We start from the raw sequence: 72089 nt of genomic DNA, 5'->3' as shown, positions 1-72089 counted from the left end.
CTGGACTAGGGTGGGGGCAGGCTTGTGGGGCTGAGTCCTTCACCTGTGAAATCTAACTTACCTCTCAATGGTGTCAGAATTGAGCTGAATGGCAGGTCACCCAGCAGATGTCCATTGGAGAAATGTGTGGTGCAAGAAAGCCACCCAAACACCTGGCCACAGAAGTCCTCTGTGCTGGCCGTTGAGAGTGCAGGAAGGAAAAAAACAGTTTGCTTGTTCTGTTATATAAGCACTAAGTTACTCTCACTTGCTGTCAGCTCCTACGGACTCCCACGAGCCCTCCTTCTCCAAGGGCTTTGATCATCTCTGTTTTCTGAGCATCCATGGCAAGGCTGACATTGGGCCAGCATGCCCACATTCCCAGCAACTTCTGCAGCTGGGGCCTGGATCTGTTGGGCTCAGTTGGTGGAGAAAACCTATCTCTTGTGTGTACCCCAGGACTTCAAAGAACCAGGAAATTATTTGTTCAGCCTAGACAGGTCTGAGCTTCAAGGTCTCCCACCGTCAAGCCATGCTCGCTACTTGGGAATATTTTACCCAGAATTTGGGACTGAGCCTATGGCAGGAAATAGGGGTGTGACCACTCTGCCCAGAGACCCACACCCTCTGATAGGCTCAGTTTCCCCCAACTCTCCCTGGACACCACAGGAGCCCCTAGCTCTCGTCCAAGGGCTCATACTTTCTAGAACAAATGGTCAAAGTCATTGCGTTAGTTTACTGTTGCTGCTGTAACAAATTTGCACAAATGAGGGATTTAAAGCAACACAAACTTATCTTACAGTCCTGAAGGCCAGAAGTCAGAAGTGGGCCCCAAGCTCCTCCCCTGCCCTCCAGTATTGGCAGGGCTCCATTCTTTCTGGAGCATTCCTGGCCATTTCCAAGTCCTAAAGACCTCTTGCATTCCTTGCCTTGTGGCCCCTTCCTCTATTTTCAAAGACCGCATCTGCAGATCTCTTCCCTCCTCTCGTCTTCTGCCTGCTTCTGCTACTTCAAAGGACCCTTGTGATTACCCTGCCCTGGCCCCCAGTGTAAGAAACCAAGGGCATCTTTTTGTCTTGAGGCCATCTTAGAGCATCCTTGATTTTATCTGCAAACTTAATTCCCCCTTGCCACCTTATATAACATATTTACAGACTCCAGGATTTAGGACATAGATGTCTCTGGGGGGTCATTATTCTGTCTACCACAGCAAAAGGCACCATGCCTCCCAGCACTGGAAAAAAAAGATAGAGAGTGAAAAAAAAGTCACCATGCCCCAGTTAGAAGGCACAGGTGGCAGTTAAGTTAGTTGGCTCTGGAGGCACTCACCTGGGTTCAAGTTCACCAGCAAAATTACCTTGGGCAATTTGCTTCACTTCTCCAAACCTCAGTCTCCTCATTTTTAAAATGGAGGATAATGTGATACATCTATACAATGGAATAATACTACTCAACAGTAAAAAGGAATAGATTATGACTATATCACAGCAGGGTGGACACATTTTTATGAGTGAATGAAGCCAGATTTTTGTTAAAAGCACATATCACAGGATTTTGTTTATATATAATTCTAGAAAATGTAAACTATTTTATAATGTCAGCAGATTGGTGGTTACTTGTGCTCAGAGGGTGCAATTACAGGTAGCATAAATAAACTTTTGGGCAGAGTACAGTGGTGCATGCATGTTATCCCAGACACTTAGGAGGCTGAGGCAAGAGGATCACAAGTTTGAGGCCAGCCTGGACAATTTAGTGAGACCCTCAGCAAAGACCCTATCTCAAAACAAAACAAAAAAAGTAAAAAATAAATAAATAAATAAATAAAGGGGTTGGGTATGTAATGCAATGGTAAAGTACCCCTGAGTTCAATCCCCGGTATCAAAAAAGAAAAAGAAAGAAAGAAAATTTGAGGATGATGAGGTGATGGAGAAGTTCACTATCTTGATTGTGTAGATGGTTTTGTGGATGTATATAATAAATTGTTCACTTTAAAATATGTAGTTGACTATCTGTCAAAAATATGTATTGTTGGGGCTGAGGTTGAGGCTCAGCAGTGGAGCACTCACCTAGCACATGTGAGGCACTGGGCTGGATCCTCAGCACCACATAAAAATAAGAAAACAAATAAAAGTTAAGGTATTATGTCCAACTACAACTAAAAATAACATTTTAAAATATGTATTGTTGATTGCACATTGTTTAACCCTCAGTAAAGCTGTTTAAAAGTGAATTCCACTATACCAACATCCATCAAGTCCCACAATGTAATTGTGTGAATATCTTCCCGATACTTCAGTCAGGTAGGCCAGCACTGGCCACAGTCGTTCATTCATTCATTCATCAAATTAAGCAGCCGCAGTGCTAGGACATGAAGATGGACCTGCTGAGTGCCTGGTCTGAGGAGAGAAATGGATGAGGAAACAGGTCCACATGGTGAGGAATGGGCCCCTGAAGACTCACACACAGGAAGCCACCAAGGCCAGGAGGAATCAGGGAAGGCTTCAGAGAGGAGGACGCAACATTTTTATGGGTCTTGAAGAATGTGTAGGAGTTTGCCATGAGAAAAAGAGTTATATATTGTTGTATAACGAATTACCCACCACTTACAACTTCAAGGAACCATCTTATTATGCTCTTAAGAGTCTACAGGTCAGGGGCTGGGGCTGGGGCTCAGTGGTAGAGTGCTTGCCTTGCACATGTGAGGCCCTGGGTTCCATCCTCAGCACCAAATAAAAATAAATACATGAAATAAAGGCATTGTGTCCATCTACAACTAAAACAAAAGAAAACAAAACAACAGTCAGTAGGTCAGGAATGTAGGCAGGGCAGAGTGGAGGGAGCTTGTCTCTGCTCCTTAGAGTCTGAGGTCTCAGTAGGAAAACTAGAGACTGGAGCAACTTAAAAACTGGAGGCTGAAATGATCTGATATCTCCTGTGTCTGGCCAGGGTGACCCAGAGACTGGGACTGCCAGCCCCTCTCCCACAGGTGTGGCATGGGCTCTTTCCCATCAGGGTGCCTTGGAGAGGAAGCATTGCACTAGAGAAGAGGCTCTGCACTGCGTTGTGTGACAGCCTTGGAAGTCACAGGCAGAACTCCCCCTGCATTCTATTGGATGAAGCATCCTAAGCCCACCCAGATTCCAGGGGCTCTGATTGGGGAACTGCTCCACTGTGTTCAGGGAGGGTTGCTGATGATGAAAACATCTGATGTATCCTAGGAGCACTTATGTCACATGCCAACACCATTCTGAGTGCTCTTTATGCAGAAACTCATGGAGTCCCCCAATCATCCTGAGGCATGGGGAACATCTACAAAGTCAGAAAGTGGGCAAGAAGGAGAGCTGAGATTTGTACCCAATGTCCAGGCACCAGCCATTATACCACACTGCCTCCTATCAGGAGAGACCAGCGTGGCTGAACCATGTGGTGCCAGTGGGGAGGGCTGGAGCTGCATCTGTAGGGGGGCAGGGGGCAAGGGCCTGAAGACCCCTGCCAGATACATGGAAGAGCCTGGAGTTCAGGCCAAGAACAGTAGGGAGCCATGGAGGGGACTTCTGCCAGAAAATAGCGTGACCAGATCTGTGTCTCAGGATGAGCCCTGCAGGGATGGGCAGAGCAGGAACTGAAGGAGCCAGAGCCAGAGATGGGTGGGAAAACCAGCAGTTGTTGCAAGGGCTCAGGGAGGACCTTGATGTGGGGAAGACAGGACAGGCTCGATGAGGGGGTCAATAAGCGCTGTCCTTCAAATGGTCTGCAGTCCTTAAATATCTTGCGTTTGAATGACATTCTTTCTTACTTTCTTTTGATGCTGGAGATTGAACTCAGGGGTGCTCAACCACTGAGCTACATCCCCAGCAACCCCCTTAAAGATGTTTCTTTAAGACAGACTGTCTCTAGGTTGCTGAGGATCTCACCAAGATGCGGAGGCCGGCCTTGAACTTGTGATCCTCTTGCACCAACCTCCTGAGTTGCTGGTGTTATAAGCATGTGCCACTGTGCCTGGCTGGAAGAACATTCTTATAATATATATACAATTAAAAAAATCTAAATACTACAATACATTTAACATTTTAAAACCTATGTGAAGTATAATAAATAAAATGTTTATATATTATGTAATAATACAGAAATACGTAATGTAAATATACAAATAACATAAATATAGAACATAATATCAATGCATAAATAATGTATAGATACATAATATAAATGATATATATATATATATATATATATATATATATATATATATATATATATATATATATATATATTTGTGTGTATTTGTATTATAAAAGTTATATATATATATATATATATATATATATATATATATATATATATATATATATATATATATATATAATTTTTTGGTGCTGGGGATGGAACCCAGGGCCTTGCTCATGCTAAACGTGTGCTCCTCCACTGAGCCACACGCTCAGCCCCTAATTTATATTAATTATAAATTATAACAAGTTAAATTATAATATATATTATTATGCATTTATAATAATATGTATTGTAGTATATAAAATATGGTATATAAAAATTCTTACAATGTATTTTAAGCCCAGCTTAAAATAGAAAGCTCAAACTGTACTCCAATTTATTTCCTTATTATCTATTTCTTTACTTTGGTGGTCTCAGGAAGAGCCTTAAGTGTGCTGAGCGAGTGCTCTACCACTCACTGATTGACATCCCTCTCGTAATCCCAATTTATTTTATTTTATTTATTTATTTTGGTCCTGGGAATTGAACCCAGGGGTGATTTACCACCAAGCTACACTCCCAGCCTTTTTTTTTTTTACTTTTTTTTTTTTTACAGGTACATCAATATTTATTTAAAATTTAGCAGATTCAAATATGTTCTAATATCTGAGCAGGACCCAAAGAGGAATTGAACAACAATCTTTTATTCTATTTTGATTGTATCAGAGTGACGTAGGCTGAAGGTATTTTAGAAGTAGCATAAGTCTGATTTATTATCTATGTTCCGAGCAGCAAAGATTGCCTCTTCTACGAAAATGATTGAATCCAAACAATTACCAAACCCGAGCTCAGGCAGCTTTCTGGGCCATTATCCTATAGAAAAAGATGACACTTTAAAGGTTATCTCTCCATAAACATGATTCCATAGACATTGTAGACAGACAAACAGATAGATAACAGTACAAGTAAAATTCATTTTTCTCAAATGTAGATGGTGCAGATAAAAATAAAGATGTGTGTATATTTTCAATTAAGAAGACTGCAAAAAAACTTTAAGACTTTATGAAGAGGAATATCTGTGTACATTTGTGGGCACATCAAGTTTTTGATAGTTTTACAGAATTAAATCACAAATATGTATGGTAGAGATTATGCAAATTTCTATATACTCAATAACTGATTTTTTTTTAAATTTTTTATTGTTGGTTGTTCAAAACATTACAAATTTCTTGATATATCATATTCCACACTTTGATTCAAGTGGGTTATGAACTCCCACCTTCACCCCATACACAGATTGCAGAATCACATCAGTTACACATCCATTGATTTACATATTGCCATACTGTTGTGCTCCGCTGCCTTTCCCATCCACCACCATACCCCCTTCCCCCTCTCCCCTCCCCTCCCCTCCTCTCTCTCTAGCCCCTCCACTGTATAACCCTGAGGGTCTCCTTCCATTTCCATGCAATTTCCCTTTTCTCTCCCTTTCCCTCCCACCTCGCATCCCTGTTTAATGTTAATCTTCTTCTCATGCTCTTGCTCCCTACTCCGATCTTAGTTACTCTCCTTATATCAAAGAAGATATTTGGCATTTGTTTTTTAGGGATTGGCTAACTTCACTTAGCATAATCTGCTATAATGCCATCCATTTCCCTGCAAATTCCATGATTTTGTCATTTTTTAATGCAGAGTAATACTCCATTGTGTATAAATGCCACATTTTTTTTTTATCCATTCATCTATTGAAGGGCATCTAGGTTGGTTCCACAGTCTTGCTATTGTGAATTGTGCTGCTATGAACATCGATGTAGCAGTGTCCCTGTAGTATGCTCTTTTTAGGTCTTTAGGGAATAGACCAAGAAGGGGAATAGCTGGGTCAAATGGTGGCTCCATTCCCAGCTTTCCAAGAAATCTCCATACTGCTTTCCAAATTGGCCGCACCAATTTGCAGTCCCACCAGCAATGTACAAGTGTACCCTTTTCCCCACATCCTCGCCAGCACTTGTTGTTGTTTGACTTCATAATGGCTGCCAATCTTACTGGAGTGAGATGGCAGGGTGGTTTTGATTTGCATTTCTCTGACTGCTAGAGATGGTGAGCATTTTTTCATGTACTTGTTGATTGATTGTATGTCCTCCTCTGAGAAGTGTCTGTTCAGGTCCTTGGCCCATTTGTTGATTGGGTTGTTTGTTATTTTATTGTTGTTTACTTGGAGCCAGGATGTCCCTGAGGGGAGAGGGAAATTAAGGGGAAGAGGAGCCATCAGTAAAAGATGTATTATGGATCCTGCTGCCCATCCTGCTGGGAACTGTGGGACCCAGTGCAAGACATGTCCCACTTCAAAATTATCAACAGAGAGGGGAGGGTCTGTCAATCATTGGTTAAGAGCTATTTCCAGGGGCCATTAATTCCCTGGCAGTCCACTGCATGGTGGCAAACTTGGCCCCAGTTCCCAGATAAAGCCACAGACAAAGGAAGGCAGGTGCAGGCAGCAGAAGTTGGGCTGGAGCATGCTGAAGGGGTCAGAGTGGGGGAAAAGGTGTGGCCCAGAAATCCCCAGGATGATACAGCACAGACCCAAGTGCCCCTTGCACAACCTACAGCCCCAGCATAAGCTTGTTAATTCCTGGATTGTGCCAACATTCAATGCAGGTCTGAATTTTCCTGGGCCAGGAGAGATTCTGAATCTTCAGAGCTAAACCAGCCAGGAAATAATTTTGAGCATTTATAAGGCACTGGGTAGATACTTGGAAGGACTGGAGACTCAGTTATGAGTCTTGATTTTTGTCCTGTACATGCATACAGTGTGCAGACTGTCACATAGAGGTGCAATGTGAACCTCTAGTGGCAGACAGCGTCAATCTAGGGGGTTGCAAGAACACTTTTAATTTTTACTTTGTTAGTTATATATTTATTTCAGTGAGTATCCAAAACGTATTTTACCATTCAACTCTAGTTTGCTTTTCCTTTTCTGTAGCACTAAAGATTAAACCCAGAGCTGGGCATGGTGGCCTATGCTTATAATGCTAGTGACTCAGGAGGATGAGGCAAGAAGATTGCAAGTTCAAGGTCAGCCTCAACAATTTAGTGAGACCCCATATCAAGATAAAATATTAAAAAGGCTGGAGATGTAATTAAGTGGTAAAGCACCCTTAGGCTCAATTGCCAGTACAAAAAAAAAATGTTCCCACCCAGGGCCTCATACCTGCTAGGTAAGTAATCTGCCACTGACCTACATCCCCAGTCCTTGGTTTTCATGGATATTATTGCTTAGGATCTGACTGAGTTTAGAAGGTGAGCCCATCCAAAAGGTTACTTATGGGTGAATAGATTAAAAAAATGTGGTTAACACCAAACCGGGTATTAGCCATAAAAAATAAAATTCTGACACACGCTCTAACATAGAAGCACCTTGAAAACGTTATGCTAAGTGAAATAAGTCAGGCTCAGAAAACAAAATCATGGCAAGATTCCACTTGCCTTAGGTATCTCAAGTGGGAATATTCATGGAGACAAAGTAAAATAGATATTACTGGAGGCTGTGGGGAGAAGGGAATGGAGTTATTTAATGAGGACAGAGCTTCTGTTTGGGATGATGGAAAGTTCCAGAGATGTGTAGAGGGATGGTTGTGTAACTTATTGCCACTGGAACCTGGAGTGAATGATGGTTAGGGGCTGAGGAGGCTGCTCAGTGGTAGAATGCTTGTCTAACCTGGAAGTCGCCTGATGCCAGGAGATGGGCACGTCCACCATGGTGTGTGCGGGGGCTATGACAGGTGCCGACCGTGTCTGTGACAATACTGCAGCTCCAGGCCAGGAGTGGTGGTGCACACTTGAAACCCAGCAGTGCAGGAGGCTGAGGCAGGAGGATGGTGAGTTCAAAGCCAGCCTCAGCAACTTAGTGAGACCCTGTCTCAAAATGAAAATCTGAAAAGGGCTGAGGATGTGGCTTCGTGTTTAAGCACCCCTGGGCTGAAACCCAGGTACAAAAAATAAAAATAAAAAAGTGGGGTTCCATCCTGGTAATGTTTTATATTGCGACAAGTTCTTCCTGGTGTATGGTGGGGGGAGAGAGGAAAACATTGTTCCAACACAGGTGGCTCTGCCCACCATGCTCTCCAGGAGTAAGCCCTGCCCTCCTACCTTCTTTGGTTATGGGCCACCTGAGACTGCTTCCCTGCATTGAGGACACTTGTAGTGTTTCAAGATGTATATTATTGATTCCTCAATGCAAAACATAAACATCACCAAGTCCTAACTTAAAGACACTGGCCATGTTGGTTTGTTGGGAGAGACCCAGGGCAGGTAGGGAAGGGGTCTCCAACATAGCACCTACCTGAGACATAACAGATGCCTCCTTCAGGGTGTCCATGCCCCCATACTCTCTCTTGCTCTTCAGTGACCCTGTCTCATTTGTCATCGCTGACAGTAAGGTCCCCCGTGAGTCTCATCTCCACAGAAATAAGGCCAAGGCCATGTCAGTCACACTCACTGCTGTGTCACCACCACTAACCTGGGGCCTGGGGCTACCCATCAAATAAACTCACAGCACATGCTGGTGCCTGACCCCGAGCCACAGGCTTGATGACTGTTCTCTTAACAAATTACAATCAGCCTGTGACATAGAGCTTCTGAATAATTTTTTAAAATTTTATATTGTTTTGGGGATTACCAGGGATTGAACTCAGGGGCACTTGACCACTGAGCCACATCTGCAGCCCTATTTTGTATTTTATTTAAAGAGGTCCCACCGAGTTGCTTAGCAACTTGGTTTTTTTTTTTAATTTTTATTCTTTAGTTTTAGGTGGACATCTTTATTTATTTATGGTGATGAGGATGGAACCCTGTTCCTCACACATGCTAGGTGAGCGCTCTCTCAACTGAGCCACAACCCCAACCCTTAGTGCCTCGCTTTTGCAGAGGCTGGTTTTGAACTCACAATCCTCCTGCCTCAGCCTCCCAAGCCACTGGGATTTCATGTGGGCATCACTGTGCCTGGCTTTATCTTATGTTTGAGGCGAGGTCTTGCTTATGTCGACCAGGTTGGCTTCCAACTCCTAGGCTCCAGTGATTCTCATTGTCACAGCCTCCTGTACAGCAGGGACAGCGGGGACTACAAGGTCATGCCACCATGACTGACTTCTTATTTTTAAACAAGGCTGTTCTGGAGCTGAGGCTGGGGCTCTGTGGTAGAGCTGCTTGCCTAGCTTGCAAGAGGCACTGGGTTCGATCCTAAGCACCACATAAAAATAAATAAAATAAAGGTTAAAAAAATACAACAACATGATTTTAGAAACAGACAAACAAGCAAGATTGTTCTGATGTCCCAATTTTACAGATGAAGCTGTGGAGGCTGGGGCTGGGTAACTTGCTATAGCAGAAGCTGTGGGTGCTCCACCCACGACCCCCTCCCATCCCGCTCAAGGCCCTGACTGTGCGGGGGGACAGAGAGCCAAGCCATGTTATTGGTATAGCCTGGGACACATAGGCTGGCAGAAGCTCAGCCACTTTCCTCAGTATCCCCACTTGTCCTGGGGAGTCTGTGTCTTGCAGCATAACAGATGAGCCATGTCTTGCAGGCATGGTGGACTGTGTCTGGACAGTCAAGGGGGTGGGATTAGAATGAGGGTGAGCAAGAAGAAATAAGGTCCCTGTGGCCCCCAGAGGGAACCTCAGTTTTCCCACTGTCATTACTGGGTTTGGGCAGCCTAAGCCATCCTGTGTCACTGAATCAGAGCCCCAGGCCCAGCACCACACTTGCCATCCCAAGCAATCCTCCCTGGGAAATCTCCAGTGGGGTGTGCCGGCTGGGTTTTTTGGTGTTTTGGTTTGGGGTTTGGTTTGGTTTTTCAAACACAAATCAACTAAAACAAACACATAGCAATTAAAACCTCCAAGTGAGGGCAGCCGCTGTCCTCGGGCAGAGGGTGGAGCACAGTCGGCTCCTGGGAAGCTTGCCTTGTTGTTCCTCAGTGGAACATGCTGGTGGCCAGTGGACTTGTGTGTGTGTCACGTGTCAATGAAAACAAGTTGACTTACAAAGTACTAAAGTCCCAGATGCGGTGTCGCACGCCCGCAATCCCAGTGACTCGGAAGGCTGAAACTGGGGAATCGCGAGTTCCACGCTGGCCTGGACAACTCAGTGAGGCCCTGTCTCAAAAACAGAAGGGGCCACACACGTGTGGGAGGCTGAGATGGGAGGATTGCAAGTTCAAAACCAGCCTCAGCCTCGGGGAGGTGCTAAGCAAGTCAGTGAGTCCTTGTCTCTAAATAAAATACAAAATAGGGCTGGGGAGGTGGCTCAGTGGTGGAGTGCCCCTGAGTTCAATCCCCTCCCAAGAAACAGAAGGGGCTGGGTGTATGGCTATGTGGTCAAGTGCTTTTCTAGCAGGTGTGGCCCTGGCTCCACATCCAGTACCAAAAAAGAAAGAGGGAAGAGAGAGAGAGGAAGGAGGCAGAGAGTGATGGAGGGAAAGAGAAAGTCCTGAAGTGGTGCTGAATGAACGGGTTTGGAATTGTTTCCAACACAGCAGTGCTTGGGCAGGTGTCCCTGCCTCCAGGCAGCCTCTGCCCCGCCTCTGCTACCAGCACCCTGACTGTGCCCTAAGACCCAACTATTCCCTGTGCGGACCTTGAGGGACTCTCCCTTCTAACCCAGGACAGTGCATATGCTTCCCCAGGCCCTGGTTCCGCAGCCCAGGTACGCGGCGACACCAGGATGAGGGGCTGTCCCCATGGTGGGGTTCCCTGGAGGGTGGTCCATTCCTGGGTCCCCTAGGGTCTGGAGCCACCCAAGCCCTAGTCCTCCTCCCATCCATCCCAGCAGCTCTCCCCGGCCAGGAAATCCCTCTTGGGCCTATGTTGACACCTCTGTCATGTGCTAACCCTGAACCCTGATGGACAGGAGAGCGGCCTGTTACTAAGACAGCCGCTGAGACCAAGCACATCTCCACCCTCATCCCACCCAGGAGCGACCTGGGAAGGGTGATCTCAGCAGACCTGAGAGCCCACAGCCCTCCACTCAACCCTGGAGAGTCAGGCCCAGGCCCCACCTGGAGGAAGAAAGCAAGCTCTTCCTTCCTGGAGGGCGGCGGGCTCACTGAGCACCCACTTTTTTCCCTGGAGCCCAGAGCACTCAGGAAGCAGCCAGCGCAGGAAGGGCAGCCTGCACCCATGGACTGGCTAGAGGCTGCCAGGAGTCCCCAGCTGGGTCCAGGCTCCCCCAGCCATTGGGAACCCAGGCCTGGGATGGACGAGGCCTTGGAAACAGTCACAAGCCCAGCGCTCAGCAGCTGAGGACATTGGCCAGAGCCTATAACATTAACCTTTACAGACATCACCTGTAAATGGGGGGATTCAGCCCCTTTCCTGAGAGGAGCTGCAGAGGGGGTGAGCTGCAGGGGGAGCCTGGCAGAGGAGGTTACACTTGCCCTTTCCATCAAAGGGACACAGGCTGGGAGTGGGAATGGACAGGGGTTCTCCTTTCTCAGATGGGAGAACCAAGGCTCAGACAGGACACACTGGATCCTGAGAACTACAAGAACCCCCATTCTCCAGGTTCCTCCTAAACAACCACAGCAGTTGTCCGGGCTGCAAAATGTGGCTTGTGGAGCTCGGTGAGCAGTTATTACACCTGCAAAGAACCACAAGGGTCTTTTGGCTCGATGGGCCTCGCGTGCATCTCCCTATCCCATCCAAGGGCAGCGCACAGCACCACTGACCCTTGCTGTGCAAGAACTCAATCCAGGGCTGCCAGATCTCCTGATCACCTGGAGCCTGGGAGCCCAGCCCGGGTCAGCCCTGGGGGAGGGAAGCCTGGTCCTGAGCACACAGCCAGAGGGGGACTTCCCTGTGTGTGCCGATGGCCTGCAAGGAGGGCTAGTGCAAGAGGTGGCAGGGTCTCCCAGGGCACTGGCCTCCCCTTTGCTGCAGGGCACCTCTCTACACCCACCTCCTCCCAAGCCACCTAAGGGACAGAAACAGTAGTTAGGGCCTCACTGTCTGCAATGACACAAACATGGGCTCTTGGCCACTTGTAGCTGTGTGACCTCTGGAAAGTTACTCAGCCTCTCAAAACTTCACTTTCTTCATCTGTAAAACAGGTGAGGAGAGCCTCTCTTTGTAGGAGAATAATGCTGCTCATCAAATCCCATCATTCTTATCAATTAACACATTATGGTTCCAGAAGCCTTGGTGCATGCCTGTAATCCCAGCAGCTCAGGAAACTGAGGCAGGAAGATCACCAGTTTGAGGCGAGCCTCAGCAACTTAGAAGACCTTGTCTCAAAAATAAAGGAGGTGGAGGCTGTGGATAGAATTCAGCAGTAAAGCACCCTGGGTTCAATCCCCACTACCACAAAAGAAATAAAAATAAAAAAAGGTCTTGTCCCTTTCCTGTTCTAATACACCTCAAGCCCCTGGCTATGGGGTTAACACAAGTAGTTACCCGGGAGTTTTCCAACCCTGGATAAACAGCAAAATCTGATGCTCAGGCCTAATTCAGAAAGGAGAGAAGGGAGTCAAGACAGCCCACCTCTCAGCCTTGCCCTGGCTTAAAGTGGGAAACCACTGATCTAGTCTACTGGCCTCCAGACAGATAGGGAAACTGAAGCACAGAGAGGTCGTGTGACTGGAGCAAATTCACACAGCAAGCAGGAAGCAGGGCTGGACCAGAAGTTCCATGCTGACTCCTGCCTGCTGCCCCAGCTCATCTAACCCTTAGTGTGTTAGCAACACTCAAGGCCTCCAGGGCCAGACACAAAAGGGGCAAAGAGGACTCGGCTGCACTCTGGAGTCCTGGAAACTGGCAGGACAGTGCCAGCGATCCTTGCTGTGTGAGAACTCAGTCTGGGGCTGCCAGATCTCCTGGTGACTTTGAAGGACAGTTAGAAACCTGAATTTTTGTGCAAACTTTCCTGAATCTTAAGAATTACATTCTAGGGCTGGGGTTGTGGCTGAGTGGTAGAGGGCTCACCTAGTATGTGTGAGGCACTGGGTTCGATCCTCAGCACCACATAAATATAAAATAAAGATATTGTGTCCACCTAAAACTAAAAAATAAATATGAAAAAAGAATTACGTTCTAATTCCAAGCAAATTTTTTAAATATTTATTTTTAGTGGTAGTTGGACACAAGACCTTTATCTTATTTATTTATTTATTTATTTATTTATTTATTTTTATGTGTTGCTGAAGATCAATCCCAGGGCCTTGCACGTGCTAGGCGATCGCTCTACCGCGGAGCCACAGCCCCAGACCCGAAGCAAATTTTAAACCTGAACAACCAACCAACTAAAACCTGGAGCTAGGTGCACTTCTCTGGTTACCAGTTTGGGACCTCGGTTCAGGATTTCAGGGTAGGACCTGGGGATAATTTTTTGGCACCGAGTCAGGATAACATGAGAGTTTCTTGGAATGTATCTTTCTCTATAAATCAGTGTCTGGTCCTGGTGGCTCAAATTCTGCCTTTAGCTATTGCTCCTGTGAGCCAAACAGTGCTCTCCCCAGATATTCTTGCCAAAAGATTTTGAAGAGTTTATTACAAATATCTTTCTCTAGAGGACAGATCTAGGTAGTGTCCTGGATCTGGAAGAACAGAAAAAATTAATGGAAAGTGCACTTCATCCCATGAGAGGGAGGAACAAAAAAGGCTGTGCTGTGGCATCTTCAGCCTCCCTCCATTGCTTCAGTGTGTAAGAGGGTAAACTGAGGCCCCTTGTGGAGCAGACCCTGAGGTCACATTTCTATCTCAGAGCCCAAAGACCCTTCTTCCCCACTGGGTCAACAGTGACTTCTGACAGAATTACTGGATGCCTCTCCTGACTCCCTTTGCTTCCTGTGGATGCACCCACCATGCCCTCTGCTCCTGCATCACTGCACCTCCTGGTTCCTAGGCTGTGCTCACCTAAGGGGTCCAGGGTGGGATGCTGCTTCCAATGTGCTTCCCCTGTCTTCTCCCCACCCACTGTTCTTATGGGTTGGGCTCCACTCACTCAGCCTGACTCTGCCTCACCAGCTCTGCCAAACAACTAACCCCCACTATGTCCTCTCTACTTTTTTTCATAGGCTCCACCCAGCATCTGGCCTCTTACCTGCACTGTTCTGCAGAGCCATGCCCACTCCACACATTTGATCTTCTACATTCTGTCCATGTGGCTCATCTTCCACAGACATATTTAACACTCTGGGATTGCAGGATTTTCTCTCTAGCTCTGGAACCTTTGTAGTATGGCTTGTTTGATATAAGAATACCTCAATATTGTGATTAACAATGTTTCTCAAAATTTAAAAAATAACATTAAAAAAATCTGAGGATGAGGCTCAGTGGTTATTTTCCCTTAGTTTCAAACCCTTGTACAAAAAAAAGAAAGAAAGAAAGAAAAAGAAAAAAGAAAAGAAAGAATAAAGAAAGAAAAATAAGCAAGTAAGAAAAAATGTGGTTCCTTTTTCTTATGTTATGTGTTACAAATTTATCATTCATGTTTACCTGTTGTGGAGGCTGTGAAAAGTCAGTCTTTCATACATACTTCCATGCCCACACCTGACATTTTGCTGTCAGGTTATTGCTTTATGTCAAGGTCTATAATTTACCTGCCACCTCACTTAAATTGGAATTGTCTTTCAAATCCTAGGTTTCTCTGGAGGCAGGGTTCTTCTTCAGTCCTTGGAACCTGGCTTCTTCCTTCAGTGCTCATTTAGTTTCAAGTCTTTTCTTGGAGAAGACACACTTGAAAATTGGGGACAGTAAAGCTTGCTTAAACTCACTTTCCCAATGGCCCATCAGTGCAGGAATGGAGATTGGGACCAGTGTCAGCCTGTTGTGGAATAGTTCTCAGGAGAGCCATAGGAGCCCTGAGATTTTGGACTTGAGTGTTGGCATCAAGAGGAAAGATACTCACACTCTGTGAACATTCTGGGGCAGATGAGGGACCCTGGAGATGACTCAGGCCTAACTCTGTCCCAAAGGCTCAGATTAGGTACTATAGAGGTTTTGTGTTGTACTTTCCTTCCATCCCCAGAGACCTGAAAAACAATTGGTGACAAAGATGGCTGCTTTTCTTGACCTACATTGTTCCTGAACCTGAAGACAATGAACAGAAAGCAGAACAAGGAGGAAAATCAATGCATCTGTCTTTCCAATACTAGAAAAATAAACCCATCAAATACTGAAAAATATTTCCTTTTACTTGAAAATCAAAAAGCCCAGTGATTGGTAGTCTGGGCTGCTATGGCTATCCAGCTATTCCATCATGCCCCAGGGCCCTTCCTGTTTTTCATTGTGCCATCCATTTAATACAGCAATCAGGGGAAAAAGAAAAAGGAAAAAACAAAGAGCTAGAGGCCCAGTTGCTTCCAATGTTATCTCACTGGCCAGCACAAAATCACAGAGACCCCTACCTGCAAAGGATATTGGGGCATACAGTTGTTTTTCACTTTTACTTTGGGTTTGTTTTTGTATTTGGTTGTGGGGACTGAATCTATGATTGCTTAAGCACTGAAAAACCATCCCCAACCCTTTTTATATTTTAGAGACAGATTTTTAGGGCTTTACTACATTGCTGAAACTGTCCTTAGACTTGTGAGCCTCCTGCCTCAGCCTCTATAGTCACTGGGATTATAGGCATGTGCCATTAGGCCTGCCTGTGTTTTTTTAGGTGCTGGAGTTGGAACACAGAGCCGGGCACATGTGAAACTTGTTTATGACTGAGCTGTACTTTCAGCCATAAACTTGTCATTTTGAATTATTAGCAACCCATTTAAAAAAAATATAAGGTCCCAGTGGAATGAATGAGGGATACCTGCCACCTGGACCTTAGCAACCAGTTCTGCTGGGGTGGCTTAGTGCAGACCCAATGCATACTCACAGGGTGGCATGAAAAGATGGGCATCAAGTGAGGAATGGGTTCGGATGGGCTGTGAAAGGAGAACTGCTGGATAGGTGGCAGGCTGAGATATTGTTCTTTCATGTGTTGTGATGGGCATCTCAGGTGGAGAAGGGGTAGAGGGTGAGTGCATTTGGGTGGTTACCCATGAGATACATCCCCATTTTTTAAAATATTTTTTTTAAATATTTTTTTTCCACTGGGATGTCAGGCCTGCACCACTGAGCCAACTCTTATACAATTTTTAAAGTTATTTATTCCATGGTAATATGGATCTATTTAAACTTACAATGTAAAAACATACTTATAGTATATTCACTTATTATAAATAAAGTTATAAGAATTAGAATATGTCATTTTTATAAAAATAGATGTCACAACACTTGTTCCCAGTGACCAATATGACCCATAAAATGTTAAACACATATGGACATTTGATTTATATATTTTATTCTTTTTCCATATTTATTATTGTAGACAAGTTCAAAACACTGAATGAGTGAATGCAGAGAATTATGCCAATTTCCCTAATTATTAATTGAGAATAATATTTTATTTTTCCTAGTAGTGGCATTTATTTTCCCACAAATACTGCATGTGGCATTTATGTGTTGAAGCTGAAAAGTTAATCACACAGAAACTGAGAACAGAAACACTTCCCGGATTTATGATAAGAATGAGAAAGTGACTTATTGTGTGTAAGGAGTGCAAAAAAGAATTAAGACCAGAAAGTAACTCTTAGGTTTTAGAGCACAATAAGGTGATTACATTGTATAATAACTACTTAAATAAATCAAAATAGCCAGAACTTAGAAGGTTTCAAACACAGAATAATAATTTTAATGAGATGAAAATTACCCTGATCTGATAATTACACACTACTTACACATGCCGAGTTATAATAATGGGTCTCATATCCAAGTACAAAGAGTAGATTCCAGGTAAAAATTAAAATAAATAGAAATAAATTCTTTGATGTTTTAGCCAAATATCTACATTACCTCAGATTTTTAAATGGTATCCTATGTTCATGAATGTTTCACTGTTTTGGTTTCCCTTACTGTCATGTCTTTTAGATCTACAAGTTCTAAAGAGTCATGGAATGATTTAGACTTATTCACATGGATTTCTCATGACTGTTATTTATTTTCAAAACTTGTTTACACTTTATTTTATTATTTTATTTTTATGTGGTGTTGAGGATTGAACACAGTTCCTCACATGTGCTAGGCAAGCATTCTACCACTGAACCACAATCTTAGCCCTGATGACTGGTATTTTTTTAATATGTGGCTGGAAAAAAGCTAAAATACATACCTACTATTTCAGGCACTTGACTTAAAATCCAACATGCCTTGTATAAAAAAATATTCCATCAGATTAACATCAAATTTTTTGTATCAATTTTATGCATGGTTTCTTTACTGGAGAAATGCATTGCTTACTTCAAGCAGATGAATATTGGGACTCTTATGGAAGTTTATCTTTTAGGCTTGGGTCAAATTCTTGTCCTTTAATTTAAAAACCTTACAATGGAATGACTTTGAGTCTATCTGAACTGTGACTTTAATTACACCTTTATTCCAGATGACTAAGGAGAAAACAATAATAATATATTTCTAATGATATTCAATAGCTGGACTTTGGTCACTTAAGATAGTTTTTCTGGTCATGATAATAACATATATGCAAGGTGGATAGCTACATTGGGGATTCAAAGACAGGCCTTAAATACTGTCAAAGAGCTTTCTACACATATTGCTAGAAAATTTTAATATCATGAAAATAATTTGAATCAACAACATATGTAGCCATTATGAAAAGAAAAGTTTTAAATCTATTAAATCACATAGATGATGAAGTACATAATTAAAAGATAATGGCCAACATTTCTACTGAGTACTTTTTATTTCAGAAACACATCCATATTTGATCCTTGTTCTTCTTTCATACACAATAGCTCTAGAATATATGTAATAAGACTCCTTATATGTAATACAAGATGATCAGATTTAGCACCAACATGACATTTGAACTCGATAAAAGACTACAAATACAAATTAAAAAATCATCTTAGAGGATATGCTTCTCAGTGTCATCTTAGATGATATATTAAAGGCATTAAGTCTGATAAAAAATGGTCAAAAGATAGATCTAAAAAATACATCTATGTGCACACCTACTACATTGAAATTCATTTTTTGAGAAGGTTGCAATTCTTTACTTTTGTACAATCATTCCATTTCAATTCATTGAAAATTGTAGAGTTTTCAATATATTCCTACTGCTTAATCAAGAAGAGAAAGATGAAATCAACTTAACACACTACCTCAGAAAATCTCAAAAGAAGATAATATCAAGAAATATTTTGAGAATATATGGTAATTCTGAATCTATAAGAAAGGCTATGTACAGTGGGAGCACAGCTACTATTACACAATCCAGACATGATTTGGTAATAATATTCGAATGGCACCTGGAGAATATTAGAGGGAGTTGATAATTGAAGTGGGGAAAATGTGTGTTGGGTGAATCCACATATATCCCTATTAATAGGATAGGCTGAGATTGATAAAGATGACACTATTTGAAATAAAGGCTTCTGCTTCATTTTCTCCTAGATATATACTATTAATATGGAATATAAAAATAAAGATCAACAAAATATATTATTTTATTAGTATAAGAAACATTTCCTCTGAAGTTCATCTTGAGATCTCAGCTAACACCATAATTTTCTTCTGCAACTTCACATGCCTTTTCTAGCACAAGATCTAACCCAAGAACTTTACCATTGGTATCTTGGCCCTAATATATCTAGGGATGCTGATAATTATGGGGTTTATAGTTACAGATGTTTTTGTCTCAGAATTTTGGAGATGACATCAAATATAAATTAATAATCTACTTTCACAGGTTTGGAGAGGGGGCTTCTCCATTTTTACCATCTGCCTGCTGAGTGTTCTCTATGACATACACCTCAGCCCCAGAAGCTCTTGCTTGGCAAAGTTCAACCATATATTCTCACATCAGAGCCTGTGGTTCCTTGTTTCTTGTGGGTATTCTGCATGTATGTGACCTGATATGATCTTATATTTATTACTGTATGCTGAATAATTATACAGATGCATTACTTTCTAAGGCATTTATTTTAAATATTTGGGATGTTCCAGGAATTCTTTTTTATAGGGTTCATGTCCTCAGGTCTTTCTAAAATTCAATAAATAGATAAACCTCTAACTAAAAAATAAATGATGTTATCACTATTAAAACATGAACATTAATATAAACAAACAATATTTAAATCTCTTATCCCATAGGTATAAGGATTTAGATTACAAAGATCAATTTTTTTGGGAGACACAAACTACCAACATGCATTGTGTCCTTGGTGATCATTGTACTGGGAAGAAATTATTGGTTTCAGCATTGGACTCTCACCAAGCCATGGATTTATTAAGGGTAGGACACTGATGTTTTCTTCTGTAACCATGACATGGTATCAATTATATGTAAAAAGAAAAAAAATACAGAAAGAGAAAATGGTTCCCTCAGAAAAAGAAGGCATTACCAGCATTCTGTAATAGTGCAAAGAATATCCAAATTGTGGCCCCTGTCTTCTGGGGCATCTACAGAAAGCATGAACTTGTATACCTTCTGGGAGAAAGAAAAAATGTTCTAACCTTCCAAAGAATTGGGCTTTATTATTTGAAATTATAAAAAGTAGCCATTGATAAAGCAATATTTCTTGCAGGACTGAACATTCAATGTACATTTGCAAGAATATAAAATAGATTCCCAGAGCTATTCAATACAGAAATATTGTTAATACATAAAGTTCAGGAATAGCCCAAATGTCCATCATTTGTTTAGTTCCAACTTTGGTCTACCTACACCATGGAAAGGTAAGATTTTTGCATATGTGGGGTGTTTTCCAGGTTGTTTCATTGAGTAATAAATAAGTGGCAGACAGGATATACAGGAGCACTCCCTTTTGGGGAAGAAAGAAATTTACCTAATAACTTACTATTGTTATTGACTCCTACCAGAACAAGAAACAGTAAGAATATATACTAAAAACAATTAAAACAGATGTTCATGAAGGGCAATGGGAAAAGATTAGTGGGGATGGGATAGAGGTGAGTCTTTAGCATGGGTTTATATTTGAGCCACATAAACAACAACCATGTTCAAAACATAGAATTAAATCAAAGAACAAAAATCAAGCCCAACAGGTAAGAGTCTGACAACCCAAACATAAACCACACTATTCGGTGACTAATTTCTTTTTGTTTTTCTTTTTTTTTTTTAAGAGAGAGAGAGAGAGAGAAAGAGAGAGAGAACTTTGAAAAAAATATGTATATATAGTTTTCAGTGGACATGACATCTTTATTTTATTTTTATGTGGTGCTGAGGATAGAACCCATTGTCCCGCACTTGCCAGGTGAGCATGATACAACTTGAGCCAGATCCCCAGCCCCTAATTAGTTTATTAAGCTTGCATGATTTCCAGGATCTTTTTCTCCAATGTGAACAATATTTTACCTACATTTTTTACCACATGCTTGTCGCAATGTAATATTTACTTATCAGTAATTACCCATAAAGGATCCCAGGATTCATATGCAATGTTTAGTGTCAGTGCAGCAAGGGACAACATGGGTTTTATGCTTTCTCCATTAGACTGGAGTTTAAAATGGGAGGGGCCACTTCTTATCTTGAGTGAGCAGCCTGGTGAATACACAGATATGACTATTAATATGCACTGAAGAATTCTTTGAAAGTCTAATGCCAGGAACACATAGAGGACTTGACAGTTATTTCCAGGTCCAGATTTCAGAAGCTTGGCTATACACACTTGGGGCAAAATGACCAGTCCTAGACCCTGTGTGAATATGTATTGTAATATTGTGGTAGTTTATCATAAGCCTAGGCAGAAAAAAGTTGGGTCTTGAAGGTTATTCAGTCATGTGGGTAGAGCTATGGAATGGGATTATTGTCCTTTATTAAAAGAGAGCTGCAAAGATCTTTTTGATTCTTGATCTTGTATAAGATCAAGGCACAAGGCTATTCAATGCTCGGTGAGGACATTTATAATGGGTAGAAGCTTCTGGCTGTGTCATAATGTGGTGGAAGAAACCAGCTAGCCTGTAGCACCTGTTCATTAGAGCATTAATTCCACTGATGAAGTCTTCAGCCTCAGAAACTCAACACCTCTCCAAAGACTCACCTTCTAATACCATCACCTTATTGGAGAGGAGTTCAACCAAGATACTCAAAGGGACACAAACCTTCATATTACAGCTTTCTATGAAAAAGCAGGATCTCAATAGTCAATAAATCTGTTGGGAAGTTGATCTTAGAAATCTGAGCTTTCAGAAGTCCACAAATAAAATTTGTTTTTGCTTGTAAAGTATGTAGTTTCTAGAACTCCCTTAGAGCAGTCCAATCAGACTAAAGTATATTTCAAATGATAATACTGTCTTTTCAATTGTTCCTCCATTATGAACACTTCTCTGATTTTTACACAGGTTATCAACTCTCTGGGCATCTCTCTCTGTATGTGCCTATGTACATGCACATACAACAGAAAGGAGCTTGGGGCTTCTGCCAAGCCCAATCCTCATATTCTGCATTTCTACATGTCAAATTTGGGAACCACCCACTTGGCCCCATGCGTGCAAGGCAGGCCCAGGCCTCCTGTGGTGTTACTCTCTGAGCTACCTCTTTATGGTAGGAGTGAAGCCTGCTTCTCCCCTGTACTCTGGACTCTGCTCTCTCCTCCTCAGTCCTTGCCTATACCCTGGTTTGAGCCAGGCCTTCCATTGCACCTGTACCTCCTTTTACTGCTCTATAACCTGATCAGTATGTGCCAATGCTTTACCATGCTCATTTGTGCATTTCTTCCCCTCTGTTCCCACAGCTACAATGAAGCTGCCATTTGCTAGCTGTGTGACCTAAATCAAGTTAACTCGACACAGCTGAGCATCTTTGTCCTGCAACATGAGTGTAAACATGGCTTCTGCTCATGGAGTTCTTATTGCCAGTGAAGAGGGCAGGGATAAAAGTCTCAAAAACAATAGTCCAGTACATGGTCATCAATGGCTCCTGATGTCATTCAATGTTACCACTACTAGCTGTCAATCTCATTTCAAAACTTGGGAACATGAATCCCTGAAAAGTAAAAAAATAATAATAATAATTAAGTTCACCTGGCCAGTGGGACCAGGTCTGCTCTGACTCTAGATTCTCTGCCCCAACCAGAGCTCAGGGCCAGGATGAATACAAAGGTGCCACATGAATAGAGGACTAATGTAAAGCTGGTAAAGGCAGTTTCATGAATGGACAAAAGGGAAAGAATTGTGGGAAGGAACCAAATCCTATATCTGACACCTGGAGAATCAGGAGATTTTACCTTCACATTGATTCCCTTCTCTTGAGAACAAAACTGTACTGAAAACAGACCCCTGAAACAGGTTAGTCATCAATGCAGACAATAAAGGACACTCTGGACATTACCAGGCTGTTTGGTGCATGTACAAGCAGTAAGAGCCACAGATCGGAAGACCTCAAATGGTTCACATGAGACCTCATTCTTCCTGCATCTTCATTCCCTGGCTCATACAATGGCAGGCTGAGCTTGGAAACTCAAGGTTCTGTGTGCTGGCAGGTGACATACCCAGAAAATAGCATCTACACATCTTTCACAAGTTTACTCATTCTACTCAGCGATAAACAAGAGTGGAATTATATCATTTGTGGAAAATGCAGGAACCTGGAGCACATCAAATTAAATTAAATAAATCAGATGCAGAAAGTCAATTGTCAAGTGCATTCTCTGATATGTGAAAGGTAAAAAGAAAAATGGAATGAAAAAAGAAGTGGATCTCGAAAAAATTGGAGAGAGAATTGTTGAGTTTAGATTGATGGAAGAGAGGATAAGAGAGATAATTCAGGCACTGAGAAATGAGACTGATCAATGATGTTATGCCCATACATGTATACGTCACAAATGAATATACTAATAAATTAATATAATGTCCTAATATAAATGACATTTTTGGCACCTGTGACTGAAATTCAGCATGCTTCACCATTGAGCAACATTTCCTTCACCAGTCCTTTTATATATATATATTTAAATAGGTTTCTGCTAAGTTGTTCAAGGCTTTGCCAACAGACAAAAAGCTGGGTGCCCACTTTTTGTCTTTGTAAAAATACAAAGGCCTGTCATCCCCCTGGCTTATGGAGCACTCACTAGGCAACAAGTGCCAACTATTTATGACTTCATTTAATTCTCATCACAGTCTTGAGAAGCAAGTGGCATCATCCCCATCTTGAAGATAAATAAATAAAAGTTGGGAGAAATTAAAGATCTATTCAAGCTGAGTGAGGTGGCACATGTCTGCAATACCAGCAGATTAGGAGGCTGAGGCAGAAAGATTGTGAGTTCAAAGCCAACCCCAGCAAAACTGAGGTGCTAAGCAACTCAGTGAGAGACTGTCTGTAAATAAAAATACAAAATAAGACTGGGGATGTGACTCAGTGGTTATGAGCCCCTGAGTTCAATCCCAGTACCAAAGGAAAAGAAATCTATTCAAGCCTTAAAAATATATAAAAGCCAGAATACAAATATATGATATGTACTCAAGACCTTGGTCCATTAACATTTATTTTATACTAATCATAACATCTAGGAACCTCCCTGCAAGCTTAATAAATCCAATGCTTGAGAGTACTCCCCAGAGATTTTTGTTTCACTGATTGGAGCAAAAGTCCAGGTATCAGAGTAATTGACTCTAATGCTCACAATTAGGAATGGAATCACTTTTCTATTAAAAATCAGGGAAGCATAGACAAAGAGATTAGATTCACCTGCTCAATAGTGTGGGTCAAGTCGACAGGAAAACCAGGGTGTGTGTATGTACTTCTGTAGCTCTCCAAAGAGCTCTCTGTGGCTCCAAACAAAAGAAGACTCCACAAAGCTGGGGGCGGAATACAAGCCAACCCCTTTGCCACAACTCACCCCACAATACTCCAATACTCCTAGACAATAAGTGTACATATAGGAGACAATTCCAGATGGTATCTTGGTGATCAATGGGCGACATGTAAAGAAATAGGGCACAACCAACTTTAGCAAAGGCAGAGGTGTGGCTGGGCCAGGATGGGGACTGGTCTAGAGGATAAACTTTTCCATGGCACATGAAGCCCAGGGCTTCCTCCTCCCCAAATGAGCCTTGCCTTATCACATATATGCTTGTTCAACTATTTATGCCCTTCTACTATTTTATATTTCTCTTGCACATGGCTTTGGAGGTCTTATGCTTTGGCATTTCTTATATTTTTTAATGCATCTTTCAAACTACCACAAAATCAACCATGTGGAATATTACCTGTACAGGTTACAGTTTTATTTTATTTCCATTTAGCTCAAGTTTCCAAATCTCTCTGAAATACACTCTTTTAGTTTTTATGATACTTTTATTATCCCTTTACATACTGACAATGGTTGTGATAAAGCAGTATCCTCTGATTTCAACACCTGGAATATCATTGACCTGCTTAAACTGATTGCACTTTCTTTTAATTCTCCATCATAAGCCTCCATTTTATTTTTTACACTATATATAACTTTATATATAGTACAGACAAGCCCAAGCTAATATTACATGGTTTCTCTCAGAGAAAGGGCAGGTATCCCCTCTACCTCCATTAGTGAGTATGAGGGCTCATCACAGCTTCCTTAGTTTGGCCTTCCAGCATGGGCTCTGACTCAGCTCAATGTTCAATCTTCCTGTGATCTCCTCAGCCTGTGGCCTTCAGCTCATCTTCTTCTTTTAAAATTTTAGATTAATTTTAATATTTTACAGAGCCTGAATCACAAAAATGCCAGTTTGAAAATGGTGGCATATAGACAAAAACACTACCAGAAACCAGGTGTTTCATGTGGGAACAAGCCAGGGAAGAGGACCCTATCACACATGATAGAGGGAGGACCCTCAGAGCCATAGTGGAACCATGGGAGGTGCCTGAAATCCCTCATCCCAAAGTTGAGGCATTGTAAATTGTTTAATGGGACTGAACTAATTTTATCATATAATCAGAATAATAGCAACTGTGATTGGTACATGATTCCAATTGAGATGCCTTTCCAAATATGACCATAAAAACGTTTGGAGACCAGCTCTCTCAGGATTGGTGTTATCCACCAAAGAAAAAAAAGTAAAATTAAGAGACAGCTGACATGTTACACTGGGAAAGCCACAGTTCTGTGTTTTCCAGGGGCATGTTTGTCATCTTTCTATAGACATTAAAATTATAGGCCTGCAGAGAAAGAACTTAAAGATGTCTTTCCTTAAAACATGCAACTCTTTAGGCTATTACCTGCACCACATTTTCCCTGGCCTCATCCATCTGGGTAAGTGCCTCTGCATTCTTAGATTCAGAAGTAGTGTGCAGTTGGGTCATGGAAAGGCTGTGGAAGAAGGGAATTTTAGCATACTACTGAGGTTTCTTGTAGATGCAGAAGAGAGACTTCAGCTCCAACAGTTCAACGCAGCTCAGAAAACTATGTTCCGTATGATACATTGAGGATATTTTCTTCTAACAATGTTTGCTTCTTTAATTCATATCCTCCTAAAATGAGTCATTTTTTAAATAGGGAGTGATGATTAATTTTAGTTTCTCATTTGTTCTAAGTTTAATGAGTTCTACTGATACAACTTACATATAGAATGTCATCTAGAGATTTTAAACATTACTTATTTGTATACATATTATAAAAGAAGACATGAATTTTAAATTGATATTTTATAAACATTTATTTTATTTACATGTGGATCTGAGGATCGAACCCAGGACCTCACACATGCTAGGCAAGTGCTCCACCACTGAGCCATATCGCCATCTGTAATTTAGCATTTTTTATTTATAAACTTGCTTCTGTAATATTAATAAATAAAATAGAACTACTATTGAGGTGAATTCTATAATTTGAGTAATTATAAGTTTTTAAACTTTTAGAAGGAAATGAGATTCTATGTTCAAAACTTCATTTCGTAGAGGGCAATATCACAATGCCATAAACTACATATATTTCTTATAAAGTCTTTGGATCCAATTTAACTCAAAGAATTAAAAATTTCCTGACCCTGTACTCTCTCAGTTAGGAAATGACAAATGAGAGGATCATAATAAAAGGGTTTGGAAGCACACTGAAAATTTTTGAAAATCAAATGAACATGCTAGTAATTTCCTAATCCTGGATTAAAAATACACAGGAATATAATTTCCAAGTTTAGAGGAGGAATATTGGTGTTGATTAGTTCTTTATGTATTACTTTTATGTGTGTATATATATGTGCCTATATACACACATATGTCCTTTCCAATTTCTATTACAATGGAACTGTCTGACTCTAATTTTTCTTAAAGGAATCTCATCCTACCCTGTCACTGTATTTAAATTTCTGATGTTTTCACAAACTCAAGTTATTTTTTAGTTGTTTTTTTTTTACTTGTTTGCTTGATTCTTTACATGAACAAGTAATTGTGAACCTATCTCCTTCTCTGGTCACTGAAACACAAAGAACAAGATGACACAGAAAAGCCAAAGTTGTGGGGAAGAAAAGCAGGACTTGAATTTTACATAACTACATCAATCAGAGAGACAGACTGCCCTTTAGGAATCCATGGGTTTCCCAGTAATGAAAGCTTGGCATCTGTGAAGAAGCACTCTCTGGCTTCCTATTTCTTTACTTTAAGATTAAACAGATCTTAACTTTATGAACCATATAAATTTATTGACCATCAACTATGTGAAAAATTTAAGGCTAAACTCTTGGATGAAGAGTTCTTTAAGCCACTGTGCATTTTCTAGCTTTCATGGTAATTGCTCTCTAATTTAGAAACTGTGAATAATAAGAGTTTCTAGACAATTCTATAATTAGAAAGAGGCATATAATTTCAAATTACTCATATAAGCATATATTACATTAATACATCTGAATAAATGAAGCATGTGAGATCACAAAACAAAAACATGGGCCTAAAACTCCCCACACAGTTATGAAAAGTGCTGTAATTACAAAGCAAAATAATTGTCTTTTGGGTCCAAAGCATGAGGTTTCAAAGTCCTGTAGCTAATAAATGTCTATGCCTTCTTTATTTCAAATTTATTGCTGTGCATGCATTATTATAATTTGTTTGAAGGATCATGTGTTGATCTAGTGTTTCATTTCAAACAACTCTCTTAAAAGTACTAAGAATTTTTCTTCTAATATCCATCACTAATAGTATTAGTACCATAGTTATATGGTGATTTTTGAGCCTAAAGGAGAAGTTTAGTTACAATTTAAAAATTATGTGTCACTGAAAAGGTAGAAGATATACTATATTAAAGCTGACTTTATTGTCTAGGAAATAGAAATGTCAGAGGAATTATTTCCAGGTATTTGGTCATTTTTGATGTACTGATCTGTGTATAATAAATAAAATTTAATTATATTTGCAGATTTATGGAACTATGCTTCAAAATAAATGTTCCTTGAGAAAGAATATTAGTGTATTTAGCTTCTACATCTATGTGTAGAAAATTTACATAATATCACAAAAATTACATGATTTGTGTAGAAATTCTATTCACTGTATATAGTATTTTGAGGAGATTCATGGATTTGGAATATTTGCTTCAAATATATTTTGTCAAAAATAAACAGAACTTGGTCATAAAGCTTTTGGTTTTATATTATATCATTAATTTATGGTGACATTATTATTCTATTTCAAGAACAACTATATATAAAAAATAGTGATTCTTTTTCTTGGTGCCATGTCAGCTTCCATAATTCTTATCCTTTGTGAAAAAAAATGATAATTTTGCAGTGCAGAATTACATCCTTATAAAGCCTATTTTATTTCCTCCAATTTTAATCATGGATCTAAATTCATATTAAAATGTATTGAACATTTTTGACTGTGTATTATAAACCCATAAACTAAGCTAACTATTTTACTTAGAGACCTGGATCTTCAAATATACAATTCTATTTTACCCACAATGAATTAAAGTAACAGTAAAAGAGAAGCATAAAATGAGATAAACATCCACAATGAAAAGAGGACAAAAGACTTCAAAGAACTTCTGGAAAACAGAAAGTCTGGAATCAGATGAAGGATGCATTTGAGTTCTAATTAGGGCTCCCCAGGAGGGAGATTAAGACCATGACTAGGCATCTTGGAAGTCTATAAGGTAGGGTGCTTCAGATCAGCACAATGGAAATAAAGGGAAGGAAGCTTGTTTGGGTGCACAGAATCTGGGTTTGCAGTCTTATCTCAAAGGAGGCTTCTGCTTACTCCAAGTGAAATTTTGGAGTTGTCTTGCACTCTCATATTGGGTCCTACTTGAGACATGGAGTGTGATTTACATGAGTCTCAAACATTCTTGAGTGTAGGAAGCCTTGAATGGTCATAGCCAGAAAAACTCTCTTCTACTGATGAAAATATTTTGAAAAGACCACTTTCAGCAATTGTCTGGGAAATGAATCCTTCTGTCCTTATGGTGCCATAAAGCACAGTTCCCTATAGTGACACCACAAAAATTCGTTTTTCAGTCAAAGTTCTGTACTTAGTTTATGGTACTGGTGAGAGTCTGTTCCTGAAAAAAAAAAAAAAAAACTTATAAAAAGGAAAACAGGGCAATTAATTACAGTTTTGACAGCTGTGTAGACTGAATGCCAAATTAATGTCATCTTGTGTTTTTTTCTGCTCTTCTTTTTAGATCCCCTAAATGGACTTCTTTTGGTCTCTACAACTTAGCTGAGTGAGTGAAACTCATACGTATGCCCAAATCATTTGAGCCTCCTCACCATAATTTTCTCAAGACACAACTACTTCACTGGTCTTTTTACAATTCCTGTATGGAAAGTGAGTACTAAAAAGAAGAGAATTGGATCATCTGTTTTCAAATTGAATCATCTGATTTTTATCTCCATTGCAACATGGAATCAATGTCCTTCTGATAAGGAGAGAGTGAATTGACCTAGCTAGGATTGTACTTTCTCCTCTTGCTTTCTGTTTTTTTTTTTTTTTTAGTACATAGAATTTACAGTCCTCAGGTGCAGTTTAAATTTTAGTTTGAATCTTGTTAGACATCCTGTTGGAAAAGTGTCCTCTTAAATAATTAGGATTTCTAAAACTGGAGGATGCAGAGGCATGGTGTAAGAAAATGTAATTGCCAAGTGGGTTAATGGGAGTGATAGAGAGTGAAGACTCTTCAACTTTGACAGTCTAGCTCCTGGATCTATGTAGTCTGTCTCTTGGTAGCACAACCTGATATAATGTTATGTAATTTAAGAAGTGTAAGCAACATCATCACCTGTTCCAGAATTCTACCAGGCCAGTACCTTTTTGTTTTATTTTTTTGTAGGTGAAAATACAGTGAATAACATGGTCATAGACCCATATAATATCTTTGTTTTTGTTAACTGTGGTCTGATTCACTTTTATGCATGGTCCATTGGCACTTTATTAGTGGTGCTTGCTTAGGATTTATTGTCCCTAAAAGCAAAATGTAAAAAAAAAAAAAAAAAAAGTTTGGGTTTTTCTGGTTAAAATTATTTCTTCATTAAAAGAGGTCCACTTGTTAATTTATGATGAGAGAATGATGAAAAGAATGATGCTGTCACAAGAACCTAGAAATAGACCTCTCTTCCTAACTGGCTGGATATTTGTAAGAAGTATTTGATAGATAAAATGCAGTGACTGGAAACCACTATGGTACTCAGTCCTCATTCATCTTGTGCATCATCAGAGGCTGGATAAAAACAACTAGCCAAGTCAATTTGTCAACTTGGTTGTCTTGTACAATGTCCATGATATATTTGCTTTGGTATTTGATAGCATGAAATCTCATGATATTTACACTGCATTATCTCTTTCAGAGATCCATCCTGATTACTGTACCCCCAGAATTTTATAGTCTTCAAAATTTCCTTCTAGACTCTTGACAAGTCTTAATTTCTTCCTATAAGTTTATGTACCTTCTTAGCTGAGGTAACTTTTTTACAGTGTAATTAAGGATGAAGTGTGCTGCCAAGTATTCTTCTCTTTAGAAAGAGATTTTTTTCACTTTTTATTTTTCAAGGCTAACCCTGAAAGATACTGTACAATGATGTTATTTTATTTCCATTTACTTCTAAATGAAGCTAACTCATATTTATTTCTAGTAACATTTTGTTAAAAGATGGCCAATTTCTCCTTCTATCTGATTCATAAAGGGACCTCTTCCCAAAGAAGGAAATGAATAGGTGTTGTATCAATTCTTTGCTCTGAAATTTATTGGGGTTTTCTTAGAAAAGTGTAACTTCGTGACTATCTTCTTGATTAGTTATTTGCTTAGTTATTGGTCACACTCTACAAGTGTGACCCTAGGTGAAATGCCAAGGATGATAAAGAGTAAAATAAGTAGAAGCTATATATTTATTATGCTTTTGTAACTGAAGAAAGGTTTGTGAAGTACTTTATGACTTGCATATCTCTCTACCTTCCATTTAAAGTCAAAAGATAAAATTCATCTTTATTTTTTGTTTCACAAATAAACTTCTAAAAATAAAATTTACACCTATTTTTCCTAATCCTGTTCATGATTTTTCCATTTTCTTGATTATATGAATTTTTCATAACTCATACTAACTTGATAATCTGTGTCATTTCCTGGTTTACAAACAATTATTGATTTTTGTCTCTTTTTAGTTATAGTTGGCCTCCAGTGACTAAGAGGAAGACTCCTTCCTGTCTGCTCCTCCCAGCCCTGCTCCAGCCTCTCAGCTTCCCAGACCCTCATGCAGTTGGTTGTAAATTCTCCCAGAAGTTGTTTTACTGTCTACTTTTCAGAACTAAAAATAAAAAATAAAATAAAAACTTAAAAAAACTTTAAAATGCAAAATGTGGAGGGAGAAAGCAGTATATATATATTTGCAATTAGGCTTTTTAAAAATTTTTAAAATATTTTTTCTGTTTTTAATGTGGTTCAGCCACTGATACTTCATCAAAATATAACAGTTTCTTTGTTGAGTTCAGGTAACCAAGGAATAGCCACACCCTCAGAACAAAATAAAACACACACATACAAAAAAAAGAAAAAAAAACAGAATCATCTTTAACCTAACGTTTTATAAAATGTCTCAGATCCTCGTAACTTGCACACAAGCTTCTGTGTTCAGTTGAATTGTAACTGCTTTTTGTATTTGGAGAGAGTGTGACTACTGAACTTGAAACCTTTTATTCTGGGTGTCTTGGTGGTTTCTGGTGAGATTAAGTAGGTGAGAGGGTGAAGAGAAAGTGGGGAGTTCTTCCCTATTATAACATGAATTTTCCCCCACAGTCTACTCTCAGCTGCCAGACCTCAAGTTTTTCTTACAGTGGTATACTTTAATTATTCTTACTTCCCCTTTACCAATAATTTTAACAGCAGTTATCAAACTACACTTATTAAGAACAATTTTAAAAATAAAGTTATAGTTCACCTCACCAGTCTACACTTATTGCTTATGGTTTCACTCACCTGCTATGCCTGTTTTTGGTGTCTGAAAAACATACATATTATTTTCCATATTTTATCCAGTTTCTTACATGTATATACTGGAAAGAAAATCTGGTCTGGAAATATTCCATTTTGACTGAATGCTATATTCAAGAAAATAATATTTAAACATGCTAAATATATCTACAGAATTTCTCAAGTAGCTATGCTTAAACCAAATAGAATATCCTTAAAAGAAAAACTATGGTCAGCTTCAATAAAGCAAGAATAGAACTCAAGTATTTATCATTAATGATGGATTATAGATGATACATACAGAATAACCACAAGATTTAAAGGAAAAATAGTATTCAACCTGGTATTCTAAACTGAAGCAGACTGTCCATTAATGATAAATAATAATAGATTTTCATTAATGATAAAATTCTAAAAAAGCAATTTTCTGTGCCTCATTTCAAAGAGAGTTACTCAATATAGAAGAAAAATAAAACAAAAGGAGCAGAGTTTGTGGACAGAAATAGTGGCTCTAACTACAGAGCTCAAGAAAGTTATGCTGATTCTGCAGTAGACCTTGAAAATAGTTTTGTTAGCATACCTCAGTCCTACCTTTAAAATGATGCTTTAATAGAAATATTAGCTAGTAAGTAATCAAGTCATTGAATATAGCAAAAGTTAGAAAATTCTAGTGATCTATTTTTCATACCACACACACAAAAAATGAGTATTAGAAAACACAGGAAAAACAAAGTGATAAAAAAGAAAGCAAAAACCCACTAAACAAATAATGGAAAGTCAAGTTCTGCATATGAAACACAGTAAAATGTGCACTTTTTGTAACATTTGATGGGATAGAAGAAAGTAGTATTGATTGTTCTTGATGGTAAGAACATCCCTCTATGAGCAGCATTCATGTCCTGATATTGGATGTTAGAAAGGCTAATAAATTAGAGAAAGAAAGCATTCTTACTTCTTGTGTGTGTTTTGTGATTAAATCTATTTTAAAGTCAAATTTGTGAAAATGCCTACTGGTTTTTAACCTTCATAAATTTTCTGTAAACAAAGAATGCAACACATGATTATTTTTAAAAGGGAATAACTGATGAAGCATGAACACAGGTACTTGTAACTATTGAAAAATAGAGTGGGGTGTGGTGGTCTGTACAGATGCTGATACTCAGAAATAATAAAGTTTCCAATGTAGATTAAGCAAGAAATCACAGAATGCATATCATTATGATTTCATAAATGATAATCAATTAAACACTAAAGCCTTTTAATATTTGATTCATTAGTCCTGAAAAGAAAGAAGTGGCCCCATAAGCTAAATTGGTTTTCCTCCCTCTCTCATTGCTATTGGAAAAAAATAATGGGAACACCTAATACATTGTGAAGGGTCTTCTCTGTATATATTTCAAGATTATGGTCAATATCAGACAACTAGTAGTATGTATGGCTAAATTTATTGCCTTTTAGAACTTTACATAGTTGCAGATAGAGTGGAGGATGCTGATTTGGTTCTAAATTTTGAAAAATACTGTTTTATATGGTACTGGGGATTGAAACCAGGGGTGCTTTATCATTCATATATATTCACAATTCTTCAATATTTTATTTTGAGAACTGGTCTCTCTTAGTAACCAAGGCTGGTCTTGAAGTTGTGATCCTTCAAGGCCTCAGCCTCTATGATTTTTGAGATTACAGGTATGTACCACCACATCAGGCCTGGACACTACCTATTAATTTTTACATGCATCTAATAATCAAAACTATTTTAAATATTCCTGCCTTTTCTTTTATATAATATATTCAACACTAACTTTCTGACATTGCTGGAGAGCATCTGCCCCTTCCCTCACTCCCACTGTGCTTGGGGCACACACAGAAAGAAACCAGAAAAACTGGTTTCAAAATATACTAAAATCCACTCTACAGCCATTCGTATCTAAACAGAAAAAAACAAACAAACAAACAATTATACTGAAGCCAGAGACAGTGGCACAGGCCTGTCATCACCAACAGCTCTGGAGGCTGAGGCAGGAGGACTGCAAATTGGAGGCCAGCCTCAGAAACTCAGCGAGACTCTGTCTCTAAATAAAATATAAAAAAGGCTGGGGATGGGGCTCAGGAGTTAAATGTCCCTGGGTTCCATTCCTGGTACCAAAAAATAAAAATTAAAAAAAAAAAAAACTGCAGACTTCTTGTGCTCATGCTGGACATACCTGGAAATGGATGATTACAGCAAAGACAAAGATGGAGGCAATGAGGTTTATGAGGTAGAGGAGACTCTGGCAGGAGAAAACCTCTCTAAGGGCTTGGACTTTTTCTGTGCACGTGGCCCAGAGATGGAACAGTGCAAGATGGCACCCTCCAATTCCATGCCTGTTAGCAGAGGAGGACACAAACGTGAAGGGAAGAACAAAGGGCTGGACTCCGCTGGGTCTTGGGCCTCCTCCTGGCCAAAGCAGAATCAGGAGAACAGAATCAGCCAGTAGACTCAGCCAGGAGACTCACGGCACCAACAGGAACCCAGGGGCCCTCAGCCACTGAGCCCCACTGCCAGCCTATTTGTATTTCATTCACAGTCAGCATCTCACTGAGTTGCTGAGGCCTTGCTGTTGCTGAGGCTGGCCTCCAAGTTGATATCCTCCTACCTCAGCCTCAGCAACAGGCAGAAAGGGGCCTGGCCTGAGGAAAAGGCAACAGACCAGCCAGGGACACTGCAGCACAGGGCACCAAGGTCTGAGCACTTCAGAAATAGCGTGAGACTGACTTTAGAACAAGAACACAGTGGGAAACGCTGTCACCATGGCCCCTGCTGCCCAGGTCGGTGCTTCACTAGACGTGGCATCTGTGGGCAGAGTGGCTAATAGCTGGGGACTCAGATGTCCCAGTCTCTCCCTGGGACTGCATTTTCCTGTCACCCCAGAGTTGGCACAGCAGGACTCGTGTCACCTTCTGGATGGCCACTCAGATGGGCCATCTGTCCTGTAGACCACATGGACAGGATATCTGTGACAGAAACGCTGTCCTAGCTTTCCCTGGCCCCCTGGCATCCCCATGGTGGTCTTCTGACAGCCCCTCTCCCTGCCGCCTCTGGCTGTGTAGGACAAGCGCTGATGTCCCTGTGGTCAAAAATCTGGAGACATGAAACCTTGAGCATTTTGTAAAGGAGGAAGTTCAGCAATCCCAGGGGGAGAGAGTAGGGACTTGTCCTGGCTCTTCTTGCCACCAATGACCTCTCTGAACTCCCCGCACTTGCTCTGCTGAGCCACAAGTGGACCCTCAAACACACCAGTTCATCTCTGCCCCAGGGCCTTTGCACCTGCCAGGTTCTCTAGATGGACCTGTAACACTCTTCCCCAGTCACCCCAACTTCCTTCTCTGCTCTATTCTGACCCGGGGCCCTGGGATGACACTGAAGCTCACACACCTTACGTTCTATCCCTTTGTATTCTTAGCACCCACAGAAGTGCCTAGTGCTTAACAGCACCTTACTGACAAATGTCTGGAGTGAAAGGTGGGTGACATCAATGGCAGGGTGAGGGCCTTAGAAGCTTTCTGAATGTTTAACATGGTCATTTCTTACAAATCACTACCCTCTGATCTCTAGGAACTGGGTTGTTTCATGCACTAGTGTCACAGGGGGCGAGAGCCATGTGACGTCTGTACTGTCCACCTCCCTCCCAGCCTGGACTGTCCCCCACCTAAGGGAAGAAGGACCAACTGCACTCTCCACCCTAGGGGCCCTTCCACACCCCAATTTCCAGGTCACAAGCTGAGCCGTGGTGGCACTCCTGGTAGCAGGAAAGCCTTCCAGCTGAAAGCTACCTGTGCCTGCTCCACCCTCCTCTTGCCCATCCTGGGGGTGTCCCCGTGGCTCCACCATTTTGGCTCCTTACAGCACCACTCAAAGCCCCCCAGGTAAGATCTCTGCCCCAACCAGGTCCCAGAGGTGGCCAAGGGCAGCCACCTCCATGTCTCAGTTGTCCGTGGCCTTCATCTCTCCCTAAGTCCTAAGGCCCTCACTCTGATGGCACACTGGCTGGCTCAGGCTGGATGGCTGTGCCACCTTGCCAGCCATTTTCTCAGCCTGTCTCCCAGGGACAGCAAATCATTCCTTCAAAAACTGTCCCCTCACTCACCATCCTGCTCCAGAGCAAAGTGATCCTCTGGCTGGCTGCCACGGCCCAAGCCTTCGCTGACTGGTCCCCTGTGGCCACCACTGCTCCCACTCTTTTTGAAGGCAGCCCCCCCAAAGCCAGGAGGTCTTGGCAGACTCCTTAACTCCTACGCAGATTTCACTCCCACATCCACAGCTGGGGCCCAGCTGCTTTGCACCCCCAGATCCTCAATTCACCTTAGATTTTCTGAAATTCTAGGAAGAGTCTGGTGTCACCTTTGCCTACTCTTCTGTAAGTGTCGCCGACCCTCCTTCCTGAGGTCCAGTCTTTCCCATGGGATCTCTCAGGCACCCTGCAGGGACTCATCTGCAGTTTCCTCAATTTGATGACGTGGCACTGGAAGCCAAGAACCAGCTCCACAGTCAATTCCAAGAAAACACGAAAATGCACACAAATATTTTCCATGAGAGACTTCCCAGCAAAAAAACGATTCAGGGATCAGAGGCCAAAAGAAAAAGAAAAGAAAAAAAGTCAATTTCCCTCTCCTAAGAAGTCTCACATGTTTTTCAATTTTTATTTTATTAAGATTTGTAAGCCAGGTGTCATGGTGCCTGCCTGTAATTCCAGTGGCTCTGAAGGCTAAGGCAGGAGGATTGCAAATTGGAGGCTAACCTCAGCCAAATTGGGGCTCTAAGCAACTCAGCGAGACCCTGTCTCTGAGTAAAATGCAAAAGAGGGTTGGGGACGGGGCTCAGGGGTTAACTGTCCCTGAGTTCAATCCCCAGTGCCTTCCTCCCCAAATTGGCAATACTGCAGGTTGAACCCAGCAACAGTCATTCTACCCATAACTGTTTTGAGACAGGGTCTCATTTGCCAAGGCTGTCCTTGAACTTGTAATCATCGAACTAACTGCTCCTTGACTGAACAAGTGGTTTGGTGTAGAAATGTCATTTTTAGAATCTTATTCGCTAAGAACAACTGCTAAAATATGTGCAGATGATTGCCCAAGGATATTCACTTCGATGCTAACTGTGACTGAGAAAGGACTGAAATGTCCACCAGAAGACAATTGGCTAAAATCAACACTTCTTTATCCTTGCAGTGCAGGTTCCTGCTAAGAAATTTGAGGCAGGATTACTCTGTGGCATGTTAACTGTCCTTGAAATATTCTTATAAGACATGAAAGTTTAGATATCATTTTGATTGTAAGTGTTGTTGTTATTGTTGTTATTATTATTATTATTATTATTATTATTATTATTATTATTATTTGGTACTAGGGATTTAACTCAGGATCACTTAACCTCTGAGCCATGTCCCCAGCCCTTTTTCTATTTTATTTAGAGACAGGGTCTCACTGAGTTGCTTAGGGCCTCACTAAGTTGCTGAGGCTGGCCTCCAATTTGTGATCCTCCTGCCTTGGCCTCCTGAGCTGCTGGGATGACAGGCTTGAGCCTCTGCACTCAGCTATAATTTTAAACATTTGCACACTGAAAATTCAGAAGAAATGATTCTGAAACAGTCATTTTCCCACAGAAGAATACTCTGCATACATGAAAACTTCCTGCAGAGGTACCCAAAGGGAGGCAGGCCCTTACCTTGGTCGGTTTTGATGGTGGTGGGGTTGAAGGCCTTCCCCAGGATGGTTTCACAGATGTTGCTTGAGATGGAGAGGGAAAAGCCAGAGCCCAGGCCGTGCCCTTTATAATGAAGCTCATCCAAAAGGAGGACGATCAAGCCCACCACAAAGAACTGCAGAATTAAAATAAATTAATTAATAAAAGTGGACTCTGCGTTACTGGCCCCAGCGCCCTGGTTCCTTCCATCTTCAATGTCAGGGTTCTCTGCTATGAGGGCCAAATAGGAGACCCTTCTCAATCAGCCTCACGGGAATTCAGAAGCCAAAGCCAGGGTCTTTTGATTCTCTATTATTTATTTAAATCTATTTTTTAGTTGGAGGTGGACACAACATCTTTATTTTATTTTTATGGGGTGCTGAGGATGGAGCCCAAGGCCTCACATATGCCAGGTGAGCCTCTACCCCTGAGCCCCAGCCCCAATATTTATTTTTTGTTTCTTAATTGTTTTGGGGTTTGCAGGTGGACAGCATGCCTTTATTGATTTCAATATTTCTCGTTGTAGATGGGCGCAGTGTCTTTATTTGATTGATTTCTTTTTGGGTGGTGACCAGCCTCCAACCCAGGGCCTTACCCTGCTCAGGCCAGTGTTTAGCCTTGAGCCCAGCCCTGAGCCTGGCCTGGCCCCAGCTCTGGCTGAGTACTGATGAGGAGGAAGAGGGATGACAGGGTCACTCAGGAAGCGGGGTGAGAGTGGGGGTTCACCTGAGTGGTGATCAGAAGGCAGATCCCAGAACCCATCTTTGAGGGAGTCCCTGTCCATGCCTGTCATCACATCCATAATGGACTGGCCGATGGTGACAATCATGCCAAACACTAGGGTCCTAAGAAAATCTTGAGCAGAGTGTGGCAGGAACACAGATGACAAATACTGACACTGCCCACGGGAACCTTGGTGAGGAGTGTCCAACTGTCACACATCAAAGCACATGAGAACTCAGGCTTTCTAGTGAAAGCACCTTTCATCTTTTTTTGTGGCTTTAGGGATTGAACCTAGGGCCTTTCGGACGGTAGGCAAGTGCTTTACTAAACTTTAGACCAGTCATCCTAAATTCTTTTTTAAAAAAATGATCTTGAATACTTAATATGGAAAAACATTTTAAAAAAATTGTCAAGGGTAAGGAGAAAACTTCTGGGGCTGTAGCTCAGTGGTAGAGGCACTGAGTTCCATTTTTAGGTCTGCAAAAAAAATATTAAAAACAAAGAGAGAAAGAGAAAAAAAAAACACCCAATTTGGGCTTTAGAAAAATAATGCAAATTTTTTGTTTGTTTGTTTTGATTTTGGTACTGGGGATTGTACTCAGGGGCACTCAACCTCAGAACCTCATCCCCAGCCCTATTTTGGTTTTATTTAGAGACAGAGTCTCACTGAGCTGCTTAGGGCCTCGCTGTTGCTGAGGCTGGCTTTGACTCACAATCCTCCAGGATCAGCCTCCCGAACTGCTGGAATTAGAGGCGCGCACCACTGCACTAAGCCAAGTATATTTTAAAATGTCAAAAATAAAAATTAAAAAAAAGAAAACCACTTATTAGTGCTTTAGAAGGATAATGCATTAATTTAAGGCATTGAATAATAAATGCATTACTTAATATTTAATAATGCATTACTTAATTCATTAATGATTAATGCATTAATACATAAATATATTCTACAATCTTGATTTGTGTCTGAAACTCACAATTTAAGTTAGATGGATTTCTCACTGAATTATTTAACCTACTAACTTAAGATCTCTAAGACATGCTGTATGGAATATAGCAGAGTAGAAAATTGTAAATATTGTTTTCTAAATAGCACATTCCAGTTACCAGAGGCTAGGCTTGGCTGACTCTGAGGCTGGTCCCCATTATTGGGGCTGCCTATCATTTGATACAGCCAATACTCTTAACCTAGTTTAACAGCATGTAGAAACTGAGACTCCAGAACTATTATCTAAATTTCTTCCACATCAAAAAAAAAAAATAATAACCAACAGCAGAGCTGGACTGAGAGGATCACCTTTTTGCTCATTAAATCCTTTTAAATACAGAAGAAAAATAGCACTTGCTAAATAACTACCATGTGTTAGGCACTGTGAGAGTGGTTATTTAATTTAATCCTTTTTTTTGATACTGAGGACTGAGCAGACATGCTTCACCCCTGAGTCTCATCCCCAGCCATTTTTTATTTTATTTAGAAACAGGGTCTCATTGAGTTGCTTAGGGCCTCACTAAGTTGCTGAGGTTGGCCTCCAAATAGTGATCCTTCTGCCTCAGCCTCCAAAGCTGCTCTAATTAGAGGCATACTCCACAGCATCTGGCTTTGATTGAATTCTTATGACAGCTCTGAAGTAGATGTCACCTCCTTTGTGAGGTACGGAAATCATGGCTGGTGAAGGGGTGACCTCCATGCACTGATCCTTCAAGTGCATCCTCTGGGGCATTCCTGCCCTCCCCTGCCCTGCCTGGCCTTCCCCCATACCCAGCACCTCCCAGAAGTGCTCTCTCACTAACAGGCCATGGAGCACCTACAGGGTCAGCAGGCAAAGCACGCAGGCCAAACTGGGCTGTTTTAATGCCCCCAATTTTAGAGCCAATTCAAATTCTCAACTAGACACCAGAAATGTACCCATGATCTTTCTTAAACTTCTGGGCTCCCATTGAAGAGGGCTTGGTCTTTTGGGGTGTCACCCACTTCAATCATCTTGGTGCAAGCCAAGAGTGCATGATGAGGCCCAAGGTGACCATTGCAGAGATACCCAGCTCCATGAGTGTGCCTAAGGAAATGGGCAGCCACAAAGCCCCTGTGAGCTCAAGAAAGCAAGACATTATTTAATAAAATGAACCTACAGAATTGAATGTGACCCCTTCTCCACATTGGATGGGCTTCAGGTTGCTGGCAGCAATTATAGCATAACCCCCCAAAACCAAAGATAAGAACACAACTGAGTCCCTCTGTTGAGCCCACCAGACCCCATGTCATTCTGTTTGGAAAGTCACATACCCCTCAAGAGCCTGCTGCATTCCCACCCCCATGGACAGATCTATTCTGGCTGGACAGAGGACAGAGAGGCCTGTCCTTCATCAGTTCATAAAACTGGAGAACATTCCAATCATTTCCTGAGTCTGCAGATGGGGCTGGCACATTTGGATCTAGTTGGGAATCAACCTTCCCTTTCCATCATGTTCAGATGAGCTCTGATTCTGAGTGATTCTTTGGAACCCCATTTTTAAACCGTGTCCATCAAATGCACCATCAACATACACAAGAAAATCGTTTCTAGACCCACAGGTGACTGGTTAGATTCGACCCTCCACTGTCACTCGTGGTTTTGATCCATATATTTCACCTGTAGATAAGAAAAAGATGCAGCTGAGAAACCAATAGAGAGTTCTAGAGAGTGTTCTATGTGGACTCACCATCTCATTTCAAGGATTTCAAACACTCTAGTTTTTTTAAGTTTTCAGAAATTCTCAAGCAGAGACTTATCTTGCTCTTCCAGGTTTTGTATTGCATTCAAACCCAATTCTAAAGAAGATGGTGTTGCCCAGGCTGAATGCACCGTTGATCAGGCTATTTGATGTGGCACATGCAGACTTTCCAGGACACAGAGCTGCCCATTCTCTGAGCTCCACAGAAAGGCTGTAATTCAACTAAATGGTGCTGGTCCAGCAGAGAAGAGGCAGAGTGAGTCCTCCCTCTGTTGGAGGCCAGAATCCCTCACATCCAGTAGAAAGGGTCCACAGAATCTGAGGCCATAATACCAAACAAAGGATCTGTAAACAAGTAGAAACCAAAGGAGTGGCACATGGTTCCCCCCTCTCCCCCTTGCCCCAACAACAGCACAGGAGACCGGATTGACCTGACTGGAGACTAAGAAGATGAAAAGGGGGATGGCTCTCCACAGCACCTTCTCCTTCAACTGGATCTGCAGAAGAGGTAGAATCAGAGGACATGAAGTTTCCCAGTAAGTCATTAAAAATAGAGTCCCAGAGACACTTTCTCTGATCACCAAGAAAGGCCAAGTTGGGCTGGAGACACAGCTCCATGAGGAAGAGCTTGCCGAGCATGCATGATGTTCTGGGTTTAGTCTCCAACAGACAACCTCCCCCCAAAAAGTGAAGAAACCAAACCATGCACCAAGCAGAGTCCTGAAAGGTGAGTCTCATGCTTTCTGTGGACAAAGCCAATGCGAAGATGTCCGTAGGTGTCACGTCTGGGAATGCTCATATTATACAGCATCATGATCTTCCCACTGCTTAAGTGAGTTCAATGGCAAAGCTGTACTCTTAACCATTGATATGAACAGTTTAGATCCTCAAGGAGGGGCAAGAGGAAGGCAAATTCAAAGACAGCCTCAGCAAAAGTAAGGCACTGAGCCACTCTATGGGACCCTGTCTCTCAATAAAAAACAAACTAGGTCTGGAGACATCTCTCAGTGAGTGGTTGCTACTGAGTTCAATACTAGGGATAAGTAAGTAAGTAAGTAAGTAAGTAAATAAATAAATAAATAAATTCTTTCTGTTGTTTATATTTTTAAAATAATATTTAATCTTTATTTTATTTACCTCTTCTCTGATGTTTAGTATTTTTTCTTCTACTAGTTTTGGGTCAGGCATGTTCTTGATTTTCTACCTCTTTGAAGTGGAAGTCTTGGTTGTTTTCTTTTTTGATGTAGGTATGTACTGATCTAATCTTCTTAAAATTGCCTCTGCTCTATGCTATAGGGTTTTTTATTTTGTGTTTCTATCATCCTTTTTCTCAAGAATCTTTAAAAATTTCCATTCTATTTATTCATTGACTCCTGGCTATTTGAGAGCTTGTTGTTACATTTGCAGACGTGCAGGATGTTTCTGAAGTTCCACCTATTGTAGGTTTCCAGTTTTATTACATTGTGTTCAGAAAAAAAGTTATTTCAAATGATTTTTAGCTTCTAAAATTTGTTAAGGTTTGTTTTATGACTTAATCTGTTGTCTATTCTGGAGAATGTTGTTGGTACTGTTGTGAAGAATTTGTCTTCTTTTGGTTTTTGTCGGAAAGTTCAGTTAAGCCTATCTGCTCTTCAGTGTACTTTAAATCCTGTGTAAAGAAAGAAGAAGAGACAGAAGCAAGGTGCAGAGGCAGAATGATGGGATGGTAGAAAGTCTCCTTGTCCAAGCTGCCAGCTTTACTTATAGTAGTAGGTTACCTTATGGCACTGGCATCAGTAGTACACTGTTGTTCATTGTGCCATTAGACTACAGATTTAGCAACATTATGCAGCTTCTTAGATAGTTACATACTAAGGTTGCAATAGGAGACTTGTGTGGCTCTCAAGTAAGTCCATTGTTTAAAGTTACTATTATGTGGACAGCTTCAGGTGCAGCAGAGCTTGGCAAAACAATGTGGTTGTCTAAAAAGAGAGTCCCTCTCCAAAAGCTAAGTGCCTAAGGTCAAGGTTGAGGCTGATAAGATTCTAGCAAAGAGCTTCCTCATGCAAGGCATTGCCACAACAGCTAGGTATTGCACATGTATTAGTTATCTTGCTGGTTTCTGAAAGAAACTGCAGAATATTCCAAACATAGGAAACAGGGTGCCTGTTACCTCCTGGGAGTTTGCTCACCAGAGGAATGCTGTCCTTATATTTCTATGGTCAAAACACTTACAATCCTGTGTCTCTTTTTTGATGTTTTTGGATGAAAGATCCATCCATTTTTCAAACTTAGAAGTCCTCTATTAATATACATTGAAGTCTCTCTCTCCATTTAGATGAAGTAGTGTCTGTCTTATGTCTATGTGTTGTAGTATTATGTGATTTTATATTTATACTTATATTTTCTTGCTTAATTGAAACCATTTGTCATTATATAACGACTTTAGTCTATTTTTACTTTTGGTATTAAGGTCTATTTTTTGTGATTTAAGAAAAGCTACTTCTAGTTTTTATTTCCATTTTCTTGAGATATCTTTCTTTTATTCTTCACTTTTATCCTATGTGTTTTTTTAGAGGTGAAATGATATTCTTCTAGGCAAAATATAGATTTTTTTGTTCTATGTATTATAGAACTTTATGTCTTTTTACTGGAGAATTTACCCCATTAAGGTGGTCCTTGACAGGTGAATATTTACTAGTGCCATTTTGGTTAATGTTTACTCCTTGTGCTGTGTGACCATTCTTCCTCTCTTACTGTCTTCTATTTTTGTTATCTTGTAATACATAGATTTGTATCACAACTCTTTGAGAGTTGAAAATTAAATGAATATGTAAATCTAATTGATATAGCATGTGCACAATCAAATAATTAAAAGGTCTGAAGAGGCTTAGGCTTTTTACCTGTGACAATGTCTACCCTCCTGACAAATACTATTTACTCTTTTATGTTTGCTTTTTTCTTTGCATATTATTATTATTATTATTATTATTATTATATTATCATTTTACTAATCTTTATACATCTTAATACTATGCTTTAAAGAAATATGCATTTATTTAAAATATGTTATAAGTAAATAACAATGGTTATTTAGGGATCAGAACACTAACCTATAAATCAGTTGAAATAAGAAAAATCTTATTTTAAAGCTTTATATATCAAAACAATAACATTGATATAAGAAGAAATGAACGTTTTGGTTATTGGAGTAACTGGATATGATTGAACAGTTAAAAGAATTTTTTGTAATTTGATTGAATTCCAACTGCATTAAAAACTAAAGTCAGCCAAGTGTGGTGGTTCACACCTGTAATCACAGCACTTCAGCTGGCTAAGGCAGGAGAATTACTTGGTATTAAGGTGTAATTTTTGTGACATAAGAATAGCTACTTCTGTTTAATTTTTGTTTCCATTTGCTTGAGATAACTTTCTCTTATTCTTCACTTTTGTCCTATGTGTTTCTTTTGGAGGTGAATTGAGATTCTTCTAGGCAAAATATAAATGGTTTTTATTCTGTCAAAAATCAGTACCTTGTGGTGGTTGATGCTTTTGGAAGTGCAAGGATCTCACATTAGATTTCTTGGTTCCTCTTAAGTAGAAGGGAATGGGGGACTTGACATCTCTTGGAATCCTAGCATGCAGAGCATGAGGTCACAGCTACAGGGTGTGATGATCACCCCCAACTCTCTGCCCAGCCAGCTGTCTCTGCACAGTGTTGACTTAGATGAGCCATTTGGAATTGGAGTCATACTGGGGATGCTGGGATTTTGATTTCTCCTTATGTAGCTTAAAATTTTTATAATGAACACCAATCCTTAGAAATAAAAATATTAAAGACTATTGAGGGGAAATGTCCACTAGGTGTTCATCTAGCTGTTCCATCCAGTGGGACAGAGAACTGCAGGATGGGGACCCATGAAGGGACCCCTTGACAAGCATCTTCAGAGCCTCAGACAGTGGTCCAAGCCCAGGCATTGGAGTCAATGGCTTGATTTTATATAAGTCTGTCTATATACATGTTTGTGTGTTTGTGATTTTTACAAAATCTTTTCATAAAATAAGTTATAGATGACCGAATCACACAAGATGTTCCTGAGAGACAGACTAAACCTTCCCTGTGTTCTTTCACTTTTCAGTTAACCATTTAATAGAAGGAGAGGAGAAGCTAACACCAAATGGCGGTGAGGAGGGGCAGCTGCACTGGCTAGTTGCAGAGGTGCTGCATGGCCTGGTGAGGACCGGCCGGCAGCTGCCTCCTTCTTCTCAGCTCAGGTGTGTAGTGTAAGCCCACTGGGAGACACAGCCTGATTCATGCCTCATGAACCATGATGTGCTGGCTGTCTTAATCAGCATTGAGTTTTGGTTCCATGGCCAATGGCTAAATATTAACAAAAAGCAACTGGGTTCATCAAATTGATTGACAGGGTGGCCCTCCCCTGTTTCATTAGTGATTGCTTCCATTTGGATCTGGGTGGTCCCTAGAGGCCAGGTGTTGATGGGGTTCCTAGTCTGGTGTTGATGAGGTGGGGAACCTTTGGGGACTTTGCAGAAGATTCTAGATCATGGGCCTTGAGGGAGGCTGCAGGAAGCCAGCTCCCTCCTCTTCTTTGTTCAGGGAAAGAGTGAGTGGACATTTTCTCTACCCCACGCTCCCTGCCACAGGGTGCTAACTCACCACAAGCCCCCAAACCTGACCACAGTCTAAATCCTCAAAAACTATATGCTAACAAACCCCTTCTCTCTGCAAGTTGATGTCTCAAGTGTTTGTTCCAGCAATGGAAGCCAACGAACTGTCACCATGTTGTCTGGACTACAGCAGCAAAGAAAAACCCAGAAGGGAGCTGAGGATGGATTCCAGATTTCCAAACATGGTCATATTTCCCAGCGCACGTTGCACCAGGGCAACAGCATGGGGAGGGCCTGTCCTCTGCAGAAAGCCTGGGCTTTGCTTCCCCTCTTTTCTGTGGACAACAGAGCCTCCCTCTGCCCCAACCACAGTGCTCAGAAAAGGAGGGCTTTGAACTATGGGTCCTGGTGGCTCACCTCCTGAGGTCTAGGTCCAACAGCCAGACAAGGCAGGGAAACACTTGCCCCCACTGGCCAAAGGCACGTGGCTTCCATGCAGAGAGCCATGTCCTCTGTCTTGTTCCCTTGGCTTCAGATTATGTGTTCTGAGCCTTTCCAATTTGCTTCTTTTTACAATCTTTTCTCTTTTGGCAATGCAACCATTTGTCTTCTGGTTTCATCTTTATTACTCACATTCCGTCAGGATGAGTATTCATTACAATATTTTAAATTAAGACCTACACTGCCCTCCTAGCTGTGTGCATCAGGGCTCCCCACACAACACGTGTAATTCTTATCACAGGATTTCAGGCAGTTTGTACATGATATTCTATTAAAATCTCAGTTCCACTCAAGGTTGTCACAACCCAGGGATCACAGCTTCCTTCCGGATGATGTCCTGAGATACATTCACACATTCCTGTTAGCAGCAAGTTTCCTCCACAGGCCTGTGTTTCACATCTCATTTGATATAAAAATGCAACAGAAGGCATAAAAAGAAGCAGTTATTTATTTACATTATGGAATGGATTCTAGAGGGATACTAGATAAGCATAAATTATCACACCATAGCCACAATCCCTGCCCTTCTTCAGCCCGGGGGAGGAGGGTGAGGCCAGGAGCTGTCAATCACACAGCTGTTTCTCAGTCACTTCTAAGAATTGCAGACTTTGCTCTTAGAAAACAACAGTGACAACCACCTCCAAGAACTTGTGTGGTTCTCTGCATTTGAAACATTACCATTTGACCAAATATTTCAACAAAATTCCCTCTGAATGGAACCTGGACACCATCACCTACCTAGTGTCCCAGGATGCAGGGACAGATGGCACCCACAGCATGCTCTGCGGGTATCAGGACCCCTGACACTGTGGTGACTGTCTGGCTCATTCTCACTCAAGTCCCCATCAGAGTTCATGGCCCCCCAGATCCCCTCCCACATTCCATCCAAGGCCTTCAGCTGAGGTTGATGGGAACCCCTGACTTCAGGGTGGGCTATGGTAGTTGCTTAGGGCATCACATGTCATAGTTATATCCCCAGGGCCAGGGATGACCAGGATTTGTGCTGGGCCTGTCTGGGAAGAAAAGCTTCTATCAGAGTGACCACATCAGCAGATGGATGCAGATGTAGTCAGTTTCCATCCTCCTCCTCCAGGGTGCAGAGCACCTGAGAGGAATACAACCATGGGAAGATGGGGACAGACTCTGAGGAGAAGGTTGGAGCCCCAATCTAACACTCCTTTTGCCTGTCCACGATGAACTCAACCTGCCTGTTAATTAAAACAATCAAAGAAGGCTTGGTGGTTTTCCTAGCCTCAAACATGCCTGGCCTAGGACTGGCCCTCAACAATAAAATTTGCACTGAAAATTAATAATTTCCAACAACATTGTTTTTCTTTTGTTTCTTTTCTTTTCTTTCTCTCTTTCTTTTTTTGTATATTTTTTTTTGTGAAGTGGTGCTGGAGTTTTCCTACAAAAATCAAGAAAATCTATTTCTACAATTTTCATGATCTTTTTAGAGAATAGTGAACATAAGCCCTTAGTGAATAAACTAATACGTTATTAAAAAGATGTTTATACATCAATAAAAATGATTATTTATCACTCTGCTCCATAGGTAGTAATTCTTTGAATACTAAGGAAAATATGTTCTAAACTTATTTCACTACAAATAATCATGAGAAAATTATCTGAGATTTTTTAAAGTCCACCTAACTTCCAGTATGCTACCTATAAAATGAGATTACTTTTTTTTTTCTTACCCAACAAATCTCTGGTTGAAATAAATGAAGATAGTCCAAGTAAAGAGGTATACTGATACACATTAAGGGGCAGATAAATTGTGGGTGATATTACTTAGAAACACAGTCCTATTGATCAGATAAATACTAGGCATTTGATGAGACTGAAAATTCCACATTCTTTCTCCATATTTTCTTTATAACTTAATCCTTCCCATGTAGATCTTTCATTTCTGAGCTATGGTAGTTACTAACACTATCCTACCAGAAATAGATAACAGGGTCCATGAGTCATTTCTGTCCAGATCAAGTTCCATTATGCTCACAACAATATTTAGTAGAGTTTGGATTGACCAGGGCCAGTCAGGGCCTTCTTTTACATTTCTCAGCCAAGGTTAACAGAAAAGAGGTTCTCATTTTGGTTCCTAGAATGGGAAAGAGAAAATCCTGCATGATTGGCATCTACAGTTCATTTTTTTCACAGCTCTTAAACTACCTGCTCATGGCTAAGCTGAACTGTACAGTAGCTGAAGAAATTATCTTCAAGCACAGATTGGTTCATAATGACAATGTATATCTGCTAAATATTCAATTTGATGAGGTCAAGAGAATCAGAAGATGGACTACAATGGGAAGGGGTAATTGGAAGAAAAGCTGGCTTCCTCAGAAAGAAGGTGCTTTAACCTGTCTTCATTCCCAAATGAGAAAAAACATTAGTCAAATGTGTTCCTTCCTTTCTCTCTTCTCTACTTTCTTCCTTTCTCATTTTATTGGTTATTTCCTTCTTATCTCTCACTCTCCATCCCTTCTTTGATTTCTTTCTAAGAGAAGATGTCTCAGTTTACTCTTCATATTTACTTCTCACAAACTAGTCATTTGGAAAATAAAGCTCTATGGGAGCCATATACATTTATATTAGGTATCGTTACTCTGAATTTTTTTTAGTTGAAAAACTTGAAAAATATATTTTAAGCATATACACACTCACATAAAACATTAGTGTTTTTTGTTTAATTTAATTTCTTATACAACAAATCATACATGTCCAGGGTCTAGTGAGAAGCCTTAGATTGTTTTGCTAGGAATACAACCAAAAACAAACAAACAAACAAAAATGATAACAGTAATAAAGTCCAAATTATTTTCTATTACATTACTGACTTTTCTGTAATAAGAGCAGTTTATAATAATTTAGAGAAAGTTATTTTATCTTTTCCTGATAAGTATTCAAGCTTTCAAAGGAATTTTCACTGATTTTCTTCACCCAAATATCAAAAGATGATTTTGTTCACTGAAACTTTAAAGAAAAAATGCATTTCAAAGACATTTTAAATTCATTCAATGAATAACAACAGACTTTGGATGTTCAGGTAAAGTAAGCATTTTCTATAGATTTTTTTTTTAATTTTAAAAGAAAAAGGTAATTGGATCATCAGAGTACAGCTTTGCTCCAAATATCTGAATCCACACATTGATGTCAGGATGGCCAAAGCTGGGGAAAAAATGAAATTTTTCTTGAAGAAACTCAAAGCCCTGGCTACCTATTTCTTTGTATTCATGTGTCTTTCAGGCACTGAGGGACTATTCTGGAAGAGGCAGCAGAGTTAATGAATATTGCAGCATTATTCAAAGTGTAGCCACTTATCTGAAAAGACTTTCTGTTATTACTGAGTTTATTCATGGGAAATAGTCATTTTTCTTCTTGGTCATAGATGTGTCAAAAACAGTTTAACAAGTTGAACTTGACAGTTTTTTCTACCACAGCCTGGTTTATTAGTTTCCCTTGAAATGAAGCATTTTATTAAATTTATTAAAAATATGTGTGTAAACTATTATGTTCTACTCTGTCCTCAGCAGCAAGAGAACTGATGATCTATTTGCTTAACTTTGTTTCTTTCTACAAAACATCTCTAGGCTTCACATTTGGGTTTCCAGCTAAATTCAGCATGATGTTTATGATAGGGCTCCTTTTATTTCCCTATTTCTTAACACTGAAATAGTATCTTATATTCTCCTACTCTACAAATACCTAAATATCTTAGTGTAGTAATTATCCCAATACACACAAACACACACACACACACACACAAACACACACACATGAAAAAATGTTGATTCCACCTTTCGTGGAACTTAGCTTTTAATTCAGAATTATTTCATAATCTTCTTCCTGCTCTCATGGGGGCTCTGTCACTTCCCTTGACTGATCCTCTTATGTTTCATTTATTTCAAAGGTTTTCACATTTATTTCAGGAGAATTATGTCAAGAGTATGAATGACATTACACTCCATTAGCAATAAATTTGATAATATTGGAGAGTTAGAGTGTTAAAATATTTTATCCCATCATTCCATACTTCCATGTAGAAACTCTGATAGAAATTATAGCTACTTTAAGTATTGTATGGATCAAAAACTTAAGATATGGGCTAAAAATTTTGAGTAAAATACCCAAATTGAAGTCATGGCTGTGTTATTTAATGAAGTTTTAACAAGTGACCACAAAACACTGGACACACACACACACACACACACACACACACTTGTTTAAAGAAAGGAATCTTGGAGGTGTCAGTCCTCTTCCGGGGAAAACAAAAAAATGTTTAAAAAAATATTGTTATTGAGGACTAACATTTGTCAAAGCAGGCTAATGTTAAGGTAGGCATTTCTCCTCTAAAGCATGAAGTCTTGAGTGTACTACATTAATTCTCTCAAGGAAGGGTTTATCACCAGCCTAACAACTAAGAAAAAAAAAAACATTATCAGAAGAATTCTCAGCCCAGTTCTACAAGAAATTGAAAAAAGAATGAACACCAATTTGTCTAAAATTATTTTATGAAATAGAAAATAGCAAAACCTTCTAACCTCATTCTATGAAACTAATGTCAACCTGATGCAAAAACCAGACAAAGACACATCAAGGAAAGAACATTTCAGACCAGTATTCCTGATGAACAGAGATGTAATAATTCTCAATAAAATTATGGCAAACAGCATACAAAATCATATTAAAAAAGATTGTACAACATGATCAGTGGGCTTTGTCCCAGGGATGCAGGGTTGGTTAAACACATGGAAATCAATAAACATTTTTTAAGTAAATAGATATAAAGACAAGAATCAAAAAAAAAAATATCTCAACAAATGCAGAAAAAGCATTTGACTAAATACATGGTCCAAACACTAGAAAACTATATATAATAGAAAAATATCTTAACACTACAAAAGCTGTTTATGGTAAACACAAGGGAAATCTTCTTCTTCTTCTTCTTCTTCTTCTTCTTCTTCTTCTTCTTCTTTTTTTTTTTTTTTTTTTTTTTGAGTAAGGAGATTTTACTGAAAACAGAAAACCAAAACCAGACAAAGGATTACAAACAGGAATGTGGACTCCTAGCAAAACAAAAACAAAAACAAAGAACAAAAAGTGTCCAAAGGACAAAAGGGGGTAGCAGCGAGAGTAAGGAAAAGGGTGATTTTTTTTTCTGCTTCCCATTTCTTTTAAAAAAGCCAACACAAAGAAACACAGGCACACACAACCCTTTGTTCCCGAGTAGAAACAAAAATACGGAAGAATCGAAAACTCTGTTCTTCTTTCTTCCAAAGGCAAAAAAAAAAAAAAAAAAAGTATAAGAAAAGGCAGGCTGAAGGCTGTGCCGCACAGAGCCCCTTCTGCAGCAGTGTGTAGAAGGGGCGGCTAGGCCCTGGGTTTGTGTGACACCTGGCGGCAGCGCGGGGAACAGAGGCAGTACGAGGGGGTGTCATGCGCTCGCCCCCAACCTCCCAGAAGCAGGGGGTCCAGCTTGTCAAGTCCAAGGCGCCCTCTCCAAGTCCTGGGCACCCTCTTGGAGGGGGTCGCCAGGGCAGCACCATACCAACTCCTGGGAGCTCAATCCCCGCCCCCTGCAAGCCCGCCCCTCAAGAGGAGGCGGGCGAGGATGCGCCCTGTGCTTGGGCTCAGTACCAGGGCACCTAGTACTGGGGTAGAAGCTGGCGGCTGCTATTGACATGGCTGAGGACTTTCTGCTTGAGTTGCGCCACCTGCTTGGGCAGCAGGCTCCTGGAGGACGCCAGTTCCGTGTTCTGGCTCTTGAGCTCTTCACTTTCTCCTCCAGGTGAGAGATGCTCCAGCTTGCCCTTGGGGCACTTGGAGGCTGCGATATTGTTGAGCAGCTGCTTCGGCTCAGCCTTTATGAGCTCCTGCATGTCCATGTCCATTGGCGACAGCAGGCTCTCTCCGAAGCTTGGCAAGGTGGGCACCATCTGTGGCTTTCCTTGAGCACAGCTAGGCACAGCGGCCCCAGTAAATCACTGGGTGGCAGCGGCTGTGGGAAGGGAACGGGCTAGGAGGAGAAGGCGACAGTGGCAGCATCCCCAGCACCCACGGCGCCATCCTTGTAGTGGCTCAGGTTTAGGAAGACTTGTGCCAGCTGGGAGAGTGGCGCCGATGCCGTGCCAGAGGGTCCTCCTGCGAGGCTGCAGCAGCAGCTGGGCTGCACCCAGCCAAGCTGGTGCTGCTTGTTCAAATCCTCCAGGGCCTTGACAAAGTCCTCGGTGAACTCCTGCTTCTCCCTGGCCACCATCTTGGGTAGAAAAACTGCGTGCTCCTCAGCGTGGTTGTGACCAGCCCGTTGGTCTGGATGGTTGGTCAGCGTGGTTGGACCAGCCCCAGGTCGGGCTGGAGAGCAGGCTGTCGTGGCGACTGCTGGGGGTGCAGTCTGCGCAGGGGGGCCAGAGGTGGCGCCACCACCATTTGTTTGCTCAGGCTCACAGTCAGCTGTCATTCTTCACCACTCTGCCTGCGACGCTGTTTGGGGCGCCCCAGGGACAAGCAAAGTTGCTGCTGCTGCCACTGACGCCATTGCTCAGGCTGCTCAGCGCCTCATCACCTTAGAAGGGTGTTTCCAGCCTCTGCATCACCATTGCGCCCGGTGCGGGAGGACTGTCCATGGCCTCCCTGGGGGCTCGCTCCCCTCCCCTGCCCATTCAGCCCTGTGCCCACCCAGGCAGTGGCCGCTGCGCCTGGGCTTTCTGTGGCGGCTCCTCAGAAACATTATTCTTAAGGGAGAAAAAATAAAAGCATTTCCTCTAAAATTCAAAAAAAAGGCAAAGGATGCCTTTTTTTTGCCACTTCAATTCAACACCATCCTTGAAGCTCTATCCAAAACCTATGTTTCTATTCATTTATCTTTAATAAATAAATGAATAGATAAATGAATAGAAACATAGGAAATCAAACTATCACTATTTACAAATGACATGATTCTATATTTACAAAATCCAAAAAATTTCATTTGAAAATTTTCTTGTCTAATAAATTCAGCAAAATAGCCGAATATAAAATAAACACCGATAAACCAAATTAATTTCTATACTCAAGCAATGAATTCAGTGTAATAAAAATTAGGAAAACCACCCCATTAACAGTGGCCTCAAAAAAGAAAAAGAAAGAATAAAATAAAATACTTTTGAATCAATCTAAAAAAGAGGTAAAAATACCTCTACAATGAAAACCACAGAACACTAAAGATAGAAATTGAAGATCTCCCATGCTCTTGGTAGGAAGAATGATCATAGTCAAAACGGCAATACTAACAAAATACTTATACAGATTCAGTGCAATTCCTTTTAAAAGTCCAATGACACTCTTCATAAAACTAGAAAAAGCAATCGTGAAATTCATTTAAAAAATAGGAGAGCCCCAATAGTCATTCTCAACAAGCAATTCTCAACAAAATGATTGAATCAATAGACATCACAATACTAGACCTTAAACTATACTACAGAGAAATAATTAAAAAAAGAAAGAAAGAAAGAAAAAGGAAACCCAATATCAAAATACATATAGACCAATCCATACTAGACAAAGGTGACCAAAACATAAATTGGAGAAAAGATAGCCTCTTCTACAATTGGTGCTGGGAAAACTGGAAATCCGTATGTAGAAAGATGAAATATCCTGCTATACAACACAAGCAGATGAAGTTGCTATTTTTTCAATCTAAAATAGAAAAAAAGAAAGAAGAGCATATGTTTGTGAGCAAAATATACAAAGAAAACACAAAAGAAACACTTTACAACATTGCTTTAGGAAATGGTCCTTTGGTTATGACATTAAAAGGACAGGGAAGAGAACCATAAGCAGACAAGTATAATTCCACTAAACCAAAAGCTTCTGCACAGCATAGTAAAGCATGAACAGGGAAAAGATTCAACTGTTGGAATGAGAGAAATTACTTACACATCACCTGAGAAGAGTATAAAGTCTGAAACACAAAATAATCTCTATGAAAAACCATTAAGTGAGCTGGGTACAGTGGGACATACCTTGAATACCAGTGGTTTGAGAAGCTGAGGTGGGAGGAACACAAGTAAAAAACCAGCCTCATCAAGTTAGCCAGGCCCTAAGCAACTGAATGAGACCATGTGTCTAAATTTATATATATATATATATATATATATATATATATATATATATATATATATATATACATACACACACACACACACACACAGAGAGAGAGAGAGAAGCATGTTGTTTGCAAAGAAATGTGGTTAGGGTGAAATGGGGTGCTACTCTTCAATGGATATAAAATTTTAATTGCATAAAATAAACAACTTCTAGATATTTGCAGCAAAATTCTGTACTTACACTTTACAATAGTATAATGTTCACTTATATGTTTTCAGAGTACATGTATCCTACTTAGTGTTCTTACTATTGTGCAAGGGAGGAAGGGAGGATACAAGGGACTGAGGGAGGGAAGGATGATGGAGAGAGAGGAGGAGGCAGAAGTCAGGGAAAGGAGGTCTAGCCCCATGATGCTCTTCCTACACAGTCAGGATAACTGCTCAAAGTGGACCTGTCCTTGATTGAATATTCTGCAGTTGTTATCATAATTTTATTGATTTTACCTTACTACTTATTTTTCATAAGTAAATTCCAAGAAGGCAGTGGACCACAGGTATAAACACAGCATATAAATGTAACCTGCAGGTATAGTGCATTTGACCACCTCATGAACACTGAGTTTTCATTCCCATTATCCCAAATTCCAGCAGGCAAGGAAATATGGTAGCTAAGAGAGAGTTGAGTATAATGTGACCATGTCTTATTCACCAGTAAGTAAAAAAAGGGAGCATGATGAAACCTGGGGAGGCCACACCTTAATGTTCAACCAGAATTAGATTCAAATGCAGAAAGAAGACAGCTTTGTCACTCAAAGTACTTCACTGTGTTAACCCACCTCTCCAGCTGAGAATATGAAGGGAAAGGAAAAGTAGGGTGATCCACAGTCATTTTTCTTCCAGTTCTTTCAAACTCATTAACAAACTAGCTGGAGAAATTGTTCACAGTTATCAAGTTGTATTAAAAACAATTGCACTGGTTCTGTGTAACATTCACTGCTTTGGTATTAATGAACACAACATGGATATGTAAGTTTTCCAATGTGACTTGCTCGTAAGTTTGCATATAGAATTGATATGGCATACACAAAGATGAATGTTAGAAGTCTTGATAAAAATTTAAAATTCTGTAATAATGACAATTAAAAGAAACACAAAATTTACCATGACATGTGAAGAGATCACAGAAGAAAGAAATAGATTTCTGTGGCATGATGTCAATTGTAGAGGTCACCTGATTTTATACAGGGAGTCAAAGTTTTCATTTTGCATTGGGCCTGACAAATTACACAAGTTTCCCTAAAAATACCAGTAAAAATGTGTATACTTCCCTGGAGAAAATGATGATTCTAGGATCTGGTAAGATAAATTAAAAAATGAACCTGAATATAGTAGGAGAAAAAGAAGGAAGAGTAAGAGGAGAGTCTCCCAAGATGGCCCACATGTGGATTCCTGACAAATGACATGAGAATTAAAGTAAAAGATCCTGAAAGAGTGAAAGCTGGAAAAATATGAGCAATAAAATAAAAACCATTATCAGTAAATTATAAGTGAAAGCAACAAATGAATATATATTTACTGATAAAACATAATTGACTTCATTGATAATAAGTGATGGGAACAGACAAATATTTCATATAGAAGTGTTCAAAACAATGCAGGAGAATAGCATCCCCTCCTGCATGTGGAGTTTAGTATCCTTGTCTTTTATGGGTGGGCAGATTCAGTGGCTTGATTGCAACAAATAGTGAAGGAATAAGGAAAATATTACATTCCCAAAGGATGAAGCTGGCACAAACTGACAATGGATGGAATGTAGCACTTCAAATATTTCAGTGACCATCAGATAACCTCTATATACTTTGAGAACAAGGCATTTCAAATGCATACTATTCCTTCCAAAATTATTTAATATGTTCTCTTTATAGGTGACTAAAAATAACCATTATCACAAGCAGGAAACAAAACAAAAGTATACTCTCTCCCTCAGTGTTGAGTGCCTACCTTTCAGTGATCAAATAGAATAATTAGTTTTAATTCATTTTTAATTAACAAATATTTATTGCACATGTTAATGGAATTGAACATAATATTTCCAAATGCAAGGCACACAGTTATCATATCTAATTATCTATCTTCTACTTTCATCCCTTGCCCTGTCCCAGCACCCTTCCTACTCTCCAGAAATTACTATGGGGCTTCTATATTACTTCTAAAACATCAACTCTAGGGTGTAGGTGGCAAACATGGTAATAGAAAACAATTTCTGCAGCTACAAACATTTGCAGAAATAAACTCTTCCTATATCTCAGAGGCCATTAATGTTAACACCTGGCTGAGTCTCCCTTTATCTCATTGTACACAATCAGAAAAATGATCTCCAGCTATTGCCTTCACTATGCTGACCTTAATTTTTCCATAAATCTTCCATTTGGCTTCCCACCACCTGAGGACAGGGGCTCCACTGAGATCATCAGAAACCACTATGGCACCAAATCACAAGGTCCCTCCTTGAACACCCTGTAGTTCACTTTTTAGTGGCTTTTAGAATAAAAGGTTCTGCCTTTCTTTTTAAAATCATCTCTTCCAGAAATCTATGTCATTACATTTCCCTGGTTTTCTATCTCCTTAACTGGATGCCCTCACTCTCTGTCTCCTTCATATAATTTTCTTCACCAATGCTAAATATAGGAGTGTCCCCAGCTCAGAGAAATGCTCCCTCTACTTCTATATCTTCACCCACACCTAGGGTCATGCTCAACCTCATTGCAGTATTTTGCACATTCCCCCGCCTTCCAGATATTCATTTTCTTCCCAGTCCTCTCCTCTCACATTCAAACGTGTTCATGTGGAAATCAAGGAGAAATCACAAACATCAACACAAAAGCCTTCTTTGAGACTAGCCTCATGTGGTTTTTCTGCTCCATACAGGATTGGGAATCAGCAACTACCCTAGAGTGCTCAAGTCAAAAATTCAGCAATTGTCCTTGATCTTTTCACCATTACACTCACACCAATCCATCCCCAAACCTGCTTATACTAAAGACAATATTATAAACATATATTGTGAAAGAGAGATACATGTATTCCAAATTATTGCTTTATAAGTATATAATTATATGTACATTAAATGTTTATAAAATATACAATTATAAATAAATAAATCAGTTTAACCCACTTTTATTCCTGTTACCAAGTCATGCCATCATGTCATATAATACATATTCTATTGATAATCATATCCATGGGGACAAGTTCTGCTAAGTGGCCACAAATCCTCCTCATATTGAGGGACTTAAAAGATGCTTTTGCCAAAAACCACTGAATATTTACTTAGGCCTAGAGATGCCCAATGGACAACTACAAGTGAGATAACACTTGGCATCTCTGAGATATATTTATTCTATTTAATGGCTTATAATTTCCACAGCACAAAAAAGAGAAAAAAATACCTGCAGTATTAGTAAGAACACCTGAAACATCCCAGGAACAACAGGTGTAGAAAGAGGCCATGACTGAATTGAAACCCTTATTCCACTTCTGAATAAATTTTGAAAAAAACAATATATATGTGTATACACACACACACACACTCGTATATACACACACACATACACACACATACATACACTGGATAGTTAGTGTACTACTCCCTTTCATAGCTGGATGATTAATTTCATACATACAATTAATGAATATTCATATGAAAAAAATTAAAAAGCTGCTTATAAAACAAATACTGAAGGTCTTTCTAAAATGTTTCTTAACCAAGCCAGCCAATAAGTAGGCAGATACTTTGGTGGACGCTAGAAAAAAAAAAGTCAAAAGTAGAATTCTGATGCCGTCTAGTGTTTCATTAGGAGTTAGCACTTCTAACAATGGGAAAGTACCCACATTAAGAAGAACAGTAAGTACAAGTAGGGATGAGACAGGAATTCTTGAAACCTCCGAGAGGGGTGGGGAGATGCAACTGGAGAAGTAAGCAAGGGAGGGATCCTTAAGGAGGCCTTTATCTCACAGGTAGAAAAGGATTGGGACAGCTATGTGACATGGTCTCAGTACGTACACAGCAGACACTAAGAGAAGTCTCTGTGAACATGCCAGTAAAATTTTTGTTCCCCAAAATCAAAGTGTCTCAGGTGATATCCCCAGGACCTCTTCCAGAAACCCCATGGAACCCAATCAACCTGAAATATAAAAAAAGTGCACAGCATCCCATGAGAGGGAGGAACCAAGAAAGGCTGTGCTGTGGCATCTTCAGCCTCCCTCCATTGCCTCAGTGTGTAAGAGGGAAAACTGAGACCCCCAATGGAACAGACCCTGAGGTCACATTTCTATCTCAGAGCCCAAAGATCCTGCTTCCCCACTGGCTCCACAGTCTCCTGACAGAATTTCCAGATGCCTCGCCTGACTCCAATTGCCTCCTGTGGACACACTCACCATGCCCTCTGCTCCTGCACCACTGCACCTCCTGGTTCCTAGGCTGTGCTCACCTAAGGAGTGCTGGATGGGGTGTTGCCTCCCACATGCTTCCCCTGTCTCCTCCCCACCCACTGTTGGGTGGGCTCCACTCACTCAGCCTGACTCTGCCTCACCAGCTCTGCCCAACATTCAAGCCCCACTAGGTCCTCTCCACTTTATTTAAATGGGCTCCACCCAACATCTTGCCTCTTACCTGCTCTCTTATTCAGAGTCACCCCCACTCCATCCACTTGATCCTCTGCATTCTGTCCACGTGGCTCAGCCTCCACTGACATATTTAACACTCTTGGATTGCAGGTTTTTCCCTCCAGTTCTGGAATATTTGCAGTCTGGCTTGGACCAATTCCACCAACATCCACTAACATAAAAAATGGCTCTGGTCTTCTTCATTAGCCATACTTTTCCATCAAGTTCACTCCTACGCCAGCCTCCCTGTGTCACCTGGCCTCTCTACTGCTCCTTGAAAACTCTATCTGAAATTAAAAAAAATGGGATCTTGCAGAGATGACCATGGTTGTGACATCACTGAGTCTAAGTGACAATTACCTTTGGGCTCTGGTCACCTTTGAACCCCACATCTTTAATGTTTGACCTTGAACAAGTCTGCTAACCTAAGTTAGAGTATCTCCATTTACAAAATTCAGCTGATGAATGAATGTTTGCAAAAGATATGGCCTTCTGCTTTTCTTTAGCCCTGTGGCCTTAAGCACCTTCTCTTACCCTTTCAGCACAGGATGGGCACAGCTACTTGGCAAACAAGAGTCATCTGTGATCTCTTCTCCAGCCAGCTGGGGCATCTCAGATTGGGGGAGCATAAGTGTCTGACAATGGCCATCTTTCTCAAGGTTGAGTCTCAGAAGAAAAGCCTCTTTATAATGACTTATGTATAACTATTGTTTATTCTGACAGCCTGACTCAATGCTGTAGAGATAGGGCAGCAGTTGGGGACTTGGGTTTCAAGCTGCAGAAACTGAACTGGGTGCTTTTAAAAAAATGCTCTAGATGACATTGAGGAGGTCAAGGGAACCTGATGGCAAAATTCCATAAAACCAGGAGCTGGGTTTTGCCAGATGATCTCAGTGCCCCAAACCCCTTTATAGTCTTTCCTGGAACCCACAGATATATGAGCACACTGGAAGCCTTTCTGCTGTTGCTTTGGTGCTGCTCAGATTCTTAGTCTTCAGAGAAGGGGTCTGGTTGGCTGGGTATAGGTATTGGCTGAGAGTATGAATTCTTCACATTAAAGTAGGTATTGAAGGATGAGTTGAAGTATGCTAAAGAACAAATGGAAGGACATTATAGGTAAGAACACCATTTGTGACCTCACAATGAAATTTGTGTCTTTTCAGAATCACACAACCACACCATGCCAGGTGCTTTTCTCATCATGTCATTCAATGTCCACAAACCTTTCAAAAATAGTGCCATATTTTGGGAAACTGTTTGCATTGTTTTACAACAATGCTAAAGGCTCCTATAAAGAATTCAAAATATACAGTAGAATACTGAAAAACTGGCCAAAGAGTGGGAATCTTGCCAAAACCCAGTGCCCCAAACACCAGAAATAACATTAGGTAGTATCATTTCTCAGGCCTTTTTAGTCACATAGATTGGAGGGTAAATAAAAATGCAAGGGTGGGTAGAAAGAATGAAAAGAATTTTATTAAAATGGGGTTAAATGTGGGCTGGGTTTGTGGCTCACTGGGAGAGTGCTTGCCTAGTGCACACGAGGTGCTGGGTTATATCATCAACACCACATAAAAATAAAAAAAAATAAATTAAATAATGGTGAAAATTATAAAAAAGTTATTAAATATGAAAATAAACCATTTTCACTTGAATTTAAGGAAAAAAAATCAGTAGAAGAGAAGTAGTTGCTAACATGACATATTTATTTTGTGACCAAAGTGCTTGTTTGATATAAGAATACACTAATATTGTGTTTAACAATGTGTCTCAAAAGTTAAAAAATAACATTAAAAAAATCTGAAGATGAGGCTCAGTGGTATGTGCCCCTAGATTCAAACCCTTGTACAAAAAAAAAAAAAGAAAAAAAATATAGTTCCTTTTTCTTATGTTACATATTGCAATTTTAGCACTCATTTTCACCTATAGTGGAGGCTGTGAAAAGTAAGTCTCTCACACATATGTCCATTTCCACACCTGACATTTTGCTGTCAGGCTATTGTTGTATGTCAAGGTCTATACTTTACCTGCCACCTCACTTTAATTGAATTTTTTTTTCAAATCCTAGGTTTCTCTGGAGGCAGTTTTCATCTTCAGTCCTTGGACCCTGGCTTCTTCCTTCTGTGTTCATTTAGATTCAAGTCTTTTTTGGAGAAGATCCACTTCAAAAAATGGGGACAGTAAGGCTTGCTTAAAATCACTTTCCCAATGGCCCATCAGTGCAGGAATTGAGATTGAGACCAGTGTTAGCCTGTTGTGGAACAGTTCTCAGGAGAGCCATGGGAGCCCTGAGATTTTGGACTTGAGTGTTGGCATCAAAAGAAAAGATACTCACTCTCTGAGAACATTCTGGGGCAGGTGAGAGATCCTGGAGATGACTCAGGCCTAACTCTGCCCGAAGGGCTCAGATTAGGTAATGCCAAGGTTTTGTCTTGTACTTTCTTTCCATCCCCAGAGACCTGAATAATAATTGGTGAAAAAGATGGCTGGTTCTCTTGGCATACATTACTCCTGTACCTGAGGACAATGAACAGAAAGTAAAAAAAAAAGAAAAGAAAAGAAAAATCAATGCATCTCTCTTTTCACTACTAGAAAAATATACCCATAAAATACTGAAAAAGATTTCCTTTTACTTGAAAGTCAAAGTAGCCCAGAGGTTGGTATTCTGGGCTGCTATGGCTATCCAGCTATGCCATCATGCCCCAGAACCCTTTCTGTTTTTCATTCTGCAATCTATTCAATACAGCAATCAGGGGAAAGGGAAGAAGGAAAAACAAAGATCTAGAGGCCCAGTTGCTTCCACTGATATCTCATTGGCCAGCACAGAATTATAGAGACCCCTACCTGCAAAGAATATTGGGGAATACAGTTTGTTTTTTACTTTTAGTTTGGGTTTGGTTCTGTTTTTGGTTGTGGGGACTAAACCTAGGATAGCTTAAGCACTGAACAACCAGCCCCAACCCTCTTTATAGTTTAGAGACAGAATCTCTCTAAGATTTTTAGGGCCTCACTACATTGCTGAAGCTGTCCTTAGACTTGTGAGCCCCCTGCCTCAGCCTCTATAGTCACTGGGATTATAGGCATGTGCCACCAGGCCTACCTGGCTTTTTTTTTTTTTTTTTACATGCTGGAGTTGGATCCTAGGAGGCCATCCTTACACGTGATTTGAGTTACCTCCCTGCCTAGGTGAGAGGTGCTTAAACACAGCCTGTGTTAAAAAGCCTTCCCCATGATTTCCTAGTCTGAGGGCTTGTCCGTGCTGAGCCGTGCCTTGCCACTGACCTGAAGACCCAATTTCCGGCCCTGAACTTGGGATGCTGCCCCCCTTATCCTTCATTGGATGGGATTTTCCCTTGAATTTTTTGTTCCCCAATAAAAGCTCACTCCCTGGCATGCTCTCCCTCTCTCCCTAGTCTCTTCTGTAAACCTCGCCAACACATTAGGTGGCTGGAGGCGGGAACTAGGAGAAGCCATCTTGGAGCTGTGCTAAAGGTAATGAGAGTCTCTTTAATTTAAAACTCACTAGCAATTTCTTATGCACCAAATCTTCTTTCATGAAGCTCACGCTGGTCACGTGGCAGAGGAACCCAGAGCCAATCACATGGGAAGCACTCTTTTTACTACTGAACTGAACTTTCAGCCCTAAGCCTGTCATTTTGAATTATTAGAAACCCATTTTATAAAATATAAGGTCCCAGTGAAATGAATTAGTGATACCTGGACCTGGACCTTAACAACCAGTTGTGCTCGGGTGGCTTAGTGCAGGCAAAGTGCGTAGTCACATGGTGGCATGAAAGAATGGGCATCAAGTGAGGAATGGGTCCTCATGGGCTGTTAAAGGAGAAACGCTGGATAGGTGGCCAGGCTGAGATATTGTTCTTTCATATGTGTTAGGGTGGTCATCCCAGATACAGAAGGGGTACAGGGTGAGTTCATTTGGATGGTTACACACTGAGATACATCTCCAGTTTTTAAAATATTTTTTCTTTGTTTGTTTATTTATATGTGGTTCTGAGAATCAAACCCAGTGCCTCACACATGCCATGCAATTCAATTGTGCTACCACTGAACCACAGGCCCAGCCTCATCCCTAGCACCTTTTATTTATTTATTTGATTTGGCCCCTCTGGGATTGAACTCTTGGATACTCCACCACTGAGCAATATCACCAGCCTCATTTTGTATTTTATTTAGAGTCTCACTAATTTTCTTAGTTCATCACCATTGTTGAGACTGACTATAAACTCTTGATCCTTCTGCCTCAGCCTCTTGAGCTACTGGGATTACAGGTGTGTGCCACTGTGTGTGGGTCCCCTTTTCTTTCTTGTTTTTTATTTATTATTTTGATAAAGGGTAAAATTATTTCTCAGGAACTCACTAAGTTAATGAGGCTGGCTTTGAACTCTCAATACTCCTGCCTCAGCCTCCACATCTACTGGAATGAAAGGCCTGTGCCACTGAGCCAACTCTAATACAATTTTTAAAGTTATTTATTCCATGGTAACATAGATCTATTTAAACTTACAATCAAAAAACATGCATATAATATATTCACTTATTATAAATAAATTTTTAAGAATTAGCATATGCCATTTTTATAAAAATAGATGTCACAAAAATTACTCCCATTGACCAAGTGTGACCTATAAAATCTTGAGACATGGATATTTGATTTATATATTTTTATTCTTTTTACAGATTTATTATTATAGACAAGTTCAAAACACTGAATGAGTGAATGCAAAGAATTATGCCAATTTCCAAAATTATTAATTGAGGATAATATTTTTTTCCTAGTAATGACATTTATTTTCCCACAAATACTGCATGTGGCATTTATGTGTTAAAGCTAAAAAGTTGATTACACAGAAACTGAAACAGAAATGCTTCCCAGATTTATGATAAGAATGAGAAAGAGATTGATTGTGTGTAAGGAGTGCCAAAATCAGTTAAGACCAGAAAGTAACTCTTAGGTTTTATGGCACAATAAGGTGATTACATTCTATAATAACTTCTTAAACAAATCAAAATAGCCAGAAATTTGCAGGTTTCAAACAAAGAATAATAATTTTAATTAGATGAAAATAACCCTGATCTGATAATTACACACTATATACACATGTTGAGTTACAATAATGGGTCTCATATCCAAGTACAAATAGTAGATTCCAGTTAAAAATTAAAATAAACAGAAATCAACTCTTTGATGTTTTAACCAAATATCTACATCACCTCAGATTTTAAAATGGTATCCTATGTTCATAAATGTTTTACTATTTTGTTTTTTCTTACCATCCTGTCTTTTATATCTAAAAGGTCTAAAGAGTCATGGAATGATTTAGCCTCATCCACATGGTTTTCTGATGACTGCTATTTTTTTTTTCAAAACTTGTTTACACTTTATTTTCTTATTTTATTTTTTATATGGTGTTGAGGATTGAACACAGTTTCTCACATGTGCTAGGCAAACACTATACCACTGAGCCACAGTCTTAGCCCTGATGCCTGGTATTTAATAATATGTAGCTTGAAACAATTTAAAGTAAATACCTACTATTTCAGACACTTGACTTAAAACACAACATGCCTTATATAGAAAATATTATATCAGATTAACATCAAATTTTCTGTATCAATTTTATGTGTGTTTTTTTTTTTTACTGAAGAAATACATTGCTTCCTTCAAGCAGATGAATATTGGGATTTAATGGAAGTTCATCTTTTAGGCTTGGGCCAAATTCTTGTTCTTTAATTTATAACATTACAATGAAATGACTTTGAGTCTATCTGAACTGTGACTTTAAATACAATCCTTTATTCCAGATGATTGAGGAGAAGACAATAATAATATATTTCTACTGATATTCAATAGCTGGACTTTGGTCACTTAAGATATTTTTTCTGGTCATAATAATAATGTATATGCAAGGAGGATAGCTACATTGTGGATTCAAAGACAGGCCTAAAATACTGCCAAAGAGCTTTCTACACATATTGCTATAATATTTTAACATTATGAAAACAATTTGAAGCAAAAACATATGTAGCCATTATTAAAAGAAAAGATTTAAATCTATTAAATCACATATATGAGGAATTGCATAATTAAAACATAATGGCCAGCATTTCTACTGAGGACTTTTTATTTCAGAAACCCATCCATATTTGATACTTGTTATTCTTTCATACACAATAGCTCTAGAATATATGTAATGTGACTCCTTATATGTCATACACGATGATCAGATTTAGCATCAAGGTAACACTTTAACTCAATAAAAGATTATAAATACAAATTAAAAAAATCACTAGAGGGCATGATTTTCAGTGTCTTATTAGATTAGAGTTTTCAATATGTTCCTACTGCTTAATCTAGAAGAGAAAGATGCAATCAAAGTAACACACTACCACAGAAAACCTCAAGATGAGATTATATCAAGAACTATTTTGATGATATATGGTAATTCTGAATCTATAAGAAAGCCTATGTACAGTGGGAGCACAACTACCATTACATAATCCAGATATAATTCGGTAATAATATTGGAATGGCATCTGGAGGATATTAGAGGGACTTGATAACTGAAGTGAGAAAAATGTGTTTTGGGTGAATCCACATATATCCCTGGTAAGAGGATAGGCTGAGATTGATGAAGATGACACTATTTGAAACAAAGGCTTCTTCTTCATTTTCTCCTAAGATATATACTATTAATATGGAATATGAAAAAGATGAAAAAGATCAACAAACTATATTATTTTATTAATAAAAGAAACATTTTCCTCTGAAGTTTATTTTGAGATTTCAGCTAACACCATAATTTTCTTCTGAAACTTCACATTCCTTTTCTAGCACAAGATCTAGCCCAAGAACTTTACCATTGGTATCTTGGCCCTAATACATCTAGGTTTGCTAATAATTATGGGGTTCATAGTTACAGATGTTTTTGTCTCATAATTTTGGAGATGACATCAAATAAAAATTAATAATATACTTTTACAGTTTTTTAGGGGGTGCTTCTCCATTTGTACCACCTGCCCACTGAGTGTTCTCTATGACATCACCTTCAGCCCCAGAAGCTCCTGCTTGGCAAAGTTCAACCATCAATTCTCACATCAGAGCATGTGATTCCTTGTTCCTTGTGGGTATTCTACATGTTTTTGAATGCTTGATTCTCATTCTCTTCTACTGCCATCATCAATGTGACCAAACATGATCTTGTATTCACTACTGAATGCTGAACAATTGTACCAATGTATTACTTTCTAAGGCATTTATTTTCAATATTGGGGGTGTTCCAGGAATTCTTTTTTATAGGGTTCCTGTCCTCAGGTCTTTCTAAAATTCAATAAATAGATAAAACTCTAACTAAAAAACAAATGATGTTATCACTATTAATACATGAACATTAAAATAAATAAACAATATTTAAAACTCTTAATAGGTGTAAGGACTTAGATAACATAGATCAATTTGGTGGAAGACACAAAATACCAAAATGCATTGTATCCTTGGTGATCTTTGTACTGGGAAGAAATTATTGTTTTCAGCATTGGGTAGGGCACTGCTATTTTCTTCTGTAACCATGACATGGTATCAATCATATGTAAAAAGAAAAAAAAATAACAGAAATAGGAAATGGTTCTCTCAGAAAAAAAAGAAAGTACAAGCACATTGTGATAATGCACAGAATATCCAAAATGTGGCCTCTGTATATGGGGCATCTACAGAAAGCATGAACTTGTATACCTGCTGGGAGAAAGAAAAGTGTTGCAACCCTCCAGCGAATTGGGCTTTATTGTTTGAAAGTATAAAAAATAGCCATTGATAAAGCAATATTTCTTGCAGGACTGAACATTGAATGTACATTTGCAAGAATATAAAATAGATTCCCAGAGCTATTCAATACAGAAATATTGTTAAGTAATGAAATTCAGAAATAGCCCGAATGTCCATCATTTTTTTTAGTTCCAACTTTCGTCTATCTGTTTCATGGAAAGTTAAGATTTTTGCTTATGTGAAGTGTTTTCCAGGTTGTTTCATTGAGTGAAAAATAAGGGGCAGAAAGCATATACAGGAACACTCCCTTTTGGGTAAGAAAGAAATTTACATAATAACATATTATTGTTATTACCTCCTACCAAAAAAAAAAAAAAACCAGTAAGATTATATACTAGAAACAATTAAATCAGTTGTTCATGAAGGGCAATGTTTAAAGATTAGTGGGGATGGAATATAGGTGAGTCTTCAGTGTATTCTAACATGGGTATATATTTGAGCCACATTAACAAAAAACATGTTCAAAACATAGAATTAAATCAAAGGACAAAAATCAAGCCCAACAGACAGGTAAGAGTCTGACAACACAAACATGAACCATACTATTCTGTGACTAATTAATTTCTTAAGCTTGCATGATTTCCAGGATCTTTTCTCCAGTGTGAACAAAATGTTTACCTAAAGTAGCAATGCTTGCTGTAATGTAACATTTACTGATCAGTAATTGGCAATAAAGGATCACAGGATTCATATGCAATGTTTAGTGTCAGCATAGAAAGGGACAAGATGGGTTTTATGCTTTCTCCATTAGACTGGAGTTTACAAGAGCAGCGGCAACTTCTTATCTAGTGTGAGCAGCCTGGTGAATACATAGATATGATTATTAATATACATTGAAGAATTCTTTGAAAGTTTAATGCCGAGAACACAGAGATTACTTGACAGTTACTTTCCGATCCAGGTTTCAGAAGCTAAGCTATACACACTTGGGGAAAAATGACCAGTCCTAGACACTGTGTGAGTATGTATTTTAATGTTGTGGTAGTTTATCATGAGCCTAGGCAGACAAAGGTGGGGTCCCGCAGGTTATTAAGTCATGGAATAGGATTATTGTCATTTATTAAAAGAAAATTACAAAGAAACTTCTCAATTTATCCTGTGAGGACAGAGATGGTGTACTTCCTTACTCTCATCAAGCTGCTATAATAATCTTTGGTAGACTGGGTGGTTTATAAGCCACAGACACTCATTTTTCACAGTGTGTAAGATCAAGGTACAAGGCAATTCAATGTTTGGAAAGGATATTTCTAATGGGTAGAAGCTTCTGGCTGTGTCATCATGTGATGGAAGAAGCTAGCTAGCCTGTAGCACTGTTCATTATAACATTAAGTCTACTGATGAAGTATTCAGCCTCAGGACCTCAACTCCTCCCCAAAGACTCACCTTATAATACCATCACCTTAATGGGGAGGAGTTCAACCAAGTTACCCAAGGGGACAAACCTTCAAATTAGAGCTTTCTATGAAAAAGCAAGTTCTCAATAGTCAATAAACCTGTTAGAAACTTGATCTTGGACATCTGAGCTTTCAGAAGTCCACAAATGATTTTTTTGTTGTTGTTGTAAGGAATATGTTTCTAGTACTCCCTTAGAGGAGTCCAAACAGACTAAAATATATTTAAAGTGATAATTCTGTCTTTTCAATTGTTCCTTCAATATGAACTCTTCCCTGAATTTTACACAGGTTATCAACTCTCTGAGCATCCCTCCATGTATGTGCCTATGTACATGCATATACAAAAGCAAGGAGATTGGGGCTTTCCACCAAGCTCAATCCTCATATTCTGCATTTCTACATGTCAAATTTGGGAACCACCCACTTGGCCCCATCCCTTCAAGGCAGGCAAAGGCCTCCTGTGGTGTTACTCTCTGAGCTACCTCTTTCAGATAGGAGTGAATCCTCCTTCTACCCTGCACTCTGAACTCTGCTCTCACGTCCTCACTGGCCCTGCCTGTATCCTGGTTAGAGCCAGGCCTTCCATTGCACCTGTACATCATTTTCCTGCTCTATGACCTGATCATTATGTGCCAACACTTTACCATGCTCATCTGTGCATTTTTTTCCTCTGTTCCCACAGCAACAACGAAGCTGCCATTTGCTAGCTGTGTGATCTTAAGCAAGTTAACTTGACACAGCTGAGCATTCCTGTCCTGCAACATGGGTGTAAACATGGCTTCAACTCATTGAGTTCTTATTGCCAGTGAAGAGGTCAGGGATAGAATTCTCAAAAACAATAGTCCAATACATGGTCATCAATTGCTCCTGATGTCATTAAGTGTCACAATTACTAGCTGTCAATCTCACTTCACAACATGGGGAACATGAATCCTTTAAAAGGAAAAATAAATAAATAAAATAATGAAGTTCATATGGCCAGTGGGCCCAGGTTTGCTCTGACTCTAGATTCCCTACCCCCAACCAGAGCTCAGGGCAGAATAAATACAAAGGTGCCACATGAGGAGATGACTAATGTAAAGCAGATAAAGGCAGTTTAATGAATGGACAAAAGGGAAAGAATTGAGGGAAGGAACCAAATCCTATATCTGACACTTGGAGAATCAGGAGATTTTACCTTCACATTGACTCCCTTCTCTTGAGAACAAAACTGTACTGAAAACAGACCACTGAGATGGGTTAGTCATCAATGCAGACAATAAAGGACACTCTGGATGTTATCAGGCTGGTTGGTGCATGTACAAATAGTCAGAGCCATGGATTGGAAGACCTCAAATGGTTCACATGAGACCTTTTGCTTCCTCCATCTGCATTCCCTGGTTCACACAATGGCAGGCTGAGCTTGGACCCTGAAAGTCCTGTGTGCTGGCAGGTGATATTCCCAGAAAATAGCATCTACACATATTTTCACAAGTTTACTCATTCTACTCAGCCACAAACAAGAATGGAATTATATCATTTGTGGGAAATGAATGAATCTGGAGAACATAAAATTAAATGAAATAAATCAGATGCAGAAAGTCAATTGTCAAGTCTTTTCTCTCATATGTGAAAGGTAAAAGAAAAATGGAGTTGAAAAAAGAAGTGGATATCAAAAAAATTGGAGAAAGAATACTTGAGTTTAGACTGATGAAAGAGAGGATAAGAGAGATGATTCAGGCACTGAGAAATGAGACTGGTCAATGATGTTATGCCCATATATGTATAGGTCACAATTGAACATACTAATAAAATAATTACAATGTCCTAAATTAAATGTCATTTTTGGTACCAGTGACTGAAATACAGCAAGCTTTACCATTGAGCAATATCCCCATCACCAGTCCTATTTTTGTATTTTTTTAAACAGGGTTTTTCTACGTTTTTCAAGGCTTTGCCCAAAGACCTAAAGCTGGGTGCCCACAAAGCAAAAATACAAAGGACTGTCATCCCCCTGGCCTATGGAGCACTCACTAGGCACTAAGTGCTAACTGTCTATGACTTCATTTAATTCTCCCTATAATCTTGGGAAGCAAGTGGCGTTATCCCCATCTTAAAGATAAATAAATAGGAGAGAAATTAAAGATCTAAGGAGAGAAATTAAAGATCTATTCAAGCTAAGTGAGGTGGCACATGTCTGCCATCCCAGCAGATTAGGAGCCTAAGGCAGAAAGATTTTGAGTTCAAAGCCAACCTCAGCAAAATTGAGGTGCTAAGCAACTCAGTGAGACACTGTCTATAAATAAAAATACAAAGTAGGACTGGGGATATGACTCAGTGGTTATGTGCCCCTGAGTTCAATCCCAAGTACCAAAGGAAAAAGAAACTATTCAAGCCTCTATAAATATATAAAAGCCAGAACACAAATGTATGATATGTACTCAGGACCTTGGTTCATTAACATTTATATTATACTAGTCATAACATCTAGGAACCTCCCTGCAAGCTTAATAAATCCAATGCTTGAGAGTAATCCCCAGATATTTTTGTTTCACTGACTGGAGCTAAAGTCCAGGTATCAGGGTGATTGACTCTACTGCTCACAATTAGAGATGCAATCACTTTTATATTAAAAATCAGGGAAACTTAGACAAAATGATTGGATTCACCTGCTCAATGTTGTGCATCAAGTCCACAGGAAAACCAGGGTGTGTGTCTGTACTTCTGTAGCTCTCCAAAGAGATCTCTGTGGCTCCAACAAAAGAAGACTCCACAAAGCTGAGGGGACACAAGCCAACCCCTCTGCCACAACTCACCCCACAATACTCCCAGGGAATAAGTGTACATAGAGGAGAGAATTCCAGGTGGGAACTTGGTTATCAATGGACAATGCCACGCAAGGAAATAGGGAATAACCCAATCCAGCAAAGGCAGAGTATTGGCTGGGCCAGGATGGGGGCTGGCCTAGAGGATAAACTTTTCCAAGGCACATGAAGCCCAGGGCTTCCTCCTCCCCAAATGAGCCTTGCCTTATCACACATATGCTTGTTCAACTATTTATGCCCTTCTCCTATTTTATATTTCTCTTGCACATGGCTTTGGAGGTCTTATGCTTTGGCATTTCTTACATTTTTTAATGCATCTTTCAAACTACTACAAAATCAACCATGTGGAATATTACCTGTACAGGTTACAGTTTTATTTTATTACCATTTAGCTCAAGTTTCCAAATCTCTCTGAAATACACTTTTTTAGTTTTTATGATACTTTTATTATCCCTTTACATATTGACAATGGTTGTGATAAAGCAGTATCTTCTGATTTCAACACCTGGAATATCAGTGACCTGCTTAAAATGATTGCACTTTCTTTTAATTCTCCTATTTTATATTTCTTTTGCACATGGCTTTGAAGGTCTCATGATTTGGCATTTCTTATAAATGTTTTTTTCTGCAGCTTTCAAACTACTCCAAATTCAACCATGTGGAATAGGCCTTACAGGTTTTAATTGATTTTATTATCATTTAATTCAAGTTTCCAAATCTCTCTCAAAATACTTTTTTTTTTCATTTTTATGATACTTGTATTAACTCTTCACACATTGGCAATGGTTGTGATAAAGCAGTATCTTCTTAATCCAACACTGGAATTTCAGTGACCTGCTTGAAATGATTATACTTTCTTTTGATTCTACATCACAAGTCTCCATTTTATTTTTATGCTTTATATAACTTTATATATAGTACAGACAAGACTAAGCTAATATTACATGGTTTGTCTCAGAGAAAGGGCAGGCCTCCCCTCTACCTCTGTTAGTGAATATGAGGGCTCATCACAGGTTCCTTAGGGTTGCCTTTCAGCATGGGCTCTGACTCAGCTCCATGTTCAATCTTCCTGTGATCTCCTCAGCCTGTGGCCTTCAGTTCTTCTTCTTCTTCTTCTTCTTCTTCTTCTTCTTCTTCTTCTTCTTCTGAAATTTCAGATTACTTTCATTAATTAATTATTAATTTTAATTAATTAAGTATTAATCATTAATTAATTATTAATTTAAATATTTTACACAGAGCCTGAATCACAAAAAATCCATTTCAGAAATGGTGGCATAAAGAAACAACACTACCCAGAAACCAGGTGCTTCATGTGAGAAAAAGCTAGGGAAGAGGAGCCTATCACACATGATAGAGAGAGGATCCTCAGAGCCATGGTGTAACCATGGGAGGTGCCAGAAAT

At 39.9% G+C, this 72089-nt stretch overlaps 1 pseudogene; it reads right to left on the bottom strand.

Annotated features, from left to right (window-relative positions):
- Nucleotides 1-51527: 51527 nt before the first annotated feature.
- Nucleotides 51528-52493, bottom strand: LOC124081859 (transcription factor JunD-like; annotated as a pseudogene).
- Between the last annotated feature and the right edge of the window lie 19596 nt (nt 52494-72089).

The sequence above is a fragment of the Marmota monax genome, unplaced genomic scaffold, assembly GCF_021218885.2.
Source record: "Marmota monax isolate L192 unplaced genomic scaffold, Marmota_monax_Labrador192_F-V1.1 WCK01_AAM20220418_F8-fsc00991, whole genome shotgun sequence".
Classification (NCBI taxonomy): Eukaryota; Metazoa; Chordata; class Mammalia; order Rodentia; family Sciuridae; genus Marmota; species Marmota monax.
The sequence above is the reverse complement of the archived record's forward strand: the minus strand, read 5'-3'. Positions and strand labels throughout refer to the sequence as shown.